At 49.9% G+C, this 63,690-nt stretch overlaps 4 protein-coding genes and 1 long non-coding RNA gene across 8 annotated transcripts; 3 read left to right on the top strand and 2 right to left on the bottom strand.

Moving 5' to 3' along the window:
- Positions 1 to 1,039: 1,039 nt before the first annotated feature.
- Positions 1,040 to 8,086, bottom strand: LOC115640866 (tripartite motif-containing protein 15-like). 3 transcript variants are annotated; one of them, XM_030543941.1, is made up of 4 exons: positions 7,099 to 8,086; positions 6,028 to 6,137; positions 4,213 to 4,287; positions 1,040 to 1,833 (listed from the first exon to the last, which is right to left on the bottom strand). In XM_030543941.1, the coding sequence occupies exons 2-4, from the start codon at positions 6,128 to 6,130 to the stop codon at positions 1,325 to 1,327; spliced, it is 687 nt and encodes a 228-aa protein (XP_030399801.1). In that variant the 5' UTR covers positions 6,131 to 6,137; positions 7,099 to 8,086; the 3' UTR covers positions 1,040 to 1,324. The 3 variants fall into 3 exon arrangements, 2 of the variants coding, with proteins under 2 accessions (XP_030399801.1, XP_030399803.1); XM_030543943.1 differs by lacking the exon at positions 7,099 to 8,086 and having other exon boundaries at positions 6,028 to 6,362; XR_003997932.1 differs by lacking the exons at positions 1,040 to 1,833; positions 7,099 to 8,086 and having other exon boundaries at positions 4,220 to 4,351; positions 6,028 to 6,097.
- Positions 8,087 to 16,098: 8,012 nt separating this feature from the next.
- LOC115640923 lies at positions 16,099 to 20,335 on the top strand. 2 transcript variants are annotated; one of them, XR_003997946.1, is made up of 10 exons: positions 16,099 to 16,267; positions 16,430 to 16,545; positions 16,639 to 16,686; positions 17,145 to 17,213; positions 17,437 to 17,502; positions 17,879 to 17,968; positions 18,440 to 18,548; positions 19,071 to 19,179; positions 19,587 to 19,657; positions 19,868 to 20,335. It is a non-coding gene; the product is annotated as an uncharacterized LOC115640923 (long non-coding RNA). The 2 variants fall into 2 exon arrangements; XR_003997945.1 differs by having other exon boundaries at positions 17,879 to 18,548.
- Positions 20,336 to 24,550: 4,215 nt separating this feature from the next.
- LOC115640801 (zinc finger protein RFP-like) lies at positions 24,551 to 35,790 on the bottom strand. The gene is made up of 7 exons (XM_030543798.1): positions 35,319 to 35,790; positions 32,180 to 32,275; positions 30,990 to 31,220; positions 29,063 to 29,085; positions 27,254 to 27,369; positions 26,527 to 26,559; positions 24,551 to 25,835 (listed from the first exon to the last, which is right to left on the bottom strand). The coding sequence occupies exons 1-7, from the start codon at positions 35,733 to 35,735 to the stop codon at positions 25,330 to 25,332; spliced, it is 1,422 nt and encodes a 473-aa protein (XP_030399658.1). The 5' UTR covers positions 35,736 to 35,790; the 3' UTR covers positions 24,551 to 25,329.
- Positions 35,791 to 38,864: 3,074 nt separating this feature from the next.
- Positions 38,865 to 43,589, top strand: LOC115640835. Its single transcript, XM_030543869.1, has 4 exons — positions 38,865 to 38,986; positions 39,686 to 39,781; positions 41,555 to 42,111; positions 42,995 to 43,589. Exons 3-4 carry the CDS (start codon positions 41,583 to 41,585, stop codon positions 43,444 to 43,446), a joined length of 981 nt encoding a protein of 326 aa, XP_030399729.1. The 5' UTR covers positions 38,865 to 38,986; positions 39,686 to 39,781; positions 41,555 to 41,582; the 3' UTR covers positions 43,447 to 43,589.
- A 9,532-nt stretch (positions 43,590 to 53,121) lies between these two features.
- Positions 53,122 to 61,365, top strand: LOC115640805 (E3 ubiquitin-protein ligase TRIM39-like). The gene is made up of 6 exons (XM_030543803.1): positions 53,122 to 53,667; positions 53,862 to 53,957; positions 56,455 to 56,685; positions 58,323 to 58,345; positions 59,075 to 59,187; positions 60,686 to 61,365. The coding sequence occupies exons 1-6, from the start codon at positions 53,257 to 53,259 to the stop codon at positions 61,201 to 61,203; spliced, it is 1,392 nt and encodes a 463-aa protein (XP_030399663.1). The 5' UTR covers positions 53,122 to 53,256; the 3' UTR covers positions 61,204 to 61,365.
- The last annotated feature ends 2,325 nt before the right edge of the window (positions 61,366 to 63,690 follow it).

Genomic DNA, 63,690 nt, shown 5'->3' on the forward strand with positions numbered 1-63,690 from the left:
GGGCACTTATGTGTGCCCACCTAGTGCTCAGCAGAGAAGAGAAGCCGCAGCCCTGCACCTAACGGGGACATAGAAGTCAGGCTGTGAGCACGGTGTTCTCTGTTCCCAGCTGGCGCTGGGCCTGCCTAGTGCCCAGCAGGGGAGACAAGCCGCTGCCCCATGCCTGATGGGGACAAAGAACTCCGGGGTTGCAGGCTGTGGGCGCCGGTGTTCTCTGTCCTCGCCGCTTCTCTCCAGCTTCTCTCTTCTCTCTGGATTCATATATTATGTTATATTAAATATGATGGTTTTTGTATTATTTAATGTACAAATACAAAATAAGCCTTGAAAAACTGTTGGCTCCCGCCATGCTCTTCTGAAAACATGAATGTGCTACTGGCCACAGAAAGGTTGGGGACCACTGGCCCAGATCCTCAAAGGTATTTAGGTGTGTAACTCCCATTGAAATAAACTCCTATATACCTTTAAGGTCCTGTGCCAAAATCCCTAAATGTCCCCCATCCATAAACTAAAACCTCCAGTGGCTACACATTCTCAGCACAAAGATGTTGGGATACTGCAAACTGATCACCTGGGAATAGTGTAAAATAAATGCAATACAATATTTTGCTGCACTAATTGCACCATTTAAATCTATTTTAAAATGCCCTTTAAAATTCTCTGACGTTGCTGCAGACATTGCAATCTCCCCTAGAGGCTGCAGAATCACAGGTGGCTACAAGCAGCATTTCTTATTCCCTGACCTTGCAAATCCGTGGGCCTCCAGAATCATAAAGAATTGACAGACAAATGCCATTTGCTTTGCCTTCACGTCCATCTCTCTGCCATTTTGACTGGCCAGAAATACGCTCTAGCCTCAGTGTCGTGGAGTCAGATGTTAGAGAAACCTATTTTATGGTAGTCACATGCATAGCTCCAACTTTTATTTTTCCCCAGGGGTGTTCCATCCCCACTCTGCCCTGAGGCCCCACCCCTACATTGCCCCTTCCCCCAAGGCCCCACCTTTGCTCTGCCTCTTCTCTTCCCTGATCCACCCACTGCCCGAAGCCCCCACCTGTCCACCACTCGCTGTCCTCCACCCTCCCCCCAACCTCTCCCCGAGCTGCCAAACAGCTGTTTGTTGGCAGCACCATCAGCTGTTTAGCAGCGCCCCCAATTAGCTGATCAGGGGCACTGCCAAACAGCTGATTGGCTGTACCACTGAACACCTGTGGCTGATGGGTGCTGAGCACCCACTGTCTTTTTTCTGGGAGCACTCCATCCCTGGAGCACCCGTGGAGTCAGCTCCTATGGTCACATGGGACCATTCTCCTTTGCCCCTATCTCAGGGACACAGCCGGAGTGGGGATCCTGCCAAAAAGAAAGGGAAGAGTCTCTCCCTGGTGAAAGAGGCCGGTGGGAAAATGAAGATCGGGAACTTGTTGTCAACATCAAAAAATGCCACCCGCCCTTCTTCATAGTCCAGAGCCACCCGGATTCTCCTGGGGATCATAGGCAGGGGCAGAATGGTCTCACCGGAGGTGTAAGCCCGGTACTGACCGCCCCAGTGACCCACAGCCCAGATCTCCTGCTCAGGGTAATTGCTCATCCGTCCCTTCCTCCTCACAGACTCCCTGGCCACCCCCACCGACCAGATTCTCCCAACGCCCACCTCCACCTCCCAGTAGTGTCTGCCCAAGGCGAACCCCTCACGGCCCAGCACAAAGAGAACGGAATTGAATTGCTCAGGATTGTCAGGCAGATCCTGCTGCTCATGTCCCCATCTCACGCCTTTCCCGTCTGCAGACAGGACAAGCTGGGGATGAGCTGTGTCTGGATCCAGAGTCACATTCGCTGGGGAGGGAGAATCAGAGTGTTAGGGGCAGAGCTCTGCCCTGGGGGAGGAGGGGACCTTTTCTCGCACTCCTCAGCAGCCCCATCCCACCTGGGTCGCTCCCTGATTTTCTGCCTCTCTGTCCTGGCTCTCTGTCTTCTCCCAGGCTCTAAGGGTGCTGCTATATCTGCTGCTGTGACTGCTTCTCTCTGCCTCCTCCCCTGCTGCGTCTCCCTGTGGGGGCTGCCCCACTGCCAGCAGCAGGGACAGAGCAGGGAAGGCAGCAGAGCCTGGAAGCCACCAGCTGTGCCTGTTAGGAAGAGACGCCCCATCCCCCACTAGCAAAAGGAAGGAGGAAGCAGCCCAGATCACAGCCCAAACTTCTGTGCAGTGGGAAATTGGGGAAGGTGGGGGTGGCACAACGCTGGGGAACAGCACCCAGCCCACTGCGGAATGGAAGAGAAATAGGGGACTCCAACCGCTGGAGAGCTGCCTCCCAGCCCAGCTGGACAAGGGGAAAAGACGGCAGGCAGTGGTGTATCTCATAGGGCAAGCTTGCCAATATTCACTGTCTTGCTTTCACTATATTTAGCTGCTTTCATTATATTCAGCTGTAATGCAAGAAACCTACAGGCCCGTGTACCGTAAATCTGGGGTTCTCAAACTTGATTGCACTGCGACCCTGTTCTGACAACAAAAATTATGATATGACACCAAGAGGAGGACCTGAAGCCTGAGCCTGTCCGAGGCCTGCTGCCTCGGCCCTCCATACTATTTCACAACCCCAAAGTGGCCCTCGGGGTTAGGCCCCTGGCCTAACAGTTACATTTAGATGTTGGGAACTGAGGGCTGGTCTACACTACGGGGGGAAATCGATCTTAGATACGCAACTTCAGCTACGTGAATAACGTAGCTGAAGTCGAATATCTAAGATCGGATTACTCACCCGTCCTCACCGCGTGGGATCGATGTTCGCGGCTCTCCCTGTCGATTCCGCAACTCCACTGGGGTTGGTGGAGTTCCGGAATCGATATAAGCGCGCTCAGGGATCGATATATCGCGTCTAGATGAGATGCGATATTTCGATCCCCGAGCAATTGATTTTAACTCACCGATACGGCGGGTAGTCTAGACGTAGCCTAAGGAGAGCTTGCTCAGTGGTACAATGTTGCAGTCAGTGCTACCACAAGGAACATAAGAAGGAATAACCGCTGGAGCAAGTGGTGACGGTATGATCATGGGCTGAAATGGCTGTTACATGTTAACCCAGCATTTCTCAAACTGGAGGTCTGCATGGGTACTCCAGGGGGTCTGCCGGCCCCAGTGATCAACTCCTCCCACTCCCTCAACTCTTCCCCTTCCCTCCCAGTACCTCCTGCACGCCAGGGAACAGCTGCTCAGCGGCATGCAGGAGGCTCTGGGAGGGAGGGTGAGGAGCAAAGAAGGGCCGCGCTCAGGGGAGGAGGTGGAGAAGAGGATGGGCAGGGGTGGAGCAGGGGTGGGAAGAGATAGAGCAGTGGTGGGGCCTTGGAGGAAGGAGTGGAATGGGGTGGGGCCTGGGGCAGAGCAGGGGACTTAAGGGTCAGCAAAAATTTGTAAATCAAACTGGGGGTCCTCGGGTTGCTAAAGTTCGAGAACCTCTGTGTTAGCCTATAGATGCCAGAGCCGGGGCTGGTCCTGTTGTCTCTTATGACCAGGTCCTCAACCAAGGCTGAGTATGTAATTCTGGGAGCTTATGCGTCAAGTGATACCACAGATAACCCCGATCTATATGATCTCTACCTTGTTATGTGGCTTGGGTCTTTTCTAGCTTTCTCCATTATTTTCATAAAGGTATCTAAGTTTTTACTTTGCCCTCAGGGTATGTGTCCTTGTCATCAATCTGAGACTCCCCACAAGACATCAAGCTCCGTAGTGTTAGGTCTGATTCTGGGGGAAGACCCTTATCACACGCCGATCGATTGGCTGCCAATCCAAACATGATTAACTTTCCAAAAGATCAGGCAACAGCAGAGAAGCCCTAAAGGGCCAAGGTGAAGGGAGGATCATAAATGGAGACCCCGCAGCCCAGTGGGAAGAGAAAATGGGAGATCCAGGTGATTGAGGGAGAGAAGCAAGTGCCCCAGGAGGACACTGGGGGAGGATCAAGCCAACAGCACTGAGTCCCATTGAGTCAGTGGATTGCACTGCTGCTCCCGTATCACTTCCATGTCTCGCTTGTCATGTGGAAACAGCAGTTAAGGGGTTAATATTGTAGGATTGTTAAGTCTCCTTCCTTTTTCCTATCCCCCTCTCTCCCTCTGTTGGCAGGAGGCTGTTTTGTTTGATCTCGGAGGCTCTTCTGCCATTCAAGCTGGAGCTACAAATGCAAACCAGGAAATATCCCTGTAAAAACTCACCCTTTCTTCCTATGGTGTCCACTCCCCATGCTAGAGATCTCCCTGCCCCAGTCTGTAGTGCCAGAGACAGAGTGTCTAGAGAGGAGAGATGTCATGCAGTCAGTGTTATGCCCAGCTTTCCACTCTGAATTAAACAAGTCTGCTTAATGAGGGAAGGGAAACAGAGAGAGGGAAAGGGGCAGAGATATGGAGAGAAAAAACGTGTTTAGTCAAGCCAGACGTACCGTAAACAGAACCAAGAACATCCCAGGAGCATTTTTATGTGACTATATCACTTGTTTTCTTGAAGGATCTCAGAACACCAATACATTCCTAGACTGAACATCAGAGAACCCAGCGCAGACTGCAGTTCTTATCGTCTGTTGGCCTGACCCACCAAGCTTTGATCAGCCCCACTGGTTGTTCCCTAGTGGTGAGGGGCTGGGATGACCTAAGCCGGGAGACTTGGTGTAAATTGTCACTTGCTGGACGAACTAACGGGAGAGATTGGCAGGGAGCTGAGAGTGGACACGCGAGAAGCTTTCCTTCTCCGTGCGGGTTTCAAGATGGCCAGCGCTAGAACAGCAGCGGTGACCTACCACAGACGCGCCATGTTTTCTTGCCTGCCGGAAGCCAGAAGGGACTTCCTGTGCATGAAGTGCAAGGGGGTGGCTGTGCTGGAGGAATAGAACATTGTGATTTTGGAGATGGGGAAACGGAGGCACAGAGAACTGAATTGATTTTTCCAGGATTGCTCACCAAATCGGTGGAGGAGCTAGAACAAAACCCAGGTCTCCTGACTCCCAGCCCCCAGCTCTATCTTCTTGATCTGTTCCCTCTTTTTCTCTGTTATTAAACCATTGTTTACTGGATCTCTTTCTCCATTCATTCATAAGTAGGGCCCTACCAAATTCAGTCCATTTTGGTCAATTACATAGTCATGGGATTTTAAAAATCATAAATTTCATTATTTCAGCTATTTAAATCTGAAATGTCACGGTGTTGTAATTGTAGGGGTCCTGACCCAAAAAGGAGTTGTGGGGGAGGTCACAAGGTTATTGTAGTGGCGGTTGCAGTACTGCTACCCTTACTTCTGTGCTGCTGCTGCTGGCAGCGGCGCTGCTGGCAGCGGCGCTGCCTTCAGAGCTGGGCAGCTGAAGAGCGGTGGCTGCTGGCTGGGAACCCAGCTCTGAAAGCAGCACCACCGCTAGCAGCAACGCAGAAGTAAGGATGGCACAATATGGTATTGCCACTCTGGGCTGAGCCCTGAGTCAGCAGCTGTCACTCTCCGGCCACCCAGCTCTGAAGGCAGCAATGCAGAAGTAAAGGTGGCAATACTGCAACCCCCTTAAAATAAACCTTGCGACCCCCCTGCAACTCCCTTTGGTTCAAAACCCACAATTTGAGAAACACTGGTCTTCCCCATGAAATCTATATAGTACAGGGCAAAAGCGCACAAAAGACCTGATTTCACAGGGGGAGACCAAATTTCACGGTCCATGACGCATTTTTCATGGCCGTGAATTTAATAGGGCCCTATTCATAAGCAAAATTCAGCCCCTTTTGGATCTGGCACTGCTCCCTTCATCTGGATCCCAAATTTCTCATAATGTAGGAGAAACAAGTAAATAAAACATTGAACCATATTCATGTTATTTCATTTCTGAATCCTCACTGGAAACTTCTTTAGCCCTCGACAGTTCCCACCGCCCCGTCCAATGGTCCTCTACTGTACTTTTGCTGGATTTTACATTGGCTGCGAAGTGGCCAGAGCCCTTTCCCTCTTACAGTGACAGAGACACATCTCGATTCTCTGCCTGCCTCCCCTTTTAGTACCTTTGAATTTCCTCAGGGTCTCCTTTAAAGCAATAGTTTTTTGAGAGAAATCACTGAGTCTCTTTTCCAGCTCAAGAGAAATCCCTGTGGGCTGCTGGAACATCTCACACCTGGAGAGAGAAAACTTTCTGAAGTTAATTGCATTAATTACATTAATTACTCCTTATTATGCATTACTTAATTGCCTTTCAATATGAAGCACATGCCAGTCAATGCTGCTGTTCTGGGGGCCATGGAGAATGTGTGTCCTACCTTCAGAGAAGGTGACACCGAGGCACTAGCTGTGCATGCTTCCCCCACAGTTATGATCCATTCTTAGACTACAGAGACTATTAGGCCCAGATCCACAAAGGGATTTAGGCACCTGAGTCCCAGATTTAAGTGGCATTGCAACCCCTTTCATCTGCCACCTAACCTTGTAGGTGCCTAAGCTCACTCAACACCTACCTTTTAGCCACAACGCACAGTCAACCTGTGGAATTCTTTGCCGAAGATGTTGTGAAGGCCAAAACTATAACAGGGTTTGAAAAAGAACTAGATAAATTCCTGGAGAATTGATCCATCAATCGCTATTAGCCTGGCTGACAGAGATGGTGTCCCTAGCCTCTGTTTGCCAGAAGCTGGGAATGGGTAATAGGGGATGGATCACTTAATGATCACCTGTTCTGTTCATTCCCTCTGGGGCGCCTGGCATTGGACACTGTCGGGAGACAGGATACTGGGCTAGATGGGCCTTTGGTCTGACCCCGTGTGGCCACTCTTATGTTCTAAAAATGCCCTGGGTACCTATGTTTCTGCCTCTGGGCACAGGTACTGTTACCTCCCAGTAGGCGTCTCCTGCCTACGCTGCAGTGCAATCCTCAAACCGGGGAGGTGTCCCCCCACCTATCTTGCCTGTAGAGGTACTGAGACAAGCCTAATGACACAGAAAATGGGTAACCTCTGGGGTACGGGATGTTCTGCTGTGGGTCTCGCAGTCTCTCCTGTCGAGGTCGTTCAACCTTTTTATACATAATTAAATATAACTTAAGCCAGACAGAGAATGACTTGCCAGTCCCAGAGGGCACTCACCTGAGAGGTGGAAAACCTATGGTCAAATCTCATCATTGCAATGCCTTAGAAAATCCGGGTCTATGTGTATGGGTAGGAAGGAAGTTGCATCATGGCCATTTCGGTCCATGTCCTCTCTGCTCTGATGGCCAGGATGTTCCCATGTCGCAAGCGGTCTTTGCATTGTAGACCTCAAGCCCAAAAGCAACTGGAGTCAGACCAGTCCCTCCCCAGACACAGCTCACTCCACACAAAGGGTTCATCTGCACGGTTCTTTCAGCAGCATATAGAGTGCACATAAGGGGAGGTCCCCTTAGCATGGGTGTAAAGTGCAGTGCAGACCATGAGACACGGCTTAGGAAAGTAAAGACACTCCCAAAGGGTGAAGGTGTACACGAGAACATACCCCACATGCTCTCTGCTCACCCACGCCACGCCTCCCCGTCCACTCAGTGCTGTTTTCAGCAGAGTAGCATCCCGCTGACTGCCTGCAGCTGAAGCCTTTCCCCGCTGCAGGAAAAAAGACTCCAGAAGTGGGGTAAGGCTCCGGCAATGGGATAGGCAGCAGTTTCTCATTGTGTTGTGTAGCTACACACACCCTATATGCTACCACCAGTGGTGTGTAGTGTAGACGTAGCCAAAAAAAGAGTCAGCGTTGCTGGATTGTAACCAGTGTCCTAGAGATGAAAGGCCTCTTATTCCCTCCCCAGCATCCTGACACAGCCAGTCCCTTAGAGGTAGAAGCAGTGCTTAATTTGTGCCAGGGCTTGCCAGGGCTCAGTGTCGGCACCTCTAGGCTTGTCAGTTCCTAGCCCCGGCACCTTTAGGTTGGCAGTTCATAGGCCGAGCATCTCTAGGCCTGGAAGTGCATAGTCCCGGCACCTCTGGGCCTGGCAGTTCACAGTCCCGGCACCTCTGGGCCTGGCAGTTCAGTCCCGGCACCTCTGAGCCTGGCAATTCACTGTCCTGGCACCTCTGAGCCTGGCAATTCACTGTCCTGGCACCTCTGGGCCTGGCAGTTCAGTCCCGGCACCTCTGAGCCTGGCAATTCACTGTCCTGGCACCTCTGGGCCTGGCAGTTCACAGTCCCGGCACCTCTAGGCCTGGCAGTTCACAGTCCCGTCACCTCTGGGACTAGGAGTTCACAGCCCGGGCACCTCTGAGCCTGGCAGTTCACAGTCCCAGCATCTCTGGGCCTGGCAGTTCATAGCCCCGGCACCTCTGGGCCTGGCAGTTCATAGCCCCGGCACCTCTGGGCCTGGCAGTTCATAGCCCTGGCACCTCTGGGCTTAGCAGTTCATAGCCCCGGCACCTCTGGGCCTAGCAGTTCACAGCCCTGGCACCTCTGGGCCTAGCAGTTCACAGCCCCGGCACCTCTGGGCCTGGCAGTTCATAGTCCCAGCACCTCTGGGCCTGGCAGTTCACAGTCCCAGCATCTCTGGGCTTAGCAGTTCATAGTCCCAGCACCTCTGGGCCTGGCAGTTCACAGTCCCAGCATCTCTGGGCTTAGCAGTTCATAGCCCCGGCACCTCTGGGCCTGGCAGTTCATAGCCCCGGCACCTCTGGGCTTGACACATCAGTTATGAAAGTAAAATGTATGGCTCCTAATTGCCTGAGCCACGGCACTTCTTTCATTACAAAGTAAGCCCTGGGTGGAAGATATTTAAAACCACTAAATTAAACTTAACACTGGGAGAGTTGTGATTGTGCCCCCTACACCCTGCTGCTGTGCCCTGGGATTTGAACATGAGAAGAGAATGAAAGGCGAGGGGGAGTGAGACGGAGCCATGTGCCTGCTTAAAGTGATCCTGATATCCTTGAGGGAGAGAAAGAGAGAAAGGAAGTTGATTGCGCATGTGAAAAGCCAAAGATACCGCCTACAGGAAATGAGCTTTCACCCATCAAGTTTCATAGGTTAAAGTCACAACCTATTTCTACAAATTTATTAAAGCATTTAGATCACAGAGTTGGATTTTCCAAAACAGCCCCTAAATCTTCCCCTGGGGTTAGGCAGCACGTTCTATTGGGCACAGAGAAACAATCCAGGGTGTCTTCAAAAGGCAAATGCTAATTAGGAAGATTAACATTTCCCACTCCAATCTCCACCTCCATCTCCACAGCAGATTCCTGGGTTTGGTACATGTTATGTTGCCTTAGCAAAATGTTTAGCCTCCAACTTTGGAGGCTGGAATACAGGGTTCATTTGCTGGCTCTGCTGCAGCCTCTCTCTGTGCCTGGCACATTGGGACCTCTTGAGGCTACTGCAATACAAACAATACGTTAAATATTTATGGGCTCATTTGGATTTGAACTTCCCTAGGACACTAGCTGAGTGCAGAGCCCCGACAAGCAAAGTTGCCACAGGGCTCTGATGCATTCTGCATGCACAGGGCAGCCGTAGGCAGCGTCTCAGAGAACTGGGAGAGCAGGCTACATACCAGGAATATTCCACATCAGAAAGAATTTTGGGGGTAATTTTGGCATCATCCCCTGTGAAAATAGTTCAGGATACTGTGCAGAGGCAACTGGGGTGTCTCTAACAGAAGAGGGGAAAGGCTCTGGCCAGGACCGGTGCAAGGATGTTTCGCGCCCTAGGCGAAACTTTCAGTTTGCCCCCTCCCCCATTCCTGAGCCCTGCAGCAGCTCCCTGCCCCCCCCCCGCCCTGAGGCACCCCCTCCCATGGCAGCTCCCCCACTCCACACTGAGGCACCCCCCTTGCGGCAGCTCCCTACACCCCCTCCACCCTGTGGCACCTCTCTCAGCCATGGCAGCTCCCCCCCCCACCCCGGAGAGCCGTGCGGCAGCTGCCCACCCCAGCTCATCCCTGCTCCGCCTCCTCCCCGAGCACGCCGTGGCTGCTTCACTTCTCCCACCTACCAGGCTTGCAGCACCTAAGCTGATTTGCGCCGCAAGCCTGGGTGGCGGGAAAAGTGAAGCAGCCACGGCGTGCTCGGGGAGGAGGCAGAGCAGGGGTGACCTGGGGTGGGGAGTTCCCCTGTGTGCTGCCCCCCCTCCTTACTTGCTGCAGGCGGCCCTCCCTGCGCCCCCCTGCCCCAGCTCCCTCCGCCTAAATGCCGGCGGCAACCGCTGCGGCCAGATCTTCAGCCGTCCCAGTTGCCACTGAAGAAAATGCTGCTCCCCAAATCCTAGTGCCCACAGCTGCCTAATAGGCAGGAAATCACTAGCTGACTTCTGGCACTTCCCCTCCAGCTCACTGATCAGGCTATTAAGATGGGAAATGTCCATGGGAAATCTGGTGACGGTTTCCTTTTGCCACTTCATAATCCTGTCCAACTCTTCCAGCCGGGCCAGCAGGAGGCACTCTTGTTCCTCCAGAAACTGGCGGAGCTGCTGAAATTCAAAGCCAATTCTCTGGCTCTCCTTTTTGATCTTTTCCTGTAACAGACAGATAGAAATGGGGAATGGCCAGGTAAAGACCCGGCAGAGAGATCAGAGGTATTTCATACAGCCATGTGTCTGCCACAGGGAAATTTCTCACTACCCCAAAAAGTCATTTCAAGACTTTTTTTTTGAGACAAACTCCCTACAGATGAGAGAGAGATCTTCCTAAAGCTTCCTCAGTCAGTCCTAATTTAAGTTAATAGTGTGCGATCTTTAGCATGGATTCATAGATTCCATTGTGACCATCTAGCCCAGGGGTAGGCAACCTATGGCACACATGCCGATGGCAGCACGCAAGCTGATTTTCAGTGGCACTCATGCTGCCTGGGTCCTGGCCACCAGTCCAGGGGACTCTGCATTTTAATTTAATTTTAAATGAAGCTTCTTAAACATTTTAAAAACCTTATTTACTTTACATATAACAATAATTTAGTTATAAATTATAGACATAGAAAGAGCCCTTCTAAAAACATTCAAATATATTACTGGCACGCGAAACCTTAAATCAGAGTGAATAAATGAAGACTCGGCACAGCACTTCTGAATGGTTCCCGACCCCTGATCTAATCTGACCTCCTGTGTAACACAGGCCATAGGATTTTTCCGAAACATTTTCTCTTTAATTAGAGCATATCTTTTTCTTTTATTTATTTATTTTTTTAAAATCTTGATTGAAAAATTGTCAGTGATTGAGAATCCGCCATGACTCCTGGTAATATTCCAGTGGTTAATTACTCGCACTGTTAGAAATATACGCCTTATTTCCAGTCTGAATTTGTCTAGCTTCAACTTCCAGCCAGAGGATGGTGGTATATTTTTGTTCGCTAGTTTCAAAGAGCTCATTATCAAACATTTGTTTCCCACATAGGTGCTTGCACACCATGATCCAGTCACTTCTGAAGCCTAATTTATGTTAAGTTAAATAGATGGAGCTCCTTGCATCTATGACTAGAAGGCATGTTTTCTATTCCATTGATCATTCTCATAGCTCTTCTCTGAACCCTCTCCAGTTTATCAACATCCTTTCTGAACTGAGGACACCAGAACTGGTCATGGGATTTCAGCAGCAGTTTCACCAGGATCAAATACACTGGTAAAATAACCTCTCTACCCCTACTCAAGAGTCCCATAGTTACGCATCCAAGGATCACAGTTTGGCTACAGCATTCCATGATTAGGTTGTTCTCATATCATTGGCCTAGTGAACTCCAGATTCATCTAGCAGCAGAAAGGGCAGCAGGAGGCAGGACTCAGGTTAACAGGGTTGTGAGCCTAATCCTTAAGGGGACCATTTATGGATCATGGCCAAAAAAAAAAAAAAAGCAAGGCCAAAAAAGACTGTCAGGGACAGTACTTGGTCCTGATAGTGAAGGCAGGGGATTGGACTCAATGACCTAGTTCTGTGACATAAGTATATCCCCATATATTATTATATATTACATATTTTTTCAAAACCCATTATCTTCAAGCAACTCTGCTTGTTTTTTTTATTGACATTTTTTTGCTGCTACATTTACTGTCCTGAGTCACTAGGTCTATACATTGTTACAATTTTGTACTGATCTCCTTATGTCTGAGAACATTCACTCTTCATTGAGCAAATACAGCCAAAATTTGCAAGCCACAGATATTTCAGAATTATGCACATGCCTGCAATTTATTTAGGTCTGTCATGTCACTGGCCTATGAATGATGTATTGTTGATTTAGGTTTACCCTGCTTATGGGTTTGCAATGTAAATCGCTTACCTTATAACTCTGCCTTGAGTCTTATATGCATTGATATGCCATGTTTGCACTTAAGTAACTGTTTTCTCTTGTAAACAATTCTCAGGGAAATCTTTTGAAGAAAAAATTGCAAATGTTTTGGCATACATAAGGAGTAGCACATATCCTGAAGGAATGAATAAAGCAGGCAGACTGAACCTGCGTCGATATGCTGTCAACTTTTCATTGGAAGGTAAGGAATATTTGTTTTAAGATAGTACTGGCACATAACACAGGAAACTTCAGCCTGTAAATGATGGTCATGATGTCCCAACACTGGGAGTATTTGGAGTGTTAACTTTACCTTCAATGGGACTGGAATTTGGATCTCTATTTTTATTAAAATTTTCCAGAAAATCTGTCTATGCCAGTGGTGCAACAAAAGGAGTGTGCTGTGCAGTTGTGTGAGAAATGAGTCTAAATTTTATTTAAAAAAAACTGATGACTTTGTTTCATTTCGTAATTATGTTATCCGGTCTGCTGCAAGCACACCAACAATCACTATATGTTAAATGAGCAAAAACTTCTTACTATACACCAGGGCCGCCCAGAGGACTCTGGGGCCTGTGGTCTCTGGTGGCAGGGGGGCCCTGCTTCAGCAGTAATTCAGCTGTGGGGCGTCCCTCTGCCCTGGAGGAAGGATCCCCCCACTGGCGAAGACCAAGAGTGAAAGAAGCTCTGGGGGCCCAGGCCCCTCGACAGTTTTCCAGGGCACAAGGAGCAAGTGAAGGACCCCGCTTCAGGGGCCCTGAAAAACTCTCCTAGGGGCCCGTGTGGGGCCCAGGGCAAATTGCCCCACTTGCCCCCCCCCTCCTCTGAGCAGCCCTGCTATACACTGAAATTTCCCCCTTGTACTCAAGGCATTATGAACCAGACTGTATATAGATGTCTTTGATAGCCATATGCCTTTTAATTAATTAATGGTTTTGCCAATAACCACTTATAGCTTAAGTTAAACACTTTTCCCACACCCCAGCCCTGGCAGAAGCCACAAGGCAGCAGGGGAAGCCCCTATGCCTGACCCCATCTCCAGGAGACGTGCCTGGTGGGGCAGGAAACTCCACAGCACCCTGCTTTTAGTCCCCTAAAGAACCGCAGGATCCAAAACTCCACCACGGCCCTGGGACTGGAGGAGCTCTCACTCCCTGGTATGGCCGTGACACAGGGACAGAGCTTCTCCAGTCCTGGTGCTGTGTGGGACAGCAGGGTGGGTGGGAAATGAGCCAAGGAGTTGTGGGCCCGGCAAAATGGTGGGGAGCCCAGGTGTAACATGGCTGCGATCCTGGGGAAGAGGACGAAAGGGATAAGGCCATAGGTGGTGTAGCCAGTGGACAAGGTGGGTAGGTGCCCAACAATTGCTCTGTCCCAGGGCCCAGATAAACTTTAATCATCCTCTGTGCTCCATCTTCTATGATCAACAGAGGGGAGATTGTTCCATTCAGCAAAAGGAAGAAAGGTTGTCATTGTGCATACCATGAAAGAAGCCCTGCAACTCTTTAAAAGGTATCATGACAGTCCAGAGGGTGGACATCTAGGAATATTCAAAACCAGGAATGCGCTGACATCAAAATACTATTGGCCAGGGATGACAGAAGACATTGCCAATTGGGTATGTACACTAATGAAACAAAATGCTGATGAATGGTATTTACAATTGAAATAGAAGTTCAAAATGAATGAAAGAAATATAAAAGTATATTTGGTGTGCAAATGTGAACTCTGTTCCCTTGTGATACTATTTCCATAACGAAATGTTCATGTCATCATATTGTTCCATCAAAAACAGGTTGCACAGTGTCTGACTTGCCAGAAAGAGGGAAAGCAATCAAATCTGGATACCACCTTGGAAAGCATAAAGGTGAATTTTTGAATCAGACACGTTATGGTTTATCATTATCCATGGTTATTTCTGCAATACAATGAGGCTTTGATTTTGAAACAAGTCCAATGCATGTAAGTGGCACAGCATAGTGCAGCAATTACCTCTAATACGCCTTCGCACTGGCTGGGGATATTTCTTCTGCGTTACTCTGTTATTGTTTTCAAACACTCATTCCTGTACTTCTTTTTGTTTGTTTATTCTTTCTTTCTTTCTCTTCTGCATTTAAAAGTGGGCTTTCATTTGGATTCTATGGCTGTTTTAACCATATTACATTGTGTACTCTGCTTCTGACATATGGGTTCATTGAGAACATTTAGTAATAAACATGTGAAGTATGACTGTAATTGATACCCTTGTATGTAGGTCACTCGGATCTGGGAATTGGTGGGAATGGATTTAATAGGACCGTTACCAGTAACAAAGAATGGATACCAGTATATACCTACAGCCATAGATTATCTTTCAAGATGGGTGGAAGCCTTTCCACTTAGAAATAAGTCGTCAATTGAGGTGGTACAGATCATGTTCAACATGATTCTTCGACGTGGATGCCCACAGCGGATACTGACAGATCGTGGTGCAGAATTCAATAATAAGGTAATGATTTCTTTTTTTCTGGTTATTTGTACTATGTACTCAAAGTCACTGTCAGGTCACCCATAGATCTCAAACAACCACCATCTTTTCTTTTTATATATATAAACTGCTGTTGGTCACCATCAGTGTTGCTATAAAATTATTTCTCTTCATATCTAACAAAGAAACAAACAACTACTTGTTTCCAAAACAAATATGAGAAGACAGTTATGCCTGTTGCTAATTACACGTAAAAGTAGTGGCCCATACCCAAAGGAAAATTCCTCTACACAAGTCTATATGTACGTTTATGGTGTAACTTTTTTTCTTTCAGCTTAACTTGTATGTTTGTAATAAATTGGGAATAGAACGTAGCTTCACCAGTCCGTACCACCCACAAACCAATGGCTTGACTGAAAACGCTAATAAATCCATAAAAAGGTAAGTGAATGGTGGGAATCGTACAGTAATAATGGCAAGTAGAATGTGCTATACTAAAAGATGCAACTCCCAAAAAAATCTTCAAAAGCAATGTGTTACATGGAAATCTTTTTTTACATTACGTATTACACCTTTTTGATTGTGTCTGATCTGTTTCAAACAAGACCGTACATGTGACTTTCTTTTCTTAAACAATCAAATCAATGTGCCTTTGTTACAGAGCACTGCGGAAGATGGTTGATAACAATGGGAGTAATTGGGATAAATTACTTGAACCCATTTTGTTTTCTTTGCGAACTAAAATACATGCAACAACAAAATTTTCACCTTTCCGACTAATGTTTTGTGATGACGCAGTGTTTCCAGAAGATGTCTTAGATAATTACACGGTAAGTGTATGTTATTCCCAGCACCTTTCATGTACATATGGCATTCTGTGTGCCTTCATTTTACTAATACAACCACTTCTCCATTTGTTTACAAAGATCCCAGATCTGGATATGTTCGGGGAAGATTTCTGCAAAGAGTACAGCATGAATATGAAATCGAGACATGACGCTGACATTGCGCTGGCCCTAAGTAACATTGCTAAAGCACAAGAAAAACAACAAAGACATTATGCTAAAAGAAAGACTTCTAAACATGGGGAAATAACATTTGAAGTTGGGGACTCTGTTCTGTTACTGAATGTTAGACAGAGAACAAGAAAAGGAGGAGTATTGGGATCTAAATATCAGGGACCATACAAAATTATGAGTGTTGAAGGTAAGAGAGTGAAATTACAAACCATCTCAGGGAAACAGTTAGGAACCATGTACAGTATTGCACACTTAAAACCAGTAAAAGAACTAACAACATTAGCTGCTGAAAGCACATCAGAGGGAAAAACTGGAACTGAAATTGGAGTTGGTGACACTGAACCAGAAACACCCACGGAAGAGACTAGAGAAGTGGATGGCACTGTATCTCTTGACAGCAAAGTGGAAAACATAGAGGTCACAGCAATAGAAAAAGAGGAATATATAGGGCAAGATGTGTCAAACAATGATACAAGTGATGCTGATGACAGTTTTGATGACATGCTTACAGAGGAAGTGGAAGACAAGCAATGGCTTCTGAAAGGTAATTGGATACCGCACCTTTGCTAAACACATTAACATACTTTATAACTTGAACTATATTAAAGGTTTTCATGTACAAAGTGGCGGCATTGACAGTATTAAAGCAGAGAAAAAGGAAACTGTATTACCATGCATGTAATACATGTTAATATTTTTTTCCTAGTAAAATTGGTAATGACCAGCAAACACACAGAGAGACTAGAGGCCAAAGTGAGAAACATAAAATTATATGGATCTTCATTTCATTGCCTGAAACCGAGAAGCTGGATAAGTGATGAGGTACATTTAAGTACCAGTAAACATGTATTTGTTGATGTGATTGATTACTCAAATACCATCGTAATTGTGCTTTTCTTCCATCATGTGTTGTAGGTTATTGATGCATTTTTGAGCTGTGTAGTTGAGAAAGCAGATGGAAAGGTAGGCTAGTTACTGTGATACATGACACAATACACTGATGCACTAAGTAAACAATCACGGGAATATGTGACACAACATATTTAAGTCCAAATGCCCTTGAAATATCAACACACACCCGAAATTTCAACATTTCTGTGTATATACTGCTGCCAAGCATTTACTAAAATGTATTTGGAGGTGCATATCGGATATACAATAGAGGGCCACATTAGTTCTGCTGTACAGTTCAGTGGATCCATTAATTGAACACAAGTATGCGAACAGCTTAGTCACTTTTTAAAGGAAGTAAGACAGAGCACATTGATTACAAATCATTTTGTTTCTATAGGACTCTCTTACAGATACATATCTGCTTTCTAACACTAAGGATCCGTTTCATGTCTGTCTATATTAAATTCAATATGTTCTTGACGTGCCACAATTATTAATGCAGTAATAGCTTTGTTGACTGTCAACAGGTACAAGCCATCTCATCAGTAGTTTCCACTGCCATTCTCTCAGGCAGAGCTACACAAATGAAAGTGAAGGTAAATGTTAACACACTTTCCTACATAAAATGAAAAAAAAAAACAATTTCAGTCACTGAGTTAAACACAGTGTGACAGCAAATACAATGATATGTTTGATGTGGGGGAATAGTCTAATAGTAATACATGTAATGAATTTGGGAAATACAATATAATGTATATCTCATGGTTTGCCTCACTGGAAACTATACTTACATTTCTAAATTCTTTTAAATAAAAACAGAGTGAATTACTTCAAAATGATATATTACTGCTTCCTTACCATACACCAGGTCATTGGGTTCTTGCGGTAAGATGGTTTGTATTTTGCTTCTGGATTATGGGCAATAAATGTGGCAATAAATAAGAGATTTGGAACACAACTATGGTAGTGGTGATATAATTTCCCGTGCTGCGGGTTTTCAGGGAGTTCAGTGCATGCAAAGGAAAGTGGAATGTGATTGTTAAAAATAAATTTATACTGTCAATTTACATTGTTCATGTAACATGGAAGAATACATTCTGTAAAGAGTTGATTGATTTCACAATATGCTTATATGTTGTGTGTTACTGTTACATTACAAACGAAAATATGTTAATTGCATACTGATTGTTGATGAATTAGTATAAATTTTTTGAAATAATCACATTACTAATACATTTTATGAATATATTTAAACTTACAGATAGCCTTGATGGAAAAAAAAGGAATTGTTAATAATTGACCCCTTGTGTGATGAGATCAGATATGAAAGAACATGCCTGAGGAATTGGAGGTGATTTATTAGATACTTACTTTCACAGTGGACACTAACTGTTCCATTGAAATTTTTTTAAAGGGAATGTTACAATAATGGGAATAATGTCTTCCTATTAGCTACAAATGAACATTGAAACAGCATGTACTTGTACTGAATGTGCTTAATAATGGACTTTGAGAGAACTTGTGTGATGTGACTCTGGGCACCGACTTCACAGAATGTGGACACACACGAAACAGTAGCATGTTGCATGATTGAGAATGTGTTATTATCAACATGGGGCACAGCAACTCAGGTGACACACTGTGTAAGTGTGAGACAATAATATGAAAACAAGTGTGTCTATATGTGAGCAGTAAGTCATTTCAATGACTAAGTAAAAAGCGAGAGAATGGATTTTTATCTATGTCCAGAAACCAGAGTGGGAAATAACGGAAAGCAAAGCTCATTTATACAGTCTGCTAATGTACTCTCTAACAATTTCAGAAACTTCATCAAACAATTAACTAGTAAATCCTCATCTGATTGGAACAGTAAAATTGTGGAGCATCCCAGACAAAGTGATGGTCACAACTGTGGACCACTCATCTTAAAGGTATTGAATACCAAATTGGCATTATTATAGGTTATGTATGTTTAATTATCCATGGTGAAAGTAAATGCCAGAGATTACCAGTGGGCACTGCACTGGTGTCCTTGCCATTGTGGATGGTGGTGGGCTTGTGACCACAAGAAGGGATGGATTGTCCAGTGGCAGGTGCGGTGCTGGGGGACCAGATTCTACCATCCAGCTCTTCCTGACAGCTGCTGTTGCAGTGGCCAGGAGCACCAGGCCCTTGTAAATCACTGTAACCCAGAGCCCCTTTTGGTCCTCCACAGTAGGCAGCCCTGCCAGGAGCATTTAACAGCACTGCCATACCGTATGGCAGGGCCGCAGATGCGGGGGGGAGGGGATAAAGGGGGCAGTGCTGTTAAAGCATAAAGTACTGCCACATCGGACGTGTAACGTTAGCCATGTATGGTCTGGAACCAGTGGCCAATTCTTACCAGTACACTGGACCAGCCCACTTTCACCTATGGTAAGTATGAGGTTTATTCTAAATATCAGTGTTGTTAGTTTGCAGAAACATATTTGCAGCACAAAGACATCAGTACGGTGGAAACAACACAGAAGGCTAATACTGCGTTTAGAAGACATATAGCAAATCTTCTAATGAAGGAGTCAGGTAATTACTTTCTACCATGTATTGTGGACTCATTAGGCACATGTGAGGATAACATGAAGAGTGGAATTCTGTCACATAACAGACAGTTATCTTAATAACCCTAAAGTGGGATATCTCACAGGTTTGCTTCTGAAATGGTGATTATGAATCAATAATATCTTTAAGTACACAAAAATTTGAATGGGGTGAATGATTACTATTGATCGACCAGTTAAATGAAATTTGAATTTTTAGATACAGGTGTAGTAAAGTTAAAATTTGAAAAAAATATTCCAAAAAAAGGAAAAGATATGTGTGTTCAAACCATTGACTGGATTACAATATTGACAATTAATACATCAAGTTTAGCATTTTCAGTGTTGGTCGTAACGTATTCATCATTTCGTAATGCTATATTTATTTTTAAGAAAGCGTGGAGGACTACTGCATATACTGCAACCTTATCGACTGTGAAAAAGAAAGTGAGGATTGCACGATGGTAAGAAACATAGAATTACATGGGAAATATATGCCATAAACTGCATAAGGATCATGATTCTTGTAAAAATTACACAACATTAAACATTTTCTTCATGCCGATAGTTATATATTAGGTAATGTTCACATGTGGAAGGAATAGGATGAGTCAATGCAAAGTATGTATAACGTAACTTCTGTGATTTAATTTCTTAATTCTTACTTATCAAAGGTCCAGTGTGATTCTTGCAAGAGGTGGGCACATATACCATGCATTACAGAAGGAAACAATCAAGAAAACCTGACATATGAGAAGAAAGAGTACAACTGCAAGACATGTGCATAGTTCACTTCATTAACAAAAAGAAAAAAGGCAATAAAGAAAACCCATTGTTTAACTGCCTCTTGTTCAAAACATAATGCAACCCAAAGAAATATATTTCTATGTATACATCAGATTATAATAAATGTTCTTGATGTTAAATAAATTATTCTCTGTATTTCTGTCCATATATATAATGCAAACTATAAAATTTTAAAAGTAATTTTAAAAAATGAAAGTGGTGTCATCATAGGAGTGCTCTATACTCCGAAACCTAACCTCCCTTTTCATGTATTCATACACAAGAAAGCGAAAGAGCGTGCCTCGATCACCCAATAGGTCAATTTGGCCCATTAGCCAGGAGGAAGCAGATCCTGAGTGTTTTCGACCACAAACTCCATCCCTCCCGATTTGCAACCATCCCCGGACCAGTGACAGGTGCATAGGCAGCCATGTCATTGGAACTAAACGAGGAGGAAGCCAGTGGAAACAATGAAAGGGGCCACTCTGGTTATCACCTTGAGGTCAGGGGTGTGCCCTGTACCCCCAAACCTTACCTCCCTTTATATGTATTCACACACAAAAAAGCGAAAGAGCGTGCCTCGAGCAGCCATGTCATTGGAACTAAACAAGGAGGAAGCCAGTGGAAACAATGAAAGGGGCCACTCTGGTTATCACCTTGGGGTCAGGGGAGTGCCCTCTACCCCAAACGTTACTTCCCTTAACACGTATTCAGACATAGAAAAGCGGAAGAGCGTGCCTCGATCACCCAATAGGTCAATTTGGCACATTAGACAGGAAGAAGCAGATCCTGAGTGTTTTCGACCACAAACTCCATCTCTCCCGATTTGCAACCATCCCCAGGCCAGTGACAGGTGCATAGGCAGCCATGTCATTGGAACTAAGCAAGGAGGAAGCCAGTGGAAACAATGAAAGGGGCCACTCTGGTTATCACCTTGGGGTCAGGGGAGTGCCCTCTACCCCAAACGTTACTTCCCTTTACACGTATTTAGACATAGAAAAGCGGAAGAGCGTGCCTCGGTCATCCCATAGGTCAATTTGGCCCATTAGCTAGGAAGAAGCAGATCCTGAGTGTTTTCGACCACAAACTCCATCCCTCCCGATTTACAAGCCCATGGACCAGTGGAGGAAGCAGATCCTGAGTGTTTTCGACCACAAACTCCATCCCTCCCGATTTGCAACCTCATGGACCAGTGGAGGAAGCAGATCATGAGTGTTTTCGACAACCAAATCCATCCCTCCAGATTTGCAACCTCATGGACCAGGCGGCAGCAATTCCTGAGCAGGAGCACAGATGGTTTTCTTATGTGACAGAAACTGAAGCTAGTTGCAAAACGGGAGGGTTGCTCAAACTGACGTTACACCGGCTCATTTGCTGGGCTGGAATGAGCCCCATCTAGTTTCAGCCCCTGAGGCCCTGGAGAGCAATGTGACCCTCCCCCTGCAGGGAACAATGCTACTTAATTCCCAGGTTAAAAAAAAATACCTCTTTGAAACCCCAATTAAGAGAATGCATCTCTCTGCTATTGAAGGGCAGAACGGTGAAATCCTGCCCCCAAATGTCAATAAATGAATGTAATATAATCAATTATTTAAATCCAGACACAGTAAAAAAATTATTGGTGGTTAGGAGTCAGATTTCACCTAACAGATAAAGATTATCCATCACTGGGGATTTTACAGAGCAGGTTAGACAAACAGCTGTCAGGGATGGTCTAGATAATACTTAGTCCTGTCTTGAGTGCAGGGGACTGGACTAGACGACCTCTCAAGGTCCCTTCTATGATTCTATGATTACCAAGTAGGGAAGTGCTCCAAGCTATCTCTGTCCCTGTCCGTCTTTATCCCTTGCTGATCTCCCACCTTTGTGCCACCCAAATTGCATTTATATTATTTATTGATATTCCAAGACCTGCCCCAGTCAGGCTCAGAGTCCTCTTATATTACAGGCCAGACAAACTTGTAATAAAAGTCCAGATCCTTAGGCATTTAGTCTCCATTGGAGGTCTCCATTGGTCCATACATTTCAGAACCTGGATCAAAGCAAAAATCCTTCCTCCGTATTCATTAACGTTCCCATGATTTCCTGGAGTGGGGAAAGGAGTGGATGCTGCAGCCTGCAGACAGGGCTGTACATCAGCTGAGGCAGAACATTAAAGACAAGACAAACTGTGTTACCAGAGCAACAAGCTATCAAAAAAAAAATCAGAAACTGAAGCGTGGTCTGCACTAGGGAATTCAGTTCATATAATGACATTGCTCAGGGGATGTGAAAAATCCACCCCCCTGAGTGACACAGGTAAATCAACCAAGCCTCCAGCGTAGAGAGCACGGTGTCGACGGGATAATACCATAGCTACCGCCCCTCTGGGAAGGTGGAGTACCTACACCAACAATGGAAGAAGTCTTCCTGTCCGCATTGGTAGCATCTTCACTGAAGCGCTACAGCAGCACTACTGCAGCCTTTAAAGCGTAGACCTGCCCTCAGTGGGAGGAGACAGGGATGGTCGGAGGTTTAAGACTGTCCCTGCCCTGAGGATGCTTTGGTTTAGGTTGACCAGTCAGATGATGGGTCAGGGAAGGGGATACAGAAGACAAAGCAGAGCAGGAAGTCGGTGCCCTGATGTTTAGTCTGTTTGTCTGCAGGTTGTTGTGATTGTTTTGTCTATCTATCTATGGACCTTTCCAGTGGGGGACAGGAGTGGCTTATAGACTCATAGACTCATAGACTCATAGGTCAGAAGGGACCAATATGATCATCTAGTCTGACCTCCTGCACAAGGCAGGCTACAGAACCTTACCCGTCCACTTTTATAACAACCCCCAACCCAGGACTGAGTTATTGAAATCCTCAAAATTGGTTTGAAGACCTCAAGCTGCAGAGAATCCACCAGCAAGCGACCCATGCCCCACGCTGCAGGGGAAGGCGAAAAACCTCCAGGGCCCCTGCCAATCTGCCCTGGAGGAAAATTCCTTCCCGACCCCAAATATGGCGATCAGCTAAACCCTGAGCATGTGGGCAAGACTCACCAGCCAGCACCCAAGAAGGAATTCTCTGCAGTAACTCAGTTCCCATCCCATCCAACATCTCCCCGCAGACCATTGAGCAGACTTATCTGGTGATAATCCAAGATCAATTGCCCAAAAGCTCCCTAAAAGTGGGCAGGGGGCACTTGTGCCCAAACCGTGACCCTGGCCCCTGTGCTTACCCTCCCACCCAAGGCCCCGCCTCCACCCCGCCCCTTCTCCCAGAATAAGGAAGATAAGACATGTGCTTTGTGTGACTCCAGGGCTTGTGTCAGCCAAGGATTCATGGATAATTAGGGCAAAGAAGCTAACTGTGAGGTTCTGCAGGGACAGATCTAGAACACAAGTCGGTAGAACGGCCGACACGGTCACACCACTAGCTGGCAGCCATGGTAGGGCTGTCTGGGTTGTCACAGACGCCGCTCTGAGATAAACACCTCAGGAAGCGCCACCTCCAAAGACTGGACTGACAGCTTCCCTCAAGGCCCCTGAACATAGGAGCCAATTCCATGGATGCTCTGGGGCTGGAGCACTCTCGGAAAAAAATAGGGGTGCTCAGCACCCACTGGCAGAAGTGCCAATCAGCTCCTTCCCATCCCTCCAGCGCCTCCTTTCCGCTAGTGAGCAGCTATTCACTGGCATGCAGGAGGCCCTGCAGGGGAAGGGGGAAGAGCAGGGGTAGGAAGAGGCAGGGTAGGGCGGGGGCTTGGGCAAAGGGGTAAAGTGGGGGCGGGGCTTGGGGTGGAGAAAAGGTGGGAAGAGGCAGGGCAGGTGGGGACTTGGGGGAAGGGGTGGAGTGGGGGAAGGGCCTGGGACAGAGTGGGGGTCAAGCCCCACTTGGGAACTTAGAAAATCAGCGCCTCTGCCCCTGAACCTTGTGTAAGTCTAGGAGGTGTTTCGAGAAGTGTTCATGCACTGAGCTGAGCTCCCCAGCCAGATGTAGTGACGGGCATGCCTCCATCACTGGACATTTAGATCCCGAAGGAACCACATGAAGACACTTGAATATTGATTGCCCAGTAGACGCATGGACATTTTTAAAAAGAGGTGAGAAAGTTCTTTTCATTGCTATTCCCTTTCACTGAAGTGACCCACCCTCATGGCAACAGGAATGTCAGTAAAAAGCAACCACCGCACCCATTAGACAGTTCTGAGGGTTCCTTGGCTTATTTCTCTCTGGTAGAACCTCAGAGTTCCAAACCCCTCGGGAACGGAGGTTGTTCGTCACTCTGAAATGTTCATAACGCCGAACAAAATTTTATGGTGGTTCTTTCAGAAGTTTACAACTGAACATTGACTTGACACAGCTTTGAAACTTTACAAAGCAGAAGAAAAATGCTGCTTTCCCTTTATTTTTTTTTTAGTAATTTATGTTTAACACAGCACTGTACTGTATTTGCTTTTTTTTGGCTTTGCTGCTGCTTGGCTGCGTACTGCCGGTTCCAAATGTGGTGTGTGGTTGACCGGTCACTTTGTAACTCTGGTGTTCGTAATTCTGAGGTGCTACTGTATTGTGTACTAAACAGAAAAGACCAGGGAGCCCACTGGACCGATCAAGACACTTTAATACAATCATCTGGTGGATCATAAAGACAGAATCCACTTGCTAAAACACTAACACTATAAAAGTCCATAAAATTTTCTCCACCTCTTTCCAAGTCCATCCTTCAGGACCCATCTTGTTGTCCCTCATCCATCCTTACCACACAGCCTTGAGAAATGTGGAGAACATCATTGACGTCAACGAGTTTTAACTCTGAAACCTAAAGAGGGCGATTTCATTCGTCAACATTGTTAACCCTTTGACTGCCAATCGCTTTAAGCAGAAACATCCACAGTCCCAAATGTCCTTAAAAGCCCTATTAGTACTAACCAGCAGCCAAAGCCTTCAGATTCTCCTTCTCCCAACAATGTCAATAAACACATGAACAGGAGCCCGGAAACTGACCGTGTGGGAACAGAGTAAAATAAACCCAATTCAGTGCCAAAATAAATACCCCATTTCACTTCAAGTCAAATATTCCATAGGAAACAATTAGCTGGAGCTCCCATGAAATTTTGCCCAGGGGCTACAGAATCCAGAGAACTTGATACAGAATTTCTAATTTGCTCAACCTTCCGACATCAACAATCCTCCCCAAGAATGGAGGATGAAGACACATAGGCTGGGCCATGCGGTTTGCTTCTCTAGCCCGACCCCTTTACTCTCTTCCTCGTTTTGACACCTCAGAAATACACATCAGTTTCCAGGATCATAGAGATGGGCTTGTCAGAGGCCAGAGGAGCCCGGTTCATGGTCCACACTGGGATAGACTAGCCATAGCTCAGGGCCACAGCGTGAACTGTGATTCCCAGACCCAGAAGAAAGGGAGGATTCGCTCCTCATTGAAAGAGGCAGGATGGAAAGTGAAGATCAGGACCTCGTTATCAACATCAAAAAAAGCCACCTGCCCCCTTTTGTAGTCCAGAGAAACTCGGATCCTCCCAGGCCTTCTACTCAGAGGAAGCAGGGTGTCAGGGTAAGCCCGGTACTGTCCCCCACAGAGCCCCACAGCCCAGATCCCCTGGGCAGGGTCCAGACTGATCCATCCCTTTCTCCACACAGATTCTCGGGCGATCCCAACAGTCCAGAATCCCTGCTGCCCCAGGTGCACTTCCCAGTCGTTCCTCCCCGAGGTAAATCCCTCCCGGCCCAGCACGCAGCAGTACGTATCAAATCTCTCAGGATTGTCGGGCAGATCCTGAGGCGTGTCCTCCCACCATGCACTTTTCTGATCCTCGCTCAGAACAAGATGAGGATTCGCTGTGTCCGGATCCAGAGTCACATTCACTGGGAAGAGAGAATCAGAGCGTTATGGGCAGAGCTCAGTCCTGGGGGAGGCTGGGACCATTTTTCACACTCCCCAGCAGCCCCGTCCTGGCTGGAACACTCCCAGCAGTAGAGAGAGACAAGAGAGTCATGCTGCCTGCTGAAGAGACGTCCTGTACCCAGCCAGAAGACAGCCGAAGGGAGAACACAAACCCCAGTGTACATGGAATGACCCTGGAGGGTTGGAATCAGTGGCCCCGAATGAGAGCAGAGGCCTCTTGTTTGTACCAAAGAGCCCAGGTGGTCACCCCAGCCCACAGGGAATGGAAAAGGCACCAACTCAAGACTCTTCTCCCCAGCCCAGGGGCAGAGTGGAATTTGGAGACACAAGAAATTGAAACAACTTCCAAATTTTCCAATTTTTAGCAAAGCTGTTTTGCCATTTTTCAGTGGCGATGGGAGCTGGCCAGTCTCCATATGGCCCGGCAGCCCCCTTCTCACTCCCATGCGATAACAACAGTTACTAATACTGGGGTGCTAAAGGCCTTCTCCCTTTCCTGTAAAGATCCTCCTTCATTGCCAAGAGGCTACTTTGTCTGACCTCAGAAACTTCTTTTGCAAAGCAAAGCCTGAGCCACAACTCTCATGGTTTTCTCAGTAGGGAAATATACCTGACACAAGTCACTTTTCCAGCTGTTTTCCAGACACTCACCCCATTCCACCTCCAATTCAGATGGCAGAGAATCTAGAGAGAGAAGAGAGGCATGTCATGGTGTTATCTTTAGGATAAGATTTCTGCAGTTCACCAGTCTAACAGGGCTTTAATGATGGGAAACAAATGGTGGGGACGGGACTGAGCTATCCAGACAGAGAGAAATTAAGCTGGAGAGAGCGTGAATTCATCCCGCTACAGGAGGGCCAGGCCAAGATCTATGCACCTCTTGAATCTCCATAATACAATTCAAGTGAGAGATGATGGACCATTGGCTCTCAGCAGAGGGGTGAGTTTCACCTCCTGCGAATTCCTAGGCAGTTTGAAATAAAATAGAATCAAGAATATGATTTGATCCCTTTGTGTTAGGTAGAACTAAGGTGACCAGATGTCCCGATTTTATAGGGACGGTCCCGATTTTTGGGTCTTTTTCTTATATAGGTTCCTATTACCCCCCAACCCCGTCCCGATTTTTCATATTTGCTGTCTGATCACCCTAGGTAGAACTGATGTCATCCCCCGTATATCGCTCTCCTCAGTAATTGATAGATAAACAAATCCATCTATGAGAACACAATGATAGACACCTCTCCAAATCCTATCCCTAATTCAGGGATGATGAAATATTCCTTTACTGTTATTTAGCTGGGCTTTCCCTTAGCAGCCAATTGCATAGTGCAATCCTCCCCGTCACAGACACACATCTGGATTTCCACCCCCTTGGTACCTTTGAATTTCCTCAGTGTCTCCTTCAGAACAATATTTTTTTGAGAGAAATTGCTGAGTTTCTTTTCCACATCTGGAAAAATCTCCAGTGGCTGCTGGAAGTCCCCCACCTTGCACCTGGAGGGAGACAGGCTTTTTTATTGGTTAGTTTTCATTTTATCAGCTTGTAACGTGCCTTTCAAGCCAGTGAATTCTGCTGTACTAAGCAGCCAGGGTTAGGGTTAGGGATAGGTGCATAACTCCAGTTGAAATCAATACTGTCTGGGGATGGCAACTGCCCAGAGCCCATGGCAAGAGAATGGGCCTGTACTGGATTATTGGTTTGACTGAAGCCTAGGCACATGGTTCTGGGTATTGAGACAGACCCTTGCAGATAGGAGCCTGCCTGCTAGGAAGGAGGTTGGAAGCAGACCCCAGCTGGCCTGGTGATTCTTTTGTTTGGCGTTTCTGTTGGATTTTGACCAGAGGACTCTGTAACCCTGGATGGAAGGGGTTGAATAAGTGTCTTGGCTGGAGGGCTAAGCCACCTCTACAGGGGAAGCTGGCTGAAGATCATGTGGAGAAACTGAGGTATCACCACTCTGTGTCGGGGGAGGGGCATGCTGGGACAGTACCTCTGTCACAAGTCTGGACAACTAATTTCTCTGTGGCCCCCATCCTCCCAAAGCAAATATAAAGGCATTTAGTCATCTCAATCTTTTGGATATCATTGCCACCAAATGTGTCCAGCAAGAACTGGACTGAGAACTCCAACCCAACTCCCCAAAGACTCATCGGGTGGGGCAGATTTTTGATCACGGCTGATTTGCCCAGGGTCCTAACCCGTGACACAGATGTGAAACAACCCAAAGCCCACTTCCAGACGTGTCAGTCCCTCAGGTATCCAAGTTACTCAATACACACATTCAGATGACAGACGAGTCCTTTCCTTAGGATGGCTAATTCTATAGTCTAGTAGAAATGGAATCTACCCTGGGGGTTTGTTCAGCAGTGGGAGATTTCTATACCAAAGGTGACTCTGCCCCCCAGGCTGAGCTAGGGAGACCGGGCTTTATTTATTCAGGGTATGGCTTATACTGCAATCCTGGGATGTGATTGCAATGCCAGTTAACGTACCCAAGGTAGCTTTCATTGAGCGAGCTCAGGTACTGGACTGTAAAGCTGTGGCAAAACATGCTTCAGCACAGGTGAGTAATGATCCAAGGTTCTGGGTAGGTTTATATTGCCTGTGCGAAAGCACAGGCCGCTGAAGGTTGGTTGCTCTCAGTACGTGAGCTATAGACTGGCTAGGAGCAAAAACCATACCTTGTGACTGCAGTATGGCCCCTTAGGCCTGGTCTGCACTAAGGGGGGGTGGGGGATTGATCTAAAATACGCAATCTCAGCTACGAGAATAGCGTAGCTGAAGTTGACGTATTTTAGGGCGACTTAGGTTGACTTACTTCTCGTCCTTGCGGCGCAGGATTGACGGCTGCCGCTCCCCCATCAACTCCGCTTCCGCCTCTCACCCTGGTGGAGTTCCGGAGTCGACCGGGAGCACATTTGGGGATCGATGTATCACGTCTAGATGAGACGCGATACATCGCTCCCTGATAGATCATTCACTACCCGCCGATGTGGCGGGTAGTGTAGACGTACCCTTAGTTTATATAATCAAATTGACTCGTGCTTCCTTCGGGAATCAGAATCAGCCAGTCATCCCCAGCTAGAGAGGAGAAGCTGAACTGTGCCCCTCTCCCGTGTGCTTTGCTGTTGTGTTTTGGGGCGAGCTTCCCACACACTCAAGTGGGAGGGAGAAGGAGCCATGTACCTGTTCAAGGTGCTTCTGATGTCCTACAGAAAAGAGAGAGATACAGAGAGTTCAGACCCACAGCAATAACAACTAGAATGAACAACAAAGGGTCATTGCACCTCTCCATGCATTTTATCCCCATGACCCTCCGCTCTATTTGGTCAGCACCAGTGCTTTGTTAATTTCGCACCTTCCTGCCACTGTCCCTTTTAAGCACAAATCAGTTATTATGAAGTAAGGAATGGATCAATCAGTTCTGGAGTGGAGCAGGCCCCTAGGGGTTGGGATCTGGCCACATGAGGTTCTGAATGCCACAGCGCTACTGGTGTGCCCAGCTGGCACACCTGCTGTCCAACCGATAGACCTTTATTGGCTAACACAGAGTGACTACCCTTGTGCTTAATGGCCTGGGCAGACTTAGATCCGGGTTCAGTTGCTGGCCTGGCTCCTTCCTCAGTGGCCTCGGCAAACTTTACCTCATCTTTCCATGCCTCATGTGTGAAATGAGGATACCAGCCCCTAAACTCACACTGCACCTACATTTTCACTGTACAAGTCCCCCAAGCTTCTGGCAGGCAGCGTCCGGTGACCTACGTCACGTCCAAGCCTCCGTGAGATCAATGAACCAGGGGAGAAGAGCAGCTCCTATTCCTAGCTTTCCCATAGGGCCGATCGGGTAAGCACAAGAGCCAGGGATGGGGCTGGAGGAACGGCAAGAGGCCTCACTGTACTGGATGGTGATTCTCATTCTGCCTCTGGTCTAATTAATATGTAAATAAAGCACAATACCTTCAACCAGCAAGACCCACTGCAGTCCACCCCCTAGGGCAGACACTCACCTAACAGGTGGCAGATGCCTTGCTCGTGAGAGCAGGACAGGAACCAGGGTCACCCACAGCCTAAACACGTACACTAATCACTAGGCTACAGGCTTCTGCGGGCAAAGCCTGCTTCATCCCCTCACCCAGCCATTTTGTCTGGCATTAAGCAGGTGCCTAAACCAGTGATTCTCAAACTGTGGGTCGCAGCCCCATTTTAATGGGGTCTCCAGAGCTGGCACTACTTGCTGGGGCCTGGGGCCAAAGCTGAAGCCTGAGCCCCACCGCCTGGGGCCAAAGCCCAAGAGCTTCAGCCCTGGGTGGTAAGGCTCAGGCTTCAGCTTCAGCCCTGGGTGGTGGGGCTCAGGTTATAGGCCCCCCCTCCCCCCCAGGATAGCAGGGGTCGGGCTTTGGTCCTGACTCCTGGGGTCATGTTGTAATTTTTGTTGTCAGCAGGAGATTGCAGTGCAATGAAGTTTGAGAACCCCTGGCCTAAGCCCTTCTCGCAAGAAATGCCTAAGTGAGGAGAGTGGATCCCGTTTGTGGCTCCCAAGCAGAGCTAGGAGCCTCCCTGCATCCCAGGTTTAGGCTTCTAACTCCGGGCTTAGCACACATCCCTCTCATCAGCATCTCCCATTGGCTGGCTGAGGCAGCTCCCCGTCGAGTGTGCATTGCATAGGGAGCCTCCGCAGCTAACCTGGCTTTGTGGGTGTCAGTGATTTTCAAGGGGCCGAAAAGCCAGGTGTTGCAACGCTGAGTGACAATCCCTTTGCAGACCAGGGAGATTACTGAGGAACCCAGGAAGCTGAATAACCACCTCCTCAGCCACCTCCTCAGCCGCCCCAGAACCTGCATGGGGCATAATAAAGCAAAAACTTTGCCCCCAAACCCCGCAACCGCAGCAGCACCAGGGGAGGCAGAGCCTCCTCTGGCCTATTATCCCTGCTGCCCATCTCGCCCAGGATCTCAGCACCATGACAAAATGCAAAGTAAAAAAAATCAACATATTTGAATGAAATACAATAAATCCCAATGGAAAGTGATTGGAAAACAAAGGTAATATACATCAAAAGTGACAGACACTGAGTTTCCTAGGCTCCAGTTCTTGCCTAGAAGGGAAGTCTCACCTGCAGGAGTTCACTCACTGGCTGCTGATACTTCTTCTCTAACTCACTGATCAGCTCGCTGAGACGGGAAATCTCCTCCGAGAGTTCAGCGACACTCCCATTCTGCCAGTTCACAATCTCCTTTTCCACCTCTCCCAGCCGGGCCAGCAGGAGCCGCTCTTGTTCCTCCAGTAGATGGCGCAGCTGTTCAAATTCAGACATGATCTTGCACCTCTGGATTTTCGTCCGTTTCTGTAATGAACGGATTAAAACGAAGGGAAAGGAAAGGCAGGTCAAGAACATAGAGACTCAGGGGACATACAACTGGCCCCTGAATGTACAGGACGGTGACTTGAATTGTCCTTAAAAACCTCCAAGGTCAAGGATTCTACACCCACCCCAGTTAACCTCTCCCAGCGCTTAACCTCTTCAGAGTTAGGAAGCTCATGAGCCAGTGGCTAGTTTCTATCGCTGATGTCTCTTCCCTTCCTCCCAGGGTCACACACAATTTATCCTCATCATGTTTGGCTGAGAAACCTTCTATGGTTGCTCATACTTTTGAGGCAATATCTGTCTCTTGCTTCCTTGTGTTTTGTCCACTGGAGTGAAAAGTGTCTCTCTCTGTCCTGTTGCCTGCTCAGCGCAACCTCTCTGGGTTTAGACCAGGGGTTCTCAAACTCTTTTTCTGGGACCCCCTTTGAAAATACTTCAGGCTGTGACAACCCAGCCCCCCATACCAGGCCATCCTTACATCTGCACTGCTGCTGGTGGCAGTGCTGCTTTCAGAGCTGGGCGCCTGGCCAGCAGCCCCTGCCCTCGCAACTCCCCCACAATAGTCTTGCAACCCCCTTTTGGGTCGGGCTCCCCAGTTTGAGAAATGCTGCTTTAGACTGTGCTCTGCACCTCCCGCTTTCCACCTCTACTTTGTGGCCACCAATTTTGCATTTGGAGCAAGTCTGCTTTATTGTGGCACAGGGCCATTCCGGTGAAGTAACTGCCAGGGGGCTAGCTCCGTGCAAGCCATTGGGAGCAGCCTAGCTTGTGGCTGTTTGAGTTCTTCTTCCTAGTGACCCCTGTGTGTTTTGCTTTAGGTGCTGATCTAGCATCTTTTGAATTTTATTGTTCACTCTACTCGTCAAAGAGTGAGGCTGACCCAGTGAGAGAGAACCCCACACCCCTGTCCCTGCTAGGTAATAACAATGGGCACCTACCAGATATTCCTGGCTTCTCCTCTCTCCAGTCACTTTAAACCCCAGGAGCTTTCTTCTCTCTTCTTTCAGAGTCTGCAATTGCATCTGGATTTGTTCCTTTGGGGGGAAATGGTCTGGATGAGATTTCACTGGGGAAGGGGGGCTATTTTCTTCTGTGATTGATTTTCTTAGAACAATACATAACAAAAGGGGGAAAGGGGAAGTAGACAGTAATCAATCTGAAGTAATGAAATGTGGAAAATTGATAAGGGAGGCCAGAGACGTCAGGAGGGAAGAAATCACAACTGGCATGGCTAAGGACTACAAGGAGGAGTTTTTTAAAGCATATCAGAAAAAACAAACAAACTCCCCAACAATGGTATAGGCACATCACTACATCATGATCATGATAAACCTGCTAAGAACAATGCAGAAAAGGCAGAAGTCCATAAATATTTCTGGTCTGAGTTTGGGAAGAAGCAGGATGATCCACTCCACATGTGAGGATGATGAAATATTTCCCAGCCCACTTGCAACCAAGGGGAATGTTAGAAAACATCTAGGAGGGATAAACATTTTTAAATCAGCGTTCCCAGATAACTAACTCCAAAGGAACTGACTGAGGAGATCTCCAGCTAGCTAGTGTTCATTATTAATAACTCTTTGAACGGAGGGAAATTCCAGAAGACTGAAAGCGTTCTAATGTAATGCCAGTAATCACAAAGGACAATCAGATGATCTGGGTAATCTTGGGCTGGAAAAATTGATATGGGATTCAATGTGAACACAATTAATGCCAGTCAATGTGGTTTTACAGAAAACAGGTTGTCAAACCTGATTCAATTGTTTTAAATGAGATTTACAAGTTTAATTGTTGACTGTACAGATGTACTATCCTTACACTTCTGGAAGGCATTTGACTTTTAATCAGAATGTGGGGTGATAATGCAATTAGCACTATACAGTGTCAACAGAGCCCATGTTACATGGTTTAAGGACTGCCTGACCTGCCTCAAAAAAATAGTTTTCAATAGGAAACCGTCACTGAATTGGGGCGGTTCTGCAAGGATCGGTGCAAGGCCTAAAACTATTCAATATTTTTACCAATGACCAGGAAGTGAATATAAAATTAATGCTGACAACATGTGCAGATGATGTGCAGATTGGTGGTATGGTAGATAATGATGAAGATAGGGCAGTCATATAGAGTGATCTGGATCATTTGATAAGTTAAATGTATTTTAAAATCAAATTCCAATTTATATGTCTAAGAGCGAGGAATGTAGGCCAGACCTATGGAAGGGGAGACTATATCCTGGAAAGCAGTGACCCTGTAATGCAGAGGCCCCCAAACTGTGGGGCATGCCCCCCTGGGGGGGGTGGAGGAACATCCAGCAGGGGGCCGCAATGGGACCTGGGCCAACCCCCACAGAGGGCAGGGAGGGAGCGCCACCCAGCCCCTCCCCATCCCCAACTCTGCTCCAGTCCTGTCCTTAGCTGCATCCCTGGCCCATCCCAGCCTCGGTGCAGCTCCAGGGCTGAGGCTGGGGGATGAAGCCAGGAGCAGAGCCAAACCTGGCTGTGGGCCCGGCTGCTGGACCCCACCTCAGCTTGGCTGTAGATCCGCTCCTGCACCTGCCCCAGCCTTGGCCCAGCCCCGACCCACCCCCAGCTGCGGCCCCAGCCTCAACCCCCTTACCCCTGTCTGCACTCCTTCCCCTGCCTGGAGCCTCAGCCCTGCTCCCTGTCCTGGCTTGGGGAGGAGCCAGGGGGACACAGACAGGGGTAAGGGGGGGCATGACCCTCAAAAGTTTGGGGACCACTGCTGTAATGGATTTAGAGGTCAGTGTGGACAAACAACTCAACGTGTTCCCACTGTGATGCAGAGGCTGATATGATCCCTGGATATATTTACAGTGGGGTCGTGACTAGTATATTATTTTTACCTGTTCATGGTGAGGCTGGTCCTGGAATATTGCCTCCCATTCCAGGGTCCACATTTTTAAAAGAACGATGAAAAATCAGAGAGGGTGCAGGAAAGAGGCACAAAAGTGACTGAAGGGCTGGAAATAACGACTTAGGTCTATGTCTACACTTAAATCGCTACAGTGGGTGCTGTAGCACTTCCAGTGTGGACACTCACTACAGCCATGGGAGAGGTTCTCTGGCTGTTGTAGTTAATTCACCGCCCCAAGAGGCAGTAGATAGGTTGAACGAAGAAGTGGAGTAGCACTGTCTACACTAGGGCTAGGGGGATTTTTCACATCCCTGAGAGACGTAGCTATGTCAGTGTAAGTTTTCAGTGTAGACCAGTCATTAAAGCAAGAGATTTAAGGATTTCAGTCTGATTATTTTATCATGACTATTGAAAGGTGACTTGATTAGTGCATAAATAGCTTCAAAGGGCGGGGGGGAAATGCCAGGTACTAAAGGACTCTTTAATCTAGCGGATTGGGTGATAACGCAACAAGAACAAATGGCTCGAAATTAAAGACAGGTCATTTCAAATGACAAATAAGGCACAAAATGTTAACAGCGAGGAAGCCAGGGAAGTGGCAGAGTTTCTCCAGGTCCTGAAGTTTTCTGTTCAAAACTGCATGCCTCTCTGGAAGTTGTGCTTTAGCTAAACGCAGGTCACTCAGTTCGATACAGGGGTAATTGGGGAAAGTTCTTTGGCCTGTTTCATATTGGAAGGCAGACAAAATGATCATACTGGTCCCTTCTGGCCATACAAGAATGGCCAGACTGGGTCAGACCAAAGGTCCATCTAGCCCAATATCCTGTCTTCCAACAGTGGCCAATGCCAGGTACTTCAGAGGGCATGAAAAGAACAGGTGATCATCAAGTGATCCATCCCCTGTCACTCGTTCCCAGCTTCTGGCAAACAAAGGCTAGGGACACCATCCCTACCCATCCTGGCTAATAGCCATTGATGGACCTGTTTTCCATGATCATATCTAGTTCTTTTTTGAACCTTGTTATAGTCTTGGCCTTCACAATATCCTCTATTAATCTAAGGGAGGTGTGATCACTTTCCCTCTACAGATTTGTGCACGTGAGAGATTATCTGACTCCTGCTCTGTGTCCTTTGAAATAGAGAAAAGAACAAGGATTTAAGAAAAAGCTGGTACAAAAATGGCTCTAAACAGTAGTTTCTTACCTTGTAATCCTGGATAGCTTCCTCTATGGGAGCCACAGTGTGAGCGCGATGAGCCCGTGACTCTCTGCAGATCAGACAGATGGGGGTTTGATCCTCCTCACAGAACAGTTTCAGACCTTCCTGGTGGGTCCCACACACCCTCTCCCTTCCTGCCCCTTGGGCAGCCTGGCAACTCAGCCGTTTGGCTATTTCGGCCACATTTGCTAATTCCCGGCTAGGCCTGAATTTCCTCTTCAGGGCCGTGCCTCTGCACTGAGGGCAGGAGAGTTTGGCCTCCGATCTCTTCGAGCACTGCCTGATGCAGTCGCGGCAGAAGTTGTGCCCACAATCGATAGACACCGGGTCAGTAAAATAATCTAGGCAGATGGAACAAGAAACTTCTTTCTGCAAACACGCCACAGGATCCGGGGCTGCCATGGCTGCCTGCCAGGGGGAGAATGAAAAGGTTAGTTTCACTTTACAATCTGTTCAGCCTTGGTCAGCAACTGGGCGGTTCCCTTGCTGAAGTTCCTTTATTTTCTGAGCTGTGAGGAGTTGCAGTACCTATTGGGTTTCTGGGAACTGGGCGGGCGGAAGCTAAAGGATCCCCACTGCTAAAGGATCCCCCCCCCCCAGCCTAAGGGGAGGATCCATGGGACCTCAAAAACCCAACTGATTTCAGGGGACAACTAATGAAAGAACAGGGACAGAAGTGTGGTCAAAGGGTCATAGGAAGGGAACCTGACGGGGACACCGAGCAGAGAACCCTGGACAGCGCCAACTGCTCCTCGAAGGCGTCAAGGGAGCCAGTGGACGCCGCCCAGAGGAACTCTGCCCGGATGCATGAACGGACAGAGGATCAGAAACAAGCCCCACAGTCACAGGAGTCTCCATCGGCCAACCTCCTCTCCCTGGTTGTGTAGATAGCCATTTTTGCCAGGGCGAGGAGGAGGCTGACCAGGAGGTCCCGCAACTTTGTGGGGCCACGGATAGGGAGAGCATAGAAAAGGAGGTGAGGGGAAAAGTGCAGCCAGAAACATAACAGTATATTGGTGAGGAGCCGGTATAGGGGCTGCAACCTGGCACACTCTAAGTAAACGTGCGCCAGGGTCTCCCTCACGCAGTACCTAGGGAGGGGAAATTTCCCCCCTGGGCAGGACACAGTATGAAATTGCTGTGTGACAAGCTGCGTCAATAGGACTGAGGCTGGTCTGCACACACCACCACAAAGCTTGGTCAAATTCTGTTCTGGCAGCTGAGGACATGTCTACACTGTGCCACTGCGGCGTGTAGTATGAGGATGTTATGCTTGTATTTTGTATAATTTAGAATAAAAGAATGTGAATAATGTAACATGTATTAAATGTATTAATGTATCCAGGGCTTTGGAGCTGTGCTCCGGCTCTGCTCCAGCTCCAGGCAAAAACCTGCAGCTCCACTGCTCCGGAGTTGCTCCGCGCTCCAGGTTCGGGCTCCTCTCCAAAGCCCTGAATGTGTGATATGATCCATATTCTGCCAGCCACTCTTCCTGAAAACAAAAAGGAAGGGTCTAGTGGACCATTGGAAAAGATGCATCAGCCAGAATCTTGTGCCTGAAGCAGGGCCTTGGAGCCACAGCCGGGCCATGGTAAGAACTGCACAGGAAGCTGTGAGGAGCCACAGAGGAGCCCCAATGTCCACACTGATATTTTAAAGCCCTGCAAACCCGAGTCAGCTAAGCCAGGCCAGCCACAGCCAGGTCACAACGTGGTGCAGACATACCTGTACTCCCAGGCCCCTCTGCTGGAACCTGCTCGCTCCTAGCAACCTCTGATCTCCCGGACCATCCTGCCCCATGCCTCCTGCTGCACCCTATTTGGAAACCAGGAGATTCCCGCCTCCGTGCTGATTAAATGGCTCCCACTCAGCCAGGTTTGCTGGAAGCTGGGAATGAGCGATAAGGGATGGCTCACGTGATGTGATGATCACCTGTTCTGTTCATTCCCTCTGAGGCACCTGGCATCGGCCTCTGTATAGGGTTGCAAACTACTAGCACAAAACTGAACACCCTTGCCCCACCCCTGCCCCGCCCCTCCTCCAAGACCCTGCCCATGCCCCATCCCTTCTCTGAGGCCTCGCGCCCCCCTCACTCCATTCCCCCCCCCAGGTCACTAGCTCTCCTCACCTTCACTCACTTGCTCATTTTCATCGGGCTGGCTCCGGGGGCTGGAGTGCAGGTTCCGGCTGGGGGTGCAGGCTCCAGGGTGGGGACAGAAATGAGTTCAGAGTGAGGGAAGAGGCTCCAGGCTGAGGCAAGGGGTTGGGGTGAAAGAGTGGGCGAGGGCTTGCGCTGGGGGTGAAGGCTCAGGGGTGGGGCCAGGGATGAGGGGGTTGGGGTGCAGGAGGGAGTTCCGGACTCAGGCAGGGAGTTGGGGTGTGGGATAATAGGGGCTCTGGGCTGGGGGTGTGGATGTGGGTTCTGGGGTGGGGCCAGAAATGAGGGGTTCAGGGTGCAGGAGGGGGCTCTGGGCTGGGGCAGGGGGTTGGAAGGCGAGGGGTAAGGGCTCCAGCTGGGAGTGCCAGGCTCTGATGTGGGGCTGGGGATGAGGGATTTGGGGGGCAGGAAGGGGATCTGGGCTAGGGAGTTCGAAGTATGGGAGGGCAGTGCTTGAGGCGGTGGCCAACGTGCAGAGCCCCCTGGCTGCCCCTATGCGTAGGAGCCGGAGTGAGGACATGTCAGCTGCTTCCCAGGAGCCGCACGTCATGGAGGCTAGCAGGGAGCCTTGCCAGCCCCACTGTGTGGCACCAGTAAACAGTCTGGTCAGCACTGCTGACTGGAGCTGCCAGGATCCCTTTTCGACCGGGTGTTCCAATCAAAAACCAGACACATGGTCACCCTGCCACTGTCAGAAGGACACGGGGCTTAATGGACCTTGTCTGAGCCACTATGGCTGTTCTCATGTGGTGATTTGGGAGTCAAATAACTGCATTCAATTTATTTATTTTTTTCAAAGAGTGACTATGCCTTTAAAGTCTGTTTTCCCCTGAGGGAACAAAAATCTCTCTGTCTGACTTTATTTCCAGTGTAAATGTCCTATTAACCTGAGTTTACCACTGTCCCCAGCGCACACAGGATCACATTTCTCAGCAGATCCCCCAGGGGCTGGGACAAGTCACAGGCGCGGCTCAGCCAATGAGACAGATCCAGGAAGGGAAACACCCAATTCCATCCTGTGTTCCTCTGCCAGACGGCTGAAAATTCAAAGTAACTTTGTTACCTCTTTCCGGGCGGGATCCATTGCCCGCAGAGAACCCTGCAGTGCAGAAAGGCTCCGGGAGGAAACTTCTTGTCCCATCTGCCTGGAGTGTTTCCAAGAGCCGGTGTCTATCCCTTGTGGGCACAACTTCTGCCGGGCCTGCATCCGCCAGTGCTGGGGGGAGACAGATACAAACTTCTCCTGCCCCCAGTGCAGAGAAACTGCCCAGCAGAGAAACCTGCAGCCCAGCAGGGAACTGGCGAGAGTTATCGAGCTAGCCAGAGGGCTGAGTTTCCAGGCGGCCAAGGGCTCAGGACGAGCGAGTGTGTGAGAGACACCAGGAGGCTCTGAATTTTTTCTGTGAAGTGGACCAAACCCCCATCTGTGCGGTGCGTGATAGAGCCAAGATCTCACACGGTGGTTCCCATAGAGGAGGCTGCCCAGGAGGACAAGGTAGGAAATATTTGCCCACCAACAATATTTGTACTGGTGGCTTTTTTCCAAAGCTGGATTTCAGAGGCCAAAGCTCAGCAGTTCAGACAGACCTCATGGAGTCTGGCACCTTACTTGTGAATTTCCAGATGTTCGGATGTTGGGGTTCCTTTCACCTGAACTCCATATTTTATGCCACATTATTGGTTGTTATTTGTTAATTACAATGATCTTGTCTGGATCATTAGGTTAAGTTACTGATCTTGGCCCTCAACCTTAGGAATAATTGATGATGAATTTTTGGAGCAAACCTGCCTCCCTCTCTTTTACTAGCAATCAGCAATGTGGCAGCAGAGTTGTAGGAAAGAGATCTCTACCAAGCACGCTGAGAGGCCAGGGCTACATACGGAGGCACTAGGGTTTGTACATTGGAGGCCTGGACCCAGCTTGCAATCCTAAAATGAACTAGGTCTCCTCTGTGACCTGCGGTTCTTCCCTAGTTCCTGCACCATCCATGGTCCGGCCTGTGAGTTGCCATGTGGGTGCTCTCCCGGCCTGCTGCTGGGTTAAATAAACTGGAAAGCTAAATCCATGCAGTAGCAATATTGTTGGCGGGAGGGGAGGGGGGGAAATCACTGATCCTCATGCTCCAAAAGAAAAAAAATTAACACTCTCCCCTGCACCACCATCCCCCTGCACCTCCCATGTCCCCCTGCCCAGGAACAATTCCAGACCTGACTGCAGGCTCTGAAGGAAGAGAGAGAAAAGCTCCTGGGATTGAAACTGACCAGAGAAAGGAGAAACCCAGAGTACCTGGTAGGTTCCCAGTGTTGTTACCCAACCAGGCCGTGGGGCTGAATGTCAGTGTGGGAGGTTTGTGCGTCTCTCTGGGGCCGTGTGCTGCTGGTTGGGGATCCTGCGTTTCTGTCTCTGTTCCCCTGTGTGGGCTGAAGTGAGACTGAGACTCCTTGCCTGGCCTGGAGCTGGGGCAGAATCCCCAGGAGCTGTGGGCAGCTCTGGGGCAGGGCAGACGCTGATCGAATCTAGTAGCAGGTGGCCAGTCCTGCATTTCCAGTGGCACCTTGGAGCCAGGCCCATGCTCAGAAAGGGCCCTGGCCTGCTCTGCTTGCCCTGCGCCCCAAGACCCTGCCAGCTGCTGGTTCCCCCTCACCCCACCCCACCCATCAGTTGCTCTTCTGGGCTGGCCCAGGGCTCCTCTCCACCCCTTGGCCTGGCCCCACCCGCCGGCTCCTCTGAGCCCCCTGGCCTGACCGCGGGTGCACCTTCGGCTCTAGGCAGTCTGCTTCCCACCACCTGTGTGGCCCCACCTGTCTCCCTGGAGCTGAGCCGCCTGGGACTGGTGCAGAAGCCTGGCCAGTCTCGTACAGTTGTGGAGGGATGACAGTGCATGGGGCTTGACTGGGCCCCTCCAGGCAAGTGGGTCCTGAGGGAGCCCAGCCAGGGCAGTTGTGCCACGCCGGAGGAGCCAAAACAATTCCTGGCCCCGGGACCAGCCCTGGCTGTCCTGCCAGCTCAGCCCGGCAGACACAGTTGCCTCCGAGCTGGGTTGGTGAGTGCGCCGGGAGGCAGGGCATGGGGGAATGGGTCTCTGGGGAATCTGGGGGACTCTGAAGATCTGTGTGTGTTGGGGCACTAGGGAGTGTGGGTTCTGTGTGGGGTGCTGGATGGGTGTGGTGGGGCTGTGGGAAGGTGGGTGCTGGGCAGGGGTGGTATTGTGCAGGGTGCTGTGCATTTGTGATGGGGACCTGGGGGGGGTGCTGGGCAAAGCAGGTCCAGGGGGGCTTTTGGCATAGGGAGTCCCCGGGGGTATTTGTGTTGGGAGGGGGGGCTGTGTGGTGCGGCATGGCCCACCCCTGAGAGAAAGGGGCATGCTGGAAGCACAGGACCTTGCGGATCAGTGTGCCTCTGGTTTGTAAATAGAGCTCTTGCACTGGGCTGGATGGAGCAGGGGCTTCCCCTGCCATGTCATGCCTCATTGCCCCTGGCTGGCCCCTCGCTTTGGGGACTGATTTCCCTGTGCCATGCTCCATTGCCTCCGTGAGGGCCCACAAATATGTACGGAGCCGGCCCACACAAGGTGAATCCGGCCCTGAGGTGGCCAGAGCGATGAGGAAGTGGGATCATGGCCAAGGCTGCATTTTGGTCAGTCCCTGACTATCAGGGAGGCTCCTTGGGCCATTCCCAGCCCCATCACACACTCCTCAGACAGCCTGCTGGGCTCGGCTTCAGGCTTGAGCTTCCTGCCTGTGGCCTGGCCTACACTAGAGTTAGGTCGATGTAAGGCACCTTATGTCGCCCTAACTGTGTACACATCTGCACTACCAGGTCCCTCCTGCCAACGTAACTCGCCCGCTACGTCAACTTTATTACCCTGCCTCCGCGAGAAGCATAGCACTTAATGAAGTCGATGCAGGGATTGCTTATGGAGGCTTAAGTGGCCTCCGGGAGTTGTCCCACAGTGCTCCGGTTAGCGTTCTTAACTCCGCTGCCCTGCAGTCGGGTACACAGGTACCCCTCCCCTGTTAAAGGACCAGGAGCTTTAGAATGTCCCCTGTCTTGTTTGTTCAGCTTGGAGAGCTCGCCTGCCCAGCTGAGCATGCGGGGTCCACGCCCCAAACGTTCTCCTGCCTGGAGTAGGCAGGAGGTGTTGGATCTCCTTGGCCTGTGGGGAGAAGAGGCTGTGCAGGCACAGCTCCAGTCCAGCCGTAGAAATGCAGATGTCTATGAGAAGATATCTCAGTGCATGGTGGAGAAGGGCTACCAGAGGGACCTACTGCAGTGTCGCGTGAAAGCAAAGGAGCTGCGGCTCGCGTACCAGAAGACAAGGGAAGCGAACAGTCGCTCTGGTGCAGCACTGCAGACGTGCCCCTTTTACAAAGAGCTGCATGCTATCCTCTGCGATGACCCCACTCCCAAGAGCCACCTGGAGGAGTCGGAGTCCCAGGGCACCGCAGGCAGTGGTGCATCGGAGCTGCTGGATGAGGAAGAGGAGGAGACGAATGGGAGACAGGCGAGCGGGGGATCCGTTGTCCCGGGAGGACAGGAGCTGTTTGTAACCCCGGAGCAGTCCAGCCAGTTGCAGCACTGCAGCATGGCTGACCGTGATGCTGGGGAGGGTACCTCTGGTGAGTATGCACTTAGCACTAATATTGTGGGGACACACGTTCTTATTTGCTATTTTTTATTGAACTATTCAGTGGAGGTAGAATGACTCTCTGCTTCTCAGTGCCCGGACCAGCTAGGCAGAGGGTGCTCTGTGAAAGAGATTGTTTATGTAGACAGGGATGTCCCAGGAATCCTCCATAGAGATCTTCAGGAAACTTTCCTGGAGGTAGTCTGCAATCCGTTGGAAGGTTTCTGGGGAGGGCTGCCTTATTTCTTCCACCACGGTCGGACACTTTCCTGCCCCACTACAGTATTGATTCCGCAGGCGTCATCTCAGTACGCAGGATAGCGGCATACGGACCCGGTCCGTACCTGAACGCATGCAGCAAGTGTCCCCTTTCCGCCTCTGTTACTCTCAGGAGGGTGGTATCAGCTGGGGTCACCTATGAGAGATGGTGCTAGTATTCATTTCAGTTGCTCAAACCGCAAACACTAGTGCCTGATTCTCTTCTTTCCCTCCTCTTCCCCCCACTCCCAGCTGCCTTGTGATAGCTTGCCCCTACCCCCATCACCGGACAGGGGCGCCAGAACCCAGGGACACAATGGGGAAGGGGCATTGGAATCGGGGCAGGAGGGGCATGGCCACTTGCTGTTGAACGTGGCTGTAATTTGGGTGGCAGGGGGTCTGTGTTCCCCCACCCCCACTTCTGCAGAAGCCTCAACGTCCCTGCCCCCGGGCCATACTCCTCATGGCTAAGACAGCAAACCGGTCCAATGAACACCTTGCAGAAATGCAAATGTTCCGCTGTACATTTGCAGGGATTCAAGGGAGTGATTTTTATGCAGGAAGTCTGCCCTGGACCCTGGCTCTGCGCTGACAATAGTTCCTTTGTGCTTTTACAGCCAGGAGCGCGGCCTGGGGCTCTCCCTCCACACCATCGGGGGGGCTCTTCCAGATACGACGAAGGCCAAAGAGAACACATGATGACGCGCCATGTGAGACAATGAATGCCTCTGGGAGGCCGGATACCGAGCTGAGGACCGCTGTCTCAGAAAAAATGGACGTTATGAGCAGGGCGCAAACCAAGGAGACTGAGCGTCACATGCAGCAGGAGGTGCTGGGGATTCTGAAGGAACAAACAGACATTTTAAGGCGTCTGCTTGACCTTCAGGAGCGATACTTTAAGTCTCGACTCCCACTGCAGCTCCTCCAGAACAACACTCTAACATCGCCCTACTTCCCCTCCCCTCCTCGCACACATTCCACTTGGCGGAGGGACCCGATGCAGTATCCCTTCTGCTCAGTCCCCGGGGAGGGTGTGTGGAATCCCAGCCGCCCATTCACTGACGTGTGACAGGCCGGGCCCCTGCGCTTTTAAACAGAAGATGAATGTGCATTCCCCCTCGCAGTTGTATATTCCCCTGGGGTTTCCAGATTTTACCTCCATGGCACGTATTTCTGTTTCTGTGTGAAATAAAAGTCCATTTCTTCAAAATGAAACCATCTTTATGACTTCAAAATGAAGGGGGAGGGAAACTGAGGCACTCAAGGGGGGTGAACGAGGTCACACAGAGCCGGACCTGTAGATAGAACCCGGGAGTCCTAGCTCCTGTCCCCTTCTTGCTCTAAGCATTAGCCCACACTCCCCACATTCACAGCAACCACTGGAGAGGCCCCTGTGAGGTATGAGTTGTCGGGTCTCAGCCCATTCCCCGGGCATCGTTTCCCCCCTCACTGGCAGTGCCTTTGGGGGGGCCAAGGGCTGAGTGGAGTGCAGGGTGGTCTCCCCCGCTGTAGCAAGGGAGGGGGCTCTAGTGGTTGCAGCAGGTGGGGGCTGGGAGTCATTTTCACAGCAAAGTAAGAGGTGTATTTCCAAGGTTACATTACTACACACACAGCCATCAAAGCAAGGTTCAGACTATTGGCAAGCACAATGCAGAAAAGCAACACCCATTACCGCGGGTCATTAATCAAATGGATTTGCATTGCTCCCCACTGAGCTCCGGATAGCCATGGTAGCTGGCTGCTCAAAATTAGCAGACAGCTGATCCGCCGCCATGCCCCCACCCCTGTGGAAACGTCTCTCCCTTTGCTCCACAGAAATTGTGACGCACACAGCAGGCAGTGATAACGGAAGTTAAGAGTCTGTCACAGTTCTTTTTAGTTAAGTCACAGGCAATAAACAAAAATACACGGACACCTGTGACCTGTCCCTGACTTTTACTAAGAGCTTGGCTACACTTGAGAGTTACAGCGCTGGTGGTGGCTTTACAGCGCTGTAACTTACTCCCCGTCCACACTGGCAAGGCACATACTGCGCTGTATCTCCCTGGCTACAGCGCTGCTTGTATGCCACATGGACGAGAGGAATAAAGAGAACAGCGCTGGTGCTGCAGCACTGGGGTGCCAGGGTAAACAGCGATTAATCTGACTACGCTGTAACTGACCTCTGGAATTTTCCCATAATGCTTTTAACTAAAGAACTGTCTTTGTTTTGTTGTGAACTGGAGGCTCCCGGAGCTGCTTATCTAAAAATCAAACGCAGCAATTGTTTGCTCGAGCAGAGGCAGGCAGGGAATGTCCACAGCTAGTGTTTGCTTGAGGAGAGAAACAGCACGGGTGGGGGGGGAGATGGGGGAGTCCTCGGAGCAGCTGCTTATCTGGTCTGAAGGCTATTTGCATTTAAGAGAGATTGAGAGGGGGTGGGGGAAGTGGTCGGAATTTGCAAGGCAGGGAGCTGACACACAGTGTCGGCTCCAAAAATGCACTCTCTGGGTATGGCTACACTTGAAACTTCAAAGCGCTGCCGTGGCAACGCTGCCGCGGCAGCGCTTTGAAGTGTGAGCGTGGTCGCAGCGCCAGCTCTGGGAGAGAGCTCTCCCAGTGCTGCACGTAAACCACATCCTCTATGGGTGTAGCTTGCAGCGCTGGGAGTCACGCTCCCAGCGCTGCGGCACTGAGTACACTGAGGCTTTACAGCGCTGTATCTTGCAGCGCTCAGGGGGGTGTTTTTTTCACACCCCTGAGCACGAAAGTTGCAGCGCTGTAAAGCACCAGTGTAGTCATGGTCTCTCTATCTCTCTCTCTCCCTCTCTCCCCTCCATGCTCCCTGTCACACTCCACCCCACCCCCCTCTTTTGAAGAGCACGTTGCAGCCACTTGAATGCTGGGATAGCTGCCCATAATGCACCACTCCCAACACCGCTGCAAATGTGGCCACGCTGCAGCGCTGGTAGCTGTCAGTGTGGCCACACCGCAGCGCTTTCCCTACACAGCTGTACGAAGACAGCTGTAACTCCCAGCGCTGTACAGCTGCAAGTGTAGCCAAACCCTAAAAATAACTAACATTCTATATCTTAGGGGAGTGTACTGTAACCCCCATATTCCTCATTTTCATATAATTGAGATCTTACCTTACAAGACATGCTTTATATGTATCAGGAGAAAGGTTATGACCTGCTAAAAGTCATTTCTCTATCCATATATGTGTATCATTAATGCAGATGAAGTTATGAGAATTGTGTTGTATGGTCGTCACTGAAACATGCTGTAAGTGGGGGAATCAGCCAGATATTCGCTCCCCAGAGGCAACAGCAAGGAAAGTGACGAACACCCAGGCGGGGTTTCAAACAACCCATCAACAACCATTGCCCAGCAAGGTAGCTGCAATTCAGTGACTCACCTACATGAGGCCACACCAGGGGAATTGCTCAACTTTGCCTGGAGACTCAGCAATGCCTCCAGACATGCCTGGACTTGTGTTCCCCAGCACGTGGGACTGAGGGTATAAAACAGGGGTCGGCAGCTTTTCAGAAGTGCTGTGCCAAGTCTTCATTTATTCACTTTAATTTAAGGTTTCGCGTGCCGGTAATACATTTTAACGTTTTTTAGAAGGTCTCTTTCTATAAGTCTGTATATTATATAAACTAAACGATTGTAGTATGTAAAGTAAACAAGGTTTTCAAAATGTTTAAGAAGCTTCATTTAAAATTAAATTAAATTGCTGATCTTACGCCGCTGGCCCGCTCAGCCAGCTCCGGACCTGGGGTTCCATTCACCTAGGCCAGCAGTGGACTGAGTGAGGCCAGCGGCTGGGACTATAGCTGGGAAGGGGCCGGCAGTCAGAGCCCCAGACCAGCAGTGGGCTGAGTGGGCTCAGCCCACTGGCGGTCTGGGGTTCCGTCCGCCAGCTCCTGCCAGCCAGGGTCCCGGCTGCTTGCCCAGCTCAGCCCGCTGCCGGTCTGGGGTCCCAGCCCTACCCACATACAGTGGGTACCTACCTTCTCCCTGGTTTTAGCCCAGTCTCTTCCTCTCTCTCTCTGCACTGAGCTGAGAGTGGGAGTGCCCTGAGCACAGGGCTGGGGTTTGAGGTGTAAGGTCTGGCCAAGAGCTAGAATGAGGGAGGGGGCCCAGGGTTGGGGCAGGAGCTTTGGGTGTGGGGCACTTACTTGGGCAGCTCCCATTTGGTGTGAGGGGTGCAGATGGGAATGTGGTGATGCAGGAGCTTCCGTTTGGTACTCAGGATGGGTGTGGGGATGTGGGAGGTGCAAGAATCAGGGCATAGGGTGTGGGGGGGGCTGGATATGTCTGGGGGGTGCAGAAGTCAGGGCAGGCAGATGGGGGTGTGTGAGGAGGGTGTAGGAGTCAAGGCATGGAGTGTGGGGGAGCTGGGTATGTGTGAGGGGTGCCGGAGTCAGGGCAGGGGGATGGGGCTCTGTGAGGAGGGTACAGGAGTCAGGGCAGAGGGCTGGGGGCGTGTGAGGGGGATGCGTGAGTCAGAGCACGGAGTGTGGGGGAACTGGGTATGTGGGGGGGTGCTGGAGTCAGGGCTGGGGTCGTGGGGGGTGCAGGGATCAGGGCAGGGAGCTGGGGGTGTGTGAGGCAGGTGCAGGGCTCAGGGCAGGGGCCTGGGGGGTGTAGGGCTCAGAGCAGGGGCCTGAGGGGTGTAGGGCTCAGGGCAGAGGGCTAGGGGGGTGAGGGGAGTCAGGAGTCAGGGCAAGGTGGTGGGCTGGAGTCGTGGGGATGCTCCCAGCCCCCTACCCTGAGCGGCTCACAGCAGGGGACTGGAGGGGATATGCCCTGATTCCACCCTCCTTCCCCAAGGCCCCATCCCTGCCTCTTCTCCGGAGCAGCGAGCATGCTGTGGCTGTGGTTCCGGCTTGGAGGCTGCCCTGCAGCAGCAGCTGGCAGGACCAAGCTTCTGCTGCCTACCCCCGCAGGAGAGAGCTGGGGGCGGAGAAGAGCAGGTTGGGCCAGGCAGGATTTTTAATGGCACGCTGCTGCCTGCTGGGGTGCCGGCCCCACCCAGACCACTGCCTGCCTGAGTTCAGCAGTGGGCTGAGCGGGGGCTGACAGCCAGGACCCCATTAAAAATCGGCTCGCATGCCGTCTTTGGCACACATGCCATAGGTTGCCGACCCCTGGTATAAAACATAACAGAGCAGGCCTGTGCGTCACCCTTCTCCTGCCCTCACCTATGCTGCAAGCAACTAGGACACTGAAAAGAAGACAAGACTCCAACAGAGGAGACTGGCCCGATTTCAAGGGTGATATCTGTATATTAAGGACTGCAATATCCCGTGGGGTGAGAAAAACTACTTAGTCTAGTTGTTGCCCAGTTTAATAGGGTTGAGAGTTTAGACTGTGTACTTATACTTTATTTTTTATGGTAACTAACTCTGACTTTTTGCCTATCACTTAATATCACTTAAAATCTACCTTTTACAGTCAATAAATTGTTTTACTGTTTATCTTTACCAGTGAGTTTGTATGAAGTATGTGGCAAAACTGGATACAAAGGCTGTGTATGCCACTTTCCATTGATAAAGTGGTGAACCAATTAATAAATTTGCACTGCTCGCCTTGAGCAATGCAAGACGGTATCTTCCTGGGTTACAGTGCTGGGAGCTGGGGGGATTTGGCTGGTGACTTTCTCTGTGTGATTCATGAATGGCTCTGGGAGTATTCAGGCAATCTAGCTGGGTGTGGGGCTCCACATGCTGTTGTGCTGAGTCATCGCACTGCCTGGAGGAGTTTGCTGCTTTTCACTAGCAAAGCATTGTGACAGACAGCCCAGGCTGGAGAGAGTTAGGGGGGCACAGCGGTTCCACAGTCCCAAGCTTTACCTCGGGGATCCCATCACACCCAGCACATGGGGAAGGAAAGAGGCACAAGTTGGGGAGCACCATCAGGGAGAGGGGAGAACCCAGAGGAAGGACCCAAGGAACAGGCTGCGGGGAAGAGCTTTGTTGGAGACCCTGATCCCACAGGGAAGGGAACGAGGAGACTTGTGAGACTGGAGGAGAGCAGGGGATGGCTCCTGAGATGCCCGCAGAAGGCCAGGACCGCAACCAACTTCCTGCAGCCACAGCTCAGCCGCCCCCTCCTCATTCACGCCTGCAGTCCTCCAGAACAGTATTTTGACACAACGGCTGGTCAATACTGTGACACCGATGGAAGGTCCCCCACGTCTCAGCCGAACACTGACAGATAATTTAGCTGAAATCTATCTAGTTCATGTGCAGGTTTATACTGATAGGAGGGATATTAGAAAGATAAGAAAGTGTTTAGTGGTTGGACTCTATCGAATGCTTGTAAGTCGCTGCCTGCCTAAATCTGACTTGTAGTATCTGCATTCCATATTGTACAGTAATATTCGGGCGGGTGTAAGCCTCTGTGATACAGGAGAAGGACATTAACTAGTATGAAGAGTAGCCTTTGGACAGAAATTGTTGTGTCCCTCCCAAAAGAGGAGACCCCTCGATACCAGACAGGCTGTGCGTGGGTCTAAGAAGTGGAAACACTCCACATTTGGATTGAGGAATCGTCAGCAAAGGAAATTCCCAGACATAAAGTATACTAATGTGGAATTAAGGTTGAGAGTAAAGGGAAGGGATTTCTTCCCCTTGCTAGTTGTCACAAAACTCAGCAGGGTTCTGCCAAATGACTCCTAGAATATTCCTGAGAGGAAAGGCCAAGCAGAGAAATGCTATCAAATTGAGGGTGGGGAGACTCAGACAGTTATCCCCAAACCAAGTTTAAAAAACCCAGGAAATTCAGAGAGAATTTTAAACTGAAAAGAAAGAAAGAAAGAAAGAAAGAAAGAAAGAAAGAAAGAAAGAAAGAAAGAGAAAGATGTACTAAGGAAAGTATGGAACAATCCAATGTGACTTCAAAATCTGTTTACTCCATTTGAGACCCACAAACACTAATTTGTATTAAGCATACGCAAATCCCCATTGCTTGACATCATGGCATCCACAATTATGCACCACTCACTTGTGCCACACACAGTTATTTCTGGAGAGGCATCCCAAAATTCCTGACTGCTGGGAGCCCTTGTCTGACCACAGGAAGATTGTGAGAGGAAAGGTCAAAGGGTCAGATCATCCCAAGACAGGGAAGGGGTGTCCCAATTCTCCGTCCCACTGCTCCCACAGCCAGAGAATCCCCAGGAGCTGGCTTCACTGAAAGTCTCTTCTCTGGTCCCACTATGCACCCTTCTGCCCTCCCCACATTGAACCTCCAAAATGGGTCCTGGCCAGGACTCCACAGTTATTCCCTCTGGAAATGACCCCCTTACGTCCAGTGCTAATAACCCCCTCATGAAACTGTAACCCACATGCCTGGGTGTGGTGTTCTGTCCCATCTGGTGGCACTGAGACCACTTAGAGAGAAAGAAATTCATGAGTCTCCTCTACAGCCTTAGCTAAGGGCTGTATGACTTTTAGCTTCTGCAGTAGAGGCTCATGCACTAAGGTCTCCCAGTTCGATTCCGCCAGCCAATGTGCAGGAGTCTGTCAGTGTTAGAAAACCAGCAGAGATTTCCCTTCCTTCCTCTTTCACTTCTCTCTACCCCATTATTTCCCTCCCATTGGCCATTCCCTGCACCCCAATGGCCCTCCACCCCCCAGTGGGTACGGACGCAAAGAGCAGTGCCAGGAAACTGGCCTTAATATCCACCAGAGGCCCTAGAAATGGAGAATAGTTTTCAGCTCCCACCCACGGAGAGCACTGATCTTGCTGGCTCCTAGCCCACTTTGAAGCTCGTGTATCTACAAAGGATGAAGCTGACACAAAAATCCACTTCCACACCAGAATGCAAAAAAGATCGAGGAGTACTGAGGAATAGAGCATGGACCTGAAGCTCTACAGCAGAACCCATCAGCAATGCCCTGATGAGAGGCAAGCTGGTGATGGGCTGCAGAGATGGGAAGGTCCCGTGAGCATTTGCTCAGGAGCTGTGAGCTGACGCCAGAGAAAGCCCAGCAGAACGGCACAGGGGCCAGAGCAGGAAAACTGGCCAGTGGAGGCTTCGAGGAAGGAGGACAGTGAATTTGGAAGAAAACCCTGGACCCACAAAAGTCCTTAAGTGCCTCAGTCCCAGTTTTAGACTCCACACAATTCCTCTTCGGCTGCCGTCTAACCCTGTGGGTGCCTAAATTTACTTGGCAATTACATTTCTGCGCTTCAAGTTCCGTAGTTGCTTCAGTTTCTTCCTCTAGGCACCCAGACATTGATCCACAAAACAGGGGAAGTTAGGTGGGCAAGGGTGCCAGAACGGGGGGGTCAGGGGGCCATGTCCCCCCTTTTTACCAGCCATAAGGGCAAGTGATGGGGGGAGAGGAGGCAGAAAGGAGCGAGCTGGGGCCAGGGTCTTGGGAGAAGAGGCAGCGTAGGAGTGGGGCCTTGGGGAGAAGGGGTGGCACGAGGATGGGGTCTTGGGAGGAAGGGGCGGGTTCTCAGGGGAAGGGGCAGTGTGGGGGTGGGAGCTCGGGGGAAGAGGTGGTGTGGTAGCTGGGCCTTGAGAGGAAGGGGTAGTGCAGGGGCAGGGCCTCAGGGGAAGGGGCGGCAGAGGGGTGTGTGGCCACAGTTTGGGTGCTGGTAGCCCCCCCCCACACTTTTAGGAAGCTTCCGCCACTCCTGGGTGGGCAAACACCTGTCTCCACTGTGGGGCCCAGTCTGGTAGCTGTGCTCAGAGGCCACAAGCTGGAGTGGGTCCCATTCAAACCCCAGCCACCGGAGGCGGCCGCACTGGAGGAGGCAGCACCGGCTCCCTTATAATCTTTAGCCTCATGGTTCGAGCATTCACCTGGGATAGGGGAAAGAAGGGTTCAAATCCCCTCTTTCCTAGGGGGGAAGATTTGAAGAGGGGTCCCCCACCTCTCAGGAGAATGCCCTAACTGCTGGCTCCCCGACCAGGGCTCCCTCAATCTCTCCTGCTGAAGCTGTTCCACTGCAGACAAATACTTAAATAACCATTGAGCCAAAGGGAGGGCATGACGCTGTAGCCTGGTGGTTCAGATGCTGTAGCCTGGTGGTTCGGGCACCGCCCCCCTCCCCTCCCCCACGGGAAGTCGGAGACCCAGGGTCCAGACGCCCTGCTGTGATGACTATTCAGTTATTTAATTCTGTCTCCAGAGGGGCCGTCCCCAATCTCACCCCTCCCACGGCTGCTCCTGGCTGGGGCAGGTCATGCACCAGCCTGTGCTTAGGGTGGGGGCCTCAAAGCCCAGCCCAGCTGGGACTCTCTCCGTTGACTGCGGACTCCCCTGAAGTTCAGGGTGAGGGCAGCTCCCACTCCCATCCCAGCCCATGGGAGAGCAACTCCCCTGTCATCTGCACCCCCCACACACTGAACACCAGCAAAGGGAGCAGGGCCAGCTCTCCAGGCCCCCCCAAAGCTAGGAAGGCAGGGGGCAGCTCTATCTTCCATCACCAGCTTCCCTCCCTGTTCCAAATGGAAGTGACAGTCTACTGGCCCCACACCAGCAGCTGATGACAGCCCTTCCTGGTGGCACACCTGTGCTTACAGGGTGGGGAGGAGCATCAGCAGGAGCGCAGTGGCCAGTTGCCAGCTGTTCCAGACCCACAGGCATGTAGTGGGGGAACACGTGTGGGTGATTCCCCCTAGTGCCCCTGCATGGGGCTGACACCCAGCCTGAACTACATTCTGAGTCTGATCTTCTGCTTCTTTTTTTCCCTTTATGCTGCTTTCCTGGTGAGGGTTGCAGTGGCAGCATGGAGAGCCCTCCCTTTCCCTCCGCAACAGGTTCCAACTCCTCCTGGGGGATTCCCCAGCGTTCCCAAGACAGCCGGGAGATATAATCCCTCCAACGTGTCCTGGGTCGGCCTCAGGGCCTCCGCACAGTGGGATGTGCCCGGGAGAGATCTGAAGGAAGCCTCCCAGGGGGCATCCTTATCAGGTGCCCGAACCCCCTCAAGTGGCTCCTCTCGATCCGGAGGAGTAGGCGCTCTACTTCAAGGCTCTCCTGAATAGCCGAACTCCTCACCCTGTCTTGGAGAGCAAGCCCAGCCACCCTGCGGAGAAGCCACATTTCTGCAGCTGATACCCACGATCTCATCCTTTCGGTCATTACCCGACATTCATGACCATACATGGGTGGCGTGTGAGCTCCCCCCTTTGGAGAGGCTAGCCACGGGGCCCCCGCCCCTTCTACCAAAGGCCATTGCCCCCTCCTTGTCTGCTGGAGCCCCAAGTCTCCTCCCTACCCCCCGCAGCCAGAGGACCCCCGGCCAAACCACCCTGGGCCATCATCTGGCACCCGAACCAGGCCGCTCACCAGACCCAGTGCCAGATCCCCTGCTGGCCCCCAGCAGCTTCGGGGAGAAGGTGGAGCACGGGCTAGGGTGACCAGATGTTCTGATTTTATAGGGACAGTCCTGATTTTTGGGTCTTTTTCTTATATAGGCTCCTATTACTCCCTCTCCTGATTTTTCACATTTGCTGTCTGGTCACCCTATGGGTAGGGCCAGGACCTGGGTCAGGGGAGGCTTAGCCTCCCCTGGCCTATTATACCCACCATTCATGTGAGCATAGGTGAGGATGGGACATAGAGCGACATGTGAACCCCCAACTCAAACACCAGGGACGTATTTATTCTCCCCCCTGCGCGTAACTGAGCGCCACCCCTAGGCATCGCGTGTTATTCCCTGCACAGAGAGAAACGCGCGCACCTTTCTGCCCAGCCCCCTGGACGGGGGAAGGGCTCTGTTCAGCCGGGGCTCATGTTGCAGCCCAGCCAGGCATGGAAACGCCCCTTTCCTGTAACAGACACTGAACCCGTGAACATTTCAAATCGCTGCTGCTGCAGTATTTGCAAGGTGCGGGCTGGCTGCACGTGGAGTGCGAGGAGCCCTGGCCATGGCCACAGAGAGCTCTGGGGTGGAGACCTTGCAAAGGGAGCTGGCTTGCTCCATCTGTCTGGAGTACTTTCAGGACCCGGTGTCGATACAATGCGGACACAATTTCTGCCGAGCCTGCATTACTAAGTGCTGGGAGGGATCGGTTAGAAACTTCTCCTGCCCGCAGTGCAGAAAAACTGCCCGGAAAAGAAACTTCAGGCCCAACAGGGAGCTGGCGAGTGTTATCGAAATAGCCAAAGGGCTGAGTCTCCAGGCAGCCAAAGGCTTGGGAAGGTGTGAGAAACACCAGGAAGCTCTGAAACTGTTCTGTGAAGAGGATCAAACCCGCATCTGCCTGGTTTGCAGAGAGTCCCAGGCTCACAGAGCTCACACGGTGGTGCCCATAGAGGAGGCTGGCTTGGATTACAAGGTAAGGAAGCTCTGGGCTAGAGAGTTGGTGCCTCTTTTTATTTGTTTTAATAGCACTGTTATTTCAGGGGACAAAGAGTAAGTGTCACATAGTCCTTCAGACACAGGACTTTGCGTAGACTAAACCCCCCAAGGCACAGAAAAACTCACACACCAAAAAACTTCAACCCACTCAAACCCTTTTCCTTTGCTCAGGAACAAATCCAGACCCACCTGCGGACCCTGAAGGAAGACAGGGAAAAACTGCTGGGATTTAAAAAATCTGAAGAGGGGAGATGCCAGCAGCATCTGGTAGGTGCCTGTTATGCAAGCAGGGACATGGATTTGGGGGGCTCTGTGTCTGGGGGAGATAATTGTTGGTGGAGCTTGGCTGCCTGTGTGTAAGGTGCTAACTTCTGAACACTGCATCTGATCCAGGCGAACATTTCAGGGGATGCTCTAGGCCTCAACAGCCAGAGCCCTTTAGATTTGTGTGACAACTGGGACATTCAAAGAGGGGGCAAAATGGAAGCCACCTTCATCTGTGGATAGCCCCTGTTAACACATTGCAGTATAACAATAGCCACACACATCTTCCCAATAGCTGGTAATGTGTTCACACCCTGAATTACAAAAAGAATACTTGGCACAGAGTTCTGTGGCACTTTATAGTCTATAAGGTGCCACAGAACTCTTTGCCCCTTTTACAGATCCAGACTAACACGGCTGCCCCTCTGATAAAAGGAATATTTGTAGTTCCTGGTGAGGGGAGACATGGGGCTGGTATTTAACCTGCAGGGGAAGCCAGAGGGAGGAGTGAGACATAGAGTTTGGCTACACTTGCCGCTGTACAGCGCTGGGAGTTAAAGCTGTCTTCGTACAGCTGTGAAGGGAAAGCGCTGCAGTGTGGCCACATTTGCAGCATTTGCAGCGGTGTTGGGAGTGGTGCATTATGGGCAGCTATCCCAGCGTTCAAGTGGCTGCAACGTGCTTTTCAAAAGAGGAGGGTGGGGTGGAGTGTGACAGGAAGCGTGGGGGAGAGAGAGAGAGTGGATTTTTGAAGAGGACACTGTCAGCTCCCTGCCTTGCAAATTCAGACCACTTCCCCCACCCCCTCTCATTCACTAAATGCAAATAGCCTTCAGACCAGATAAGGAGCTGCTCCAATGGAGTCCCCCCCTCCCCCTGCTCCCCTCCCTGCTGTTTCTCTCCTCAAGCAAACACTAGCTGTGGACATTCCCTGCCTGCCTCTGCTCGAGCAAACAATTGCTGTGTTTGATTTTTAGATAAGCAGCTCGGGGAGCCCCAAGTTCACAACAAAACAAAGAGAGTTCTTTAGTTAAAAGCATTATGGGAAAATTCCAGAGGTCAGTTACAGCGTAGTGAGATTAATCGCTGTTTACACTGGCACCCCAGCGCTGCAGCACCAGTGCTGTTGTCTTTATTCCTCTCGTCCATGTGGAGTACAAGCAGCACTGTAGCCAGGGAGATACAGCGCTGTATGTGCCTTGCCAGCGTGGATGGGGAGTAAGTTACAGCGCTGTAAAGCCACCACCAGCGCTGCAACTCTCCAGTGTAGCCAAGGCTGTAGACATCACCACCACCCCCCATGGTGGGGGGAGAGGGCAAAGAATCCCTGGGATGACGGGGTGAATAGGGGACCGTGCTGGGTGGGGAAAGGTCTCCTGGTATGGTGGGGTGAATTGAGGACTCTGCTCTGTGAGGGGGGTGGAAGGCCGCTGGCACGGTGGCCAGAATCAGGGACCCTGCTGTCTGTGTGTGGGGGGGGAATAGGGCCTATGGCCTGGTGAGAATGTGGACCCTGCTATGGGAGGAGGAGGAGAAAAGGGGGGGTCTTTGTATTTCCCTTTCCATGGGCTGGATTGTGGCAGTGACTCCCTGCCCTGCACTGAGGCTGGGGCAGACCCAGGAGAGGGGCGGTGGGCACTGGACAGTGCAGGCGTAGGGCCCTGGTCCTGCTTCCTTCTTCCCTTGTCACTAGGGCCACCAGCCTGGAGCTGTCCTGACAGGTCTGCAAGTGCGGCCAGTCCCACACATAAGCGAGAGGCCCATTTTTCTCCTCTATCACATGCTCCTTATGCACCCTGCTGGGACCTGTCTCAGTCAGGGTCCCAGGGTCCCCATTTGCACATGGCTGGCTCTGTGTTTGTGTCGGAAGATCAGAGTTTTCCTCAGAACTTCCGAATTCTTTTCTCCCCTTCTCCTGCCCACTCTCACCAAGCCTCCGCCAAGGTCATTGTGAGTCCTGCCCTTTCCGCTACTGGAAAGGACTCAGACGTGAAGACCCCCTTTTATCCAGGGCCAGACAGATCAGGTCAGATATGAGGCTGCACCAGTCAGAGCCACCAGGGCCAAGTGTGAGGTTCTAGGAAGCCTGGGGAGAGTAGTGGGCAGAGCATTTTTATTTCTCAGTATCGCACGTGGTGCATTGTTAGATGTATTGATCTCTAAAGTCTCCCCTCTGCTCCCACCCAGCTTTATCAAATGTCACTTGACTGTCCTCATGTCCATGCTAATAAGACCCTGAACTTGCCTTTTTGAGCCCAGACGAACATTTTCCTTATAAAACCTCTTCCAAGAAAACATCTCTAAAATCTGAAATTCACTCAACAACTAGGAAACTGAACAAACCTCTGCTTGAGCAATTTAACTGGACAAAATGGGAAGAAAGATCTAGCAGCACCAAATTAAAAAACAAATAGTTTAAATAAAATCTGGGTTTGTTTTGTTAATTATTACTCTCATCCAGTCTGGGTCCTTGAACTTCCCTTTCCCCTGTTTGTTACAGAAACAGACACAAGCCGAGAGGCAGAAGATTGGGTCTCTATTTCAACAACTGCACCAGATGCTGGAGGAAAAAGAGCGACTCCTGCTGGTCCGGCTAAAAGAGTTGGACAAGACGATTGTGAGGTTACAGAATGAAAATGTCACCAAACTCTCCAAGGAGATTTCCCATCTCAGTGAGCAGATCAGTGAGATGGAGCGGAAGTGCCAGCAGGCAGCGACTGAATTCCCACAGGTGAGAACTCCAGTCTCTGCAGCAAAATGGAGGTGGGGTTCTTTATTGCTTTGTATCAATCTTGATTGTGGTTCGTTTTCGTGCTGTGATTTGTCAGGGTGGCAGGAAAGGCGTATAATTATGAATCTTTCAAATTGAAATAAATAAACTCTGTGAAGTTGGTGATCAGACCTCTTTTGGTCCACTGTCTGGGCACCTCACAAATATTAATGAAGATCTACTCACCGGTGTCTACAGTAGGTACGTTCTATCATCTCCATTTTATGGATGAGGAACTGAGGCCAGAGAGACTGTGTGATTTCCTTAAAGACACAGTACCAGAGTCCCTGATGATGTCAAGAACAGACTCTGGGTCTCTTGAACCTCATTCCTATGCCTTCATAACAAGGCCACCCTTCTTCTCCAGCTCTGTGTTGGCCAAGAAAGGGTCTTGGGTCAGTGTTTCAAGGCAGTTGTGCTAACCCAGTGTTTCTCAAACGGGGGTCCACAAACCCCCAGTCTGCTGGCCCCACTGATCAACTCCTGCTCCTTCCCTCAGCTCCTCCCCTCCCTCTCAGCGCTTCCTGCTGGAAGAGAGGGCGAGGAGTGGGGACGCGGAGTGCTCGGGAGAGGGGGCAGGAAGAGGAGGGGTGGGGTGGGGCCTTAGGGGAAGGGGTGGAGTAGGGCGGGGCCTGGGACTGAGCAGGGGTGGGGAGGCTTGGGGGTCCACGAAAATTTTTAAATCAAAATGGAGGTCCTCGGGTTTGAGAACCGCTGTGCTAATCCGTCAAGAGGTCTGCACTGGGATTGCAGTGTGGCTAAAGGCCTACCCCCTTTAATCATGGTCCAGAGCACATTTATTCATTATTAGTTTACATTCACTGCTTTGTGCTTCAAAGGGACAGAGACAATGAGGGGTAGAATTAATGAAGCTGCAGTAAATTCACATGAAGTTACACTGTTCATTTTCACTTTTTGATTAAAAGAACTAGAGCGACATAAAATTAACCTGGCACACATGACACGGACTTAAATATGGCTAACTGACAGGTCTCAGTGTAGTTGTAGACAGGGAATCATCACTGAACATGTGTGTTTCTAGTGGGGTCCCTCAAGGATCAGTTCTGGCTCTATGCTATTTAACATAGGCTGGTGATGGGACACTAGATGGGGAGGGCTCTGAGCTCCTACAGCGAATTTTTTCCCAGGCATCTGGCTGGTGGGTCTCGCCCACATGCTCAGGGTCTAGCTGATCACCAGATTTGGAGTCGGGAAGGAATTTTTCCCTGGGTCAGATTGGCAGAGACACTGGGTGGGGGGTTTACCTTCCTCTGCAGCATGGGCCACGGGTCACTTGCAGGTTTAAACTAGTGTCAGTGGTGGATTCTCTGTAACTTGGAGTCTTTAAACCATGATTTGAGGACGTCAGTACCTCAGCCAGAGGTTAGGGGTCTATTATAGGAGTGTGTGGGCGAGGGTCTGTGGCCTGCAACATGCAGGAGGTCAGACAAGAAGATCATGATGGTCCCTTCAGACCTAGGAATCTTTGAAAAAGTGTAACCAGGTACAGAGATTTATGTAGTGTCAGTTCTCATTATTAGCACTGTAGGACTGAACTTCTCTCTCTTTCTCCCTCTCTCTTCCCCCCTCCCATCCAGGGTGTCAGAAGCACCTTGAGCAGGTATGTGTTGCCTTCTCACTCCTCCCTCGGGCTTCACCATGCTGGGAAGGGTTCCAGCCAAATGGATGAGGGAGGATTAAAATTCAGATCCCAGCCTTCCTCGGCTGAACAAAATCCTGGGCTTGGTGCCCATTATTTAAGGCCCTGTGATTAATCATCCTAACGGCTGCATTATTCACCCGAAAATAACTCCTTTCCCCTCCCTGGACCTGGTCTTTCTTCACGGCACAACTGAAGCATGTTAACTGGACCTGTAGGGGAAATTGGTGCCTTGACTGACAGTGTTCTGAGGCTGGGATCCACAGAGCAATTCAGTCATCTGGCCCCTCAATCCAGCAGTCTTCACTATCCGAAATTCGTACTGACAGGTGATGTGATACATTATATGTTATAAAACAATGAATTAGAACATAAGAACGGCCAGACTGGGTCAGACCAAAGGTTCATCTAACCCAGTGTCCTGTCTTCCGACAGTGGCCAATGCCAGGTGTTTCAGAGGGAATGAACAGGTGATCATCAAGTGATCCATTCCCAGCTTCTGGCAAACAGAGGCTAGGGACACCTCCCTGCCCATCCTGGCTACTAGCCATTGATGGACCTATCCTCCATGACAGGTTTCAGAGTAGCAGTGAATTTATCTAGTTCTTTTTTGAACCCTGTTATAGTCTTGGCCTTTACAACATCCTTTAGCAAAGAGTTCCACAGGTTAACTGCAGTCTGTCTCTCTAGGTGCAAGAAGGGGAAGTCCCAGCAGCAGGTGGAGATTCCTCTTGAGCTGGAGGAGTTCCTCAGTGAATTCTCTCAGGGGAACAGTGTCAGGAAGACGCTGAAGGAATCCAAAGGTATTGAGGCAGGAAATGGAGCTGTAACTCTGAAAGTGAGAGGGGGCGGGCTCTGCCTGATCAGCTGATAAGGTAAAACCAAACACCCAAAGAGGACAGGCAGCTGGTACAATATCTGAATCAAGTGAAGATTCTGGGGAATTATGACTTAGCAGGAATGACATGAATGTGATTCCTTGGTCAAGAACCGGCTTATGCTAATTATTGAGGGATGTAAAGTCTTTTGGAGGACTTAAACTCTATTGTTGACACCGAGGGCCCATATTGTGTTCTGGATTCTGTTTAATTTCAGTCTGGCTTTCGCAGAAGTTTTCTCTAGATGCAATTCACCCCAAACAGTGACCAACCCAAGGGCTTTTCCTCTCCCTCTGGGTACCTCTCTATCTTTCCCATAATTAAACCACAGTTCTCCCCCTCTCTCTTTTCCCCGGACTCGGAGGCCTCAGTGCCCTGTTCTTAGGGATCAGGGGGGAATCTCCCCAGGCATAGGTGCTGACTCCGTGGGTGCTCCAGGGCTGTGGAGCACCCACCAGCAGCTCCCCCACCTCGGATCAGTTCCTCCCCCTCCCCGCCAGTGCCTCCTGCCCACCGCAATCAGCTGTTCAGCAGTGTGAAAGAGATCCTGGGGGTGGGGAGGAGCAGGGGCATTTGTGGGAGGGGGTGGGGCCTTGGGGGAAGGAGTGAAGTGGGGGCGGGGCCTGGGGCGGAGCAGTGGTCGAGCACTCCCTGGGAAATGATAAAGTTGGTGCCTGTGTCCCCAGGTGTTGCCTCTCTAAGGCCACGGGACTAGATTGCTCTAGGAACAGGTTCATATTGTCCATATTGTGGATTATGTGTATATGGTGGCTGAGGATCTGTTTGCATTGTTTGTGGGGGAGGGGGTTGTGTGGGGGGGAGGGGATGGAGGGAGGGTTTAAGAAATAGTTATGAATGAAGAGAAATAGCAGCTCCCCCGTTAAAAATAAGGCAGAGGCGGTTGGAGTGACTCTTGCAGAGCCCTGTAAGCAGAGGGTGCTGCTGTGTCGGGAGCCGGCCATGTCACCGGGATCGTCCGGACATGGTGGGAGTTGTCCCTTCTCCCCGTGGCTGCATGGGGAGGTGTCTCTCCAGCTGGTGCCTCTGACTGCCAGATTTCTTGTCCCTGTGCTGCCCCCTTCTCTTTCCTTGCGCGGGGGGGTGAAGTGGGTTCCCAAACTGCAACTAAAGCTGATGCCTACATCCGGGCATCCTCCCCTGCTCCATCCCTGATGATGGGAGTGGGGGAAGAAGGCAGAGGGGCAGCCATAGCAGCACCCTTCTAGATTCTGGCAGAAGGGGGCTGCAGTGAAATCCCGGCTCAACACCAGCACAGAGGCAGCTGCTTGGGACCCAGGACAGCGAGGCATGAAATCAGGGAGTGTCCTGGCAAGGATGGGGCTGCTGAAGCATGTGAAAAATGATCCCAGCGTCCCCCAAAACTGAGCTCTGCCTCTAACCCTCTGATTCTCTCTCCCCCCAGTGAATGTGACTCTGGATCCAGACACGGCTGACCCCGAACTCACGGTGTCTGAGGATCGGAAAAGTGTGAGATGGGGAGACACGCAGCGGAAAGTGGCTGACAACCCCAAGAGATTTGACACTCAGCCCTGTGTGCTGGGCTGTGAGGGATTCACCTCGGGGAGACACTACTGGGAGGTGGAGGTGGGGGATGGGGGATGCTGGGCCGTGGGGGTGGCCAGAGAGTCTGTGAGGTGGAAGGAAGAGATCAGCCATAACCCTGAGGGGGGGATCTGGATTTTGTCCCAGTGTGTGGGTGAATACTGGGCTCAGACCTCCCCTCTGACCACCCTCTATCTGAGCTGGGACCCCAGGAGGATCGGGCTTTTGCTGGACTACGACATGGGGCGGGTGTCTTTTTTTGACGCGGACAACGAGAAACCCATCTTCACTTTCCCGCCGGCCTCCTTCGGCGGGGAGAGAGTCCGCCCTTGGTTCCGTCTCTGTGGGGAGGACATGCTGCTCCAGCTATGTCCCTGAGGCACAGGGTGGGACAGCTGTCCTGCTCTGCCAGCCCCCATCTGAAGTGCATTTCTGGCCTGCCAAAGCAACCTCGAGACTGGAGCGATCCGTCTAGATGCGAGAATGACTTTGACCGGCCTATTGGTCCCTGTATCGCAAAAGGAGCTCTTGTCTGTTGCACTGGGTAAAAACAACAGAAATAAACACTCTTTTATAAATTGGGGTGGTGTTTTCTTTTCCCTGCCATGTCTTCTGAGTTCAAGGCAGGATATGTGAGAAAGATTATTCATATTATTAATGTTAATAGTACAGCAAAAGCTGTGTTATCTGGCACTTTATGAACCGGAAAGCTCTATTAACCAGCATTTCTGGTATCTCCCAATACAAATCTTCAATCTAGTAAGCGGGACTAGTATACTGCCCTGGAGGTCGTGCAATTGAACATTCTGCACTCTGCGTTTATGCAAAAGAGGCAGAAGACAAGCAAGTTGATATGAGGGATTTATTCAGAAAAGCAGCTGACAGGGTGTGTTATAGGGTCAGTATAGATTTAGCCCAATCTTACACCTTCTACATCTACTGTACAATAATTGGTATTGATAATGCTGACCTAGAGGCACTGCAAGATCCTGAAGTGCCTTCTGAATCATGAAAGAAAGACTAAATTATGTTCAGTGTAGCTTTAGTGTATTTTTAGTGATCTGGGTGTACACCATGCATTGCCCATAGTGACATGCAGTCTCATAAGATAACCTACTGTATAGAAAACTCCCTGTATACACCTAAGTGCTTCAAGAAACCAACCACTCTGCAGTGCAATACTACGACTGGATTGGTGTATTTTATACTGTATTCCTTTTATTGTATTCTTCTTTGAAAATTGGTATTCCATTGGTAAGTATAACACTTAGTTAATTGGAATTTTTGACTAACTGGCACCTCCATTCCCCCAGCATGCCAGATAACAAAGTTTTTACTGTATAAATATTTATTTATTCATATTATCATAGCAGCTAGGGACTTCAGTCACAGCTTGTGCTAGCCAGTGTGCAAACAGAACACAAACACAGTGCCTGCCCTCAATCCCTGTGTAGTGAGGTCAAGACTCACCGGTGCGGTGCTTCCTGCTGGTCATCTGGGAATACTCTTTTCCAGCGTATAGAGTGCCCTCTGCAGACCAGTGTCTTGCCTGCTGCTGGCCCTGCATCCCTCCCGGACCCCACTGCCCCTTACCCTTGGGTTTCTGCCCCCAGCAGTACCCCACAATCTGACTCTTCCCTCCCAGGGAAACCCCCAACCACTACACCCACCTTGCCTCAGTGGCTACTGCCAGTCATCATCTAGCCCCCACTCACTAGGGCAGACTGCAGTCTGTAATGTCCACTCATCACTGGCAAGAGGGTAGGATCAGCTGCCTCTGCCTATCCCCGGGCTGCCTCTCTGCAGCCCCAGTACCTTTTGTAAGCCTTCTCCAAGGCCTCAGCCTGGGGGTTCACCAGGCTGGAATTCCCCAGCTCCCTTTGTCCTGCCCCAGCAGTGTTCCACTTCAGGTACCTCACTCTCAGACAGCTACGCCTTCCCACTCCCAGGCTTCTGGCCCACAGCCCTCTTATCGGCCAGCTGGGCCCCAATTAAGCTGGCCACAGCTGTGGCTGCTTCCCCAATCAGCCTAGCCTTTCACAGCAACAGCCCTCTCCAGGGCTGCTTTTAACCCTTGTTTTCCAGGAGTGGGGCGACTCTACACCCTGCTTTCCCCTGATGTCTGCTGGAGCCAAATTTTCAGGCCTGGGTGTATCAAGTGCCTAGACACTCTGGTGACGGGGCCACCCAAGTACCTAGGTGGAGAGGCACTAGTAAGCTGTGTGTGCAGCTATAACATCACAGCTGTTAGTGGGGATCAAAAGTCAGAACTTCAGACCCTGAATCACCCACCCCTTCTCCTTGCATTAAAGCAGTAAGGCTTTATCCCCGACAATAGGGGGAAGTAACAGGTATTAGAATTATTTCTATCCTTTCTTTCTTGCTTTCCCACAAAACAAGGCCCATTAACTTACAGCACAGCTTGAGAGGAAAATATGAAGCTCAGTTCCCCTCTCATGTTAATATAAATCAGGAACACAGCAGAACCTCCAAGTTACAAACACCTGGGGAAAGGAGGTTGTTCGTAACTCTAAAATGTTCGTAACGGAACAAAACGTTGCGGTGGTTCTTTCAAAAGTTTACAACTGAACATTGACTTAATGCAGCTTTGAAACTACTATGCAAAAGCTATGTTGATATAAGCACCTTTATCCTGATACAACTAAGTGTTGTACCAAGTTTACTATAAGAGAATGACAAAGGAAAGAGAGAGACAAGGCGGGTGAGGTCATATCTTTTAAAAGACCAAGTTCTGTTGGTGAGAGAGGCCTGGTCCACACTACAGCGTTAAATCGATTTAAACAGCGTTAAATCGATTTAACGCTGTATCCCGTCCACACTACAAGGCACTTTAAATCGATTTTA

This window comes from Gopherus evgoodei, unplaced genomic scaffold (genome assembly GCF_007399415.2).
Source record: "Gopherus evgoodei ecotype Sinaloan lineage unplaced genomic scaffold, rGopEvg1_v1.p scaffold_32_arrow_ctg1, whole genome shotgun sequence".
NCBI classification, from domain to species: Eukaryota; Metazoa; Chordata; order Testudines; family Testudinidae; genus Gopherus; species Gopherus evgoodei.

What these genes read in the sequence shown, in the direction of transcription:
- LOC115640866 (XM_030543941.1), bottom strand. Translation starts at nt 6,130, where the DNA reads ATGTTCCAGCAGCCCACAGGGATTTCTCTTGAGCTGGAAAAGAGACTC. An exon ending in GACCCTGAGGAAATTCAAAG is followed by an intron (nt 4,288 to 6,027) that starts GTACTAAAAGGG and finishes TCTCCTCTCTAG; the next exon opens with ACACTCTGTCTCTGGCACTA. An exon ending in GGACACCATAGGAAGAAAGG is followed by an intron (nt 1,834 to 4,212) that starts GTGAGTTTTTAC and finishes CTCCCTCCCCAG; the next exon opens with CGAATGTGACTCTGGATCCA.
- LOC115640801 (XM_030543798.1), bottom strand. Translation starts at nt 35,735, where the DNA reads ATGGCAGCCCCGGATCCTGTGGCGTGTTTGCAGAAAGAAGTTTCTTGT. An exon ending in GGAGAAGCCAGGAATATCTG is followed by an intron (nt 31,221 to 32,179) that starts GTAGGTGCCCAT and finishes CGTTCATTACAG; the next exon opens with AAACGGACGAAAATCCAGAG. An exon ending in CAGTGAGTGAACTCCTGCAG is followed by an intron (nt 29,086 to 30,989) that starts GTGAGACTTCCC and finishes TCTTTTCTGTAG; the next exon opens with GACATCAGAAGCACCTTGAA.
- LOC115640835 (XM_030543869.1), top strand. Translation starts at nt 41,583, where the DNA reads ATGCGGGGTCCACGCCCCAAACGTTCTCCTGCCTGGAGTAGGCAGGAG. An exon ending in TGCTGGGGAGGGTACCTCTG is followed by an intron (nt 42,112 to 42,994) that starts GTGAGTATGCAC and finishes GTGCTTTTACAG; the next exon opens with CCAGGAGCGCGGCCTGGGGC.
- LOC115640805 (XM_030543803.1), top strand. Translation starts at nt 53,257, where the DNA reads ATGGCCACAGAGAGCTCTGGGGTGGAGACCTTGCAAAGGGAGCTGGCT. An exon ending in AGGCTGGCTTGGATTACAAG is followed by an intron (nt 53,668 to 53,861) that starts GTAAGGAAGCTC and finishes TCCTTTGCTCAG; the next exon opens with GAACAAATCCAGACCCACCT. An exon ending in GTCAGAAGCACCTTGAGCAG is followed by an intron (nt 58,346 to 59,074) that starts GTATGTGTTGCC and finishes CTGTCTCTCTAG; the next exon opens with GTGCAAGAAGGGGAAGTCCC.